This window comes from Chanodichthys erythropterus, chromosome 7 (assembly GCF_024489055.1).
Source record: "Chanodichthys erythropterus isolate Z2021 chromosome 7, ASM2448905v1, whole genome shotgun sequence".
NCBI lineage: Eukaryota > Metazoa > Chordata > Actinopteri > Cypriniformes > Xenocyprididae > Chanodichthys > Chanodichthys erythropterus.
The window spans coordinates 12,802,433-12,874,521 of record NC_090227.1 but is presented as its reverse complement, the minus strand read 5'-3'; the positions used below and the strand labels follow the sequence as shown (position 1 = coordinate 12,874,521).

General features: G+C 38.2%; 1 protein-coding gene across 2 annotated transcripts; it reads right to left on the bottom strand.

The window, feature by feature from the left end:
* Nucleotides 1-27,061: 27,061 nt before the first annotated feature.
* On the bottom strand, nt 27,062-58,077 carry ppfibp2a (PPFIA binding protein 2a). Of its 2 annotated transcripts, XM_067389024.1 has the most exons (23): nt 58,060-58,077; nt 56,732-56,845; nt 54,965-55,096; nt 51,323-51,478; nt 49,326-49,418; nt 48,456-48,567; nt 43,075-43,107; nt 42,580-42,641; nt 38,538-38,610; nt 38,119-38,216; nt 37,957-38,024; nt 37,803-37,845; nt 37,557-37,601; nt 37,257-37,386; nt 35,245-35,377; nt 33,591-33,710; nt 33,333-33,480; nt 32,857-32,968; nt 32,194-32,282; nt 31,969-32,091; nt 31,729-31,854; nt 27,625-27,813; nt 27,062-27,492 (listed from the first exon to the last, which is right to left on the bottom strand). In XM_067389024.1, the coding sequence occupies exons 2-23, from the start codon at nt 56,741-56,743 to the stop codon at nt 27,289-27,291; spliced, it is 2,301 nt and encodes a 766-aa protein (XP_067245125.1). In that variant the 5' UTR covers nt 56,744-56,845; nt 58,060-58,077; the 3' UTR covers nt 27,062-27,288. The 2 variants fall into 2 exon arrangements, with proteins under 2 accessions (XP_067245125.1, XP_067245126.1); XM_067389025.1 differs by lacking the exon at nt 51,323-51,478.
* Between the last annotated feature and the right edge of the window lie 14,012 nt (nt 58,078-72,089).

Genomic DNA, 72,089 nt, shown 5'->3' with positions numbered 1-72,089 from the left:
AAGACATTTATAAGGAGTCAGTCAGGGAAATACAGGATCAAGTGTTTGTGGCCATTAAAATGATTGATGAAATCATCTTTATGGGAGACGCATTATACAAGCTTGATTGAGACAACAAAATATGTACCCGTCCAGTACAGTTATAGATGTGGCTCGTCTCCCAACAAGAGTGATTCATTAACGCTTCCATTAGTATGCGTGATTATGCTAATCATGCAGTAATTAAGTACCAGTTCTTCGGAGACTGGTTTTTAGCCTTTAATTTCCCTTGAATGTAGTAATTAGTTATGCTTTACTTTGCCGATTATTTTCAGGCCCTCTGAAATATTGGCCAGATGTGTTTTCAGTATCACAGTTCTGCTCTCTTGCTTGTCTCTTGGCTTGTATTAAACAAGTCCTTTATTCACAGTCATTTACAACCTGAAATTTAATCAACCAAAAAACAACAACAACTGGCTACCTATGAATCACATAAACATCTGAGGTGAATGCCTGCAGTAATATTTCTGCATTAGACTTTACATAACACTTAATTATAGGCACAAAAAGTGCACATGCATCTATTTCATCTATTGGTTTTCTTATTATTTGTGAGTGATTTATCATTTGTAAAAATACAACACACCGATTGGTTAGGTTTTTAACATTCCTAAAGGCAGTACTTGTGTCTCTCTCTTAAACCCTCTAGCGCAGGGGTGTCTAATCCTGCTCCTGGAGGGCTACTGTCCTGCAGAGTTTCACTACAACCCTAATTAAACACACCTGAACCATCTAATCAACGTTTTCAGGACTAGAAACTTCCAGGCAGGTGTGTTGAGGCAAGCTGGAGCCAAACTTTGCAGGACAGTGGCCCTCCTGGACTGAGTTTGTACACCCCTGCTCTAGTGCAACAAACATATGTTCTAGCATGTTTTAGACTTTTGTCTTAACCCTTAAATGCATACCTCGGGTCTTTAGTGACCCGGGACGTCATTCACTACCCTCCTCCTCGTTCACTTTTTAGTTTAAGACTGAGTTAGACATCAACCTTATTGGTATTCCTCAATCAATTCATTATAAACAAGAAAAAAATCATAAAACTATAAAAGAATGTCTATTTTTGTATTAGTTTTTTTGTAAAAAAATTGTATAGGGTCGCAAATGACCCGAGGTGTGTATGAGTGTACGTATATTTTTTTCTGCTCAACAATATTGAATCTTCGATGAAGGAATAAGTTCAGTTCACCTTTATTCCAAAAGGTGGCAATGTCTGATACACAATGCTGAAGTGACGACTCATTTAGACAGAAACCGAAATAATAAGGAAAACATGAAATGGGTCAGCAATTTACTGCAGAACAAGTATTGAACGCAATCACATATGACTGTAACTGTTACTGGATTGATCTGGTGAAGCTGTTAGCAATCGAAATATTGATTTTGAAGATGTTGAAAATTATATAGTTTTGAGATATATTATATATGTTTGAGATCGCGAATGGGCTCATATTTGTGAACTCAAACATAAAACTAGCCTATTATTTGCTGAATTTACTGGCAAATGAGCTCTGACGAGGACAGTGATGATGGCAAAAAAAACATCTGCTCAAACGGAGCCCTTTCAAGCTCCAAAAGGTAACAAAATATGCTTTATTTTATTCTTCTGTAAATGTTACTCTAATATCAGAGGAGTTTTATATTATTGCAACAGGTAGAGATCCTTCTGTGTTAGATATAGATCCGGGTTGATAAAGACCCGAATATGTAAGAATGATTGGAGACAGTCATGCATTTAAGGGTTAATATGGTTTAGACACAACTGTGTGCTCTATTTTTTTTTTTTTTTTTTTTATGAAAACAAGTGAGTCGAAATTATTTTTGGTTACATTTTATTCCATAATGTCTTTGTTACAATGTAATTATACAATTAAGCAATGGGTGATATTAATTAACAACAGGACATTAAAACTGGAGACAAATAAAATTTGTCTTTTCTGCGTAAAAAAAAAAAAGAAAGAAAAAAGAAAAAAAGAAAGACATTTTTCTTCCAAAGATATGTGACGGACACAACAAAATACTAATAATGGCCACCCCATGGACAAACATCAGATACAGTTGGAGGGTTACAGAAAGAAGTTGAACAGCTGTAAATATTTTGTAGCCTTTACATAATGAGAGTGAATTTGAGTAAAACAAAAGTTATGGTTTTTAGAAGAGGGGGCTCTTTAAATAAAATGGTATTTCGCTGGTCAACAGACTGAAGTGGTTAATTGTTACAAATATTTGGTTATTTAGTTTACACCCAAACTGTCATGGTGGAAAGCCCGACAACACTGCAAGCCAAGGTCAGAAGGCAATGCTTTCTTTACTAAGGTTTGTTCATAAGCATAAAATTAGATGTAACCAAGCCCATATTATATTATGGAGCTGAGATATGGGGCTTTGAACCAGTAGAATGTATTGAAAATGTTCAGTTATCTTTTTGTAAAAAAACTCTTCAATATCAGCACAAGTGTGAGCAATGTACTGTAGCTGTCTTGGGAGATCTGGGTAGATTTATATTGTCCATTACTTATATGAAAAGCTGTATCGTGTATTGGATAAAATTAGTGTCTATGTCTAATCATCGTTATCCAAGAAAATGTTATAATATGCTTTTTCATTTAGATGAGGTAGAAAAACATGGGTCTCCTGCATTAGAGTTTTGTTGTATTTCTACAGTTTTTCTAGTGTCTGGGAGGCTCAAAGCATAGGTGGTATAAGAACATTTACATATATTTTAAATCAGCGATTGAGAGAAAAGGCACATGATGCATGGTACACATCAGTTCTAGAAAATAAGAAATTGAGTATATATTCACAATGCAAGTCCTTGATGGTACAAGAGCTACAATGCATCTGTGTATAATACACAGCTGGTATGATCATTGTTATTGTTTAGATGCTCAGGTCATTGTTTGGCTATAGAAACAGGCAGATGGAGTAACACACCTGTGGCAGAGAGAATTTGCAATTACTGTAAGTTAACTTCGAATTCTTCAGTGATAGAAGATGAGAAACATTTCCTGTATGATTGTTCTTTGTATGTGGAACTGCGTTAGAAATATTTGGGTGATCTTGCTCTTGTTGTTGATGTTTGTATTGATGTGTCACATGTATGTAATCCTATGCATGGAGATTGGCATTGTATATCATGGAATGAAGCAAAGAGTATCTGTTATGCTATTGTGATTCTGTGGAACTATAGGCTGAGAGGCCATGTATTCCTGAAATAAGCTTTAAACCAAACCATGGACAAACTGAACAAATTAAATGTAAATGTGCATTGGAGTAGCTAAGAAATAACATTGAAACAAGAGGGGAAAAAGACGTTGAATGTTTCTTTAACATTTCTCTTGGCTCATATGCCTTAAAAAAGACTTTGATTCCCATCATAGTGAAAAACACAACAGTTACACACAGTAATCACTCTACAGAGTCCACTGACTTTGGCTTTGTGCAATCAAACTCTTATCATACAAGTGAGATCCTACAAGACAGAGTTCAAAATAAACTTGATCCATCGTTTAGTACCCATGGGAAAGAACAAGATATAGAGAGTGAGTGCTTTGAACAGGGTCCAACTCCTTGAAACTCTGGACCATTACATTTCAATGATCCCTGGTGCTACCCCATTACATAAAAAGAGTATTTTCTCTGGTTATTCTATGTGCTACAGAACATTCTAGATGAGTCTCAACAGAATTATACTTTATATGTTGATATAATGAATTCCCTTAGATTTATATAAAAACATTACCAATGCAGTATTTTTATTTATTTATTTATTTATTTATTTATTTATTTTCCAATAGTGTATTGCTATTGTATTGTATTGTAGGTTAGTGTATAGGTAGGTCTGAAAAAGTTTATACCTCCTTATACTTATAGTTAGGCTTATGCTGCATTCAGTTCAACTTCCATTAAATTCATTTCAATTCATAAAGTTCCACAATTTCCCACTTAATAAAATTTACTTTGCCACTTGAAGTCAACCATCCAACTTGGAAACACAACTTGGGTTGTTGTAACATACAGTGTCACACAAGGATGGTGGAACCAAGGGACATATGACATCATCTTTTACAGCTTGGGTGCTCACTTTTTGACAGCTGTACATCTCCAGTGCTACTGATAATGTTGTCATTTTTGTTTCTCCACTGTATGTCATGAGCATCATGCAATGAAACTTCTCTGTCAAAAGTTGTAGATATAAAATGGGAATATCACACATCTGACTTTGGATGGAACACAACATTTGGGCTGGAGCTGGAGCTTGAATAACAGCCAATCCTATTCATCTAATTTTATGGGTAGTTAAAAGTTTGGATTATGGTTGGAATTTGAGATGGGGTTAGAACTATGTTTGTTTGACAAGAATGTTGTTGCTGGACCATCAAAAGATCTTGATCCAGAAACACATCCTACATGGCAAAATCACGGTCACCATTTATTCTCCGTATAGACTTCCAGATTCTATGTACCTTCATCTTTCAAATTCACTGTAGGTAAAATATTATTCTGTTGGATCGGTCATGGTACCACATTCCCACAGAAGTCTCTTGAAACATCAACAAAAATGTATCTCCACCCAAGAGCTTCTAAGAGAGCACCTAACATGGCAGGATGTAAAAGTGGCAGCAGCTGCGCAAATACGCGTGCTACGGGTCACAATAACAGAGTGTATTCACCTAACAGGCCCTGTCTGAGGAACTTGGCAGGTTAGTCTCTAGCCTCCATGACCCCACAGGCTGTCAGAGTGAATGGGCCGACCAAGGGATAAAACCGCTTTTCTCCTGCTGGCCGCCCCAGCTGGGGCTCTCACCTTATGATATTTATTAGCAGAAAGATGGTGAGTAAGTTTGCCAAGAAATTTGAGGTCTTAGGGACTGTACTTTTCAAAAGACTGTGGCAAGGTCAAAAATGAGGCCGTTTCCTCTGAGGCTGTTTACTCTCTGAGTCAGGGAGAGAAATGAAGGTTCATGTGGCTAATTCAACTGAAAGGCACTAGTTACTGAATTAGAAATTTTCACTTTTTTTTTTTTTCCCGTCATGTTTTTCAACTGTTTTTGTAGCTGGTGCATGTCATATTCACCCACTTATTTTGAGTGAAAAGTGTTAATATAAATTCTAAATTCTCTTTGAAGAGTAACCGTAATATCAAATGGAAAATCTTTGTAAGTTTTATTTTCCTATTAGCAGTCCTTGTTAAGGCAAGCATCCCTATTACTATTGCTCATACAGTACTGGCTCTGGTGGATACATTTCTGCCCTAATTTTTTCTTAAAAAAAAAAAAAAAAAAAAAAAAAATTGCATTACCAAATTAAAACTGGTTTCAGGCAGCATTTCATTGTTACGTGAATGTCTTTTATGTGTTTATTTATTTATTTATTTATTTATTTATTTATTTATTTATTTATTTATTTATTTATTTATTTATTTATTTATTCTTTATCTGACATGTAACTGGTTATGAAACAGACACGAATGATACCTCCAACTGTCATATGTTCTCCATGTTTGTCCCTGGACTTTTGTGTTACTTCCTGTTTCTGTACCATGTTTGTAGTCCCTTGTAGTTTTTCATGTTGATTGGTCTTGATTGTTCCTAGGTGTGTCTTGTTAGCTTGTGTATATATAGCCCTTGTGTTTCCTTTGTTCCTTGTCAGTTGTAGTGATGGGAGAAACTAAAGCTTTGCATTAATCTAACGAATTGCTTCGAAAAATGATTCACTGTTTCGAAGCATTTGAAATACCACATTCTGGTGACCCCTGCTGGCCAGAACAGTGTAAATGCAATAAAAACTCAGGCCACGAAAAAAAATAAAACTTTTACGAACCCATTGCAAAGGTTTTATTGAGAGTAAAATCTATCAAATTAACCTATCATCTAATAACATTAAATATCAAGTGTCTGTATTATATGGGTTTTGTTTGTTCCATGGATGGCTCAGCTAAAGTGACATGAAGGCCAAGTATGGTAACCTGAAAATTTGAGAATTTGTCCAATGAGAATACTGAGAATTTGTCCAGTGCATTTAACCCATTTTCTGTGTTTCTCTATGCTCTGTGTATGTCCCTGGACTTTTGTGTTACTTCCTGTTTCTGTGCATTGTTTGTAGTCCTATCTAGTTTTTCAAGTTGATTTGTCTTGATTGTTCCCAGGTGTTAGTGTTGTCATGATACCATTATGACTTTTATACAATACCTGACTAAAATCCCTTGATAGTCGATATACCATGGCAAAAAAACAAACAAACAAAAAAAAAAACATAAAACGTAAAAGTAATTTGAATAACATGACAAAACTTAAAATTCATTTTTTTTTTTTTAAATAAAAAAAAAATTGTGCAATCACTTGTAACCATTCCCTCGCCTTTATTTATTTATTTTAGAATAATTACATGCCACAGTGTGAACTTTCTTACAGAGATGTTTGCAACAATCAACAAATATCAATATCACATCATATCAACAAATATCAATCATGCTAAAATTCTTAACAGGTTGGGATAGGGATGGGAGACATGACCAAAATCTTATTTCGTTATGAGAAGTTTTTTTTATTTATTTTTTTTTTTTTATGGAATTTTATAATCACAACATAGTTATTTAATTTTACTTTTATCTGTTACTAAAGCAAAGATGCAATCAAAAAATGACACATTCTATATAAACAAGATACAAATGAAATAAACAGTGCTTTACATTTCTCAGGTAGGCTACAGTAGGTCTATTTAGTAGTAGCATTCAAGTAAGAAATTAAATAATCTAATGTAAAAAGAAACTGCATAGACTTCACTCTATAAATTAATTATTCGCTGATTCTATATATATATATATTAAAGTTATTCAGTCAAACATTGGGTGATTTTTCTTTTGTTTGATTAACATTAATCACACAGACAGCAGCTGGTTTATTAGGCTACTGTGCCTGACTCAGTCGACTGTGTTTAAGTGAATACTGTGCATTTTGAACCATTCAAGGGCAGAAATCCACAAAAGAGACCTAAAGCTGCAATCTCATACTGTCTTTATGTGGCTTTCGTTGCTCGGCTGCATGCACAGGGTATCGAGATACCTTTCTAGTACCGGTTTATCATGCAACCCTAACAGGTATGTCTTGTTAGCTCCTTACCCCCTGTGTATACAGTATATAGCCCTTGTGTTTCATTTGTTCCTTGCCAGTCATTGTTTGCTGTTTGTGTCTTGTGGATACCTGTTCTCTGAGGTCCCCATGTTTCTGACCGTTGATTTTTTTGGATTACACTTAAACCTCTGCACCTCTGGTACGACTTGGCACGGCACGGCTCGGCTCGGCTCGGCTCGCTTTACTATTGGTTTGCTTTTCCACTGCATTTTAGTACCGTTGCAAAGTGGGTGGGATTATACTGATCATTATAGTTGCACCGCCTGTACTGCCGTGGATCCCCTCCTCGGCTACCAATGAGAGGAACGTCTGCACCTCGTCTACTAACCATGATGCAGCCATTTCTTTATTCAAGTTGCGTGCAATGATCATTTAAAGCAAGTTGTTTTAAAAAGTTGTGTGAACAAACGATACTGCGATGGTTGTTACTGACTATTTAAATCTAGTGGGGTTGGTGTCTCATGTTTCAAATACAATGATGCTGGTAGTGACGATTCTCTCTGACCAATCAGTAATCTGCAGTGTTTACACGTCACCTTTTAGTATCGGTATGGCTTGCTTGAAACCTCAATAATAATATTATGGTAATATTTAAGTGAGCCATACCGTGCCATACCATAGCCTACATTGGAAAAGCACCAATATATTCTTATTTTTACATTACTTGTTCCTTGCATGACACCAGTTTTGTGGCTTGCTGGGAAGAGGTGCTATTTTAAATGAATTCAGACATATGCTTTACATGAAATAACACATGGATAAAAACAACAACAACATCATCACCTACATTGAGGAAGGGAACCCAGCTAAATAGGGAATAGAGTATCATGGACACTTGGGGGTAAGCAGAAAGCCACACTCCAAAACTGCTCCAAAAATGCTAGCCCCCACATAGTAACATTCTGGTAACCACTAACAATAATTAGTATCCTGGCATGATTTACACAGACAAGCTCCTCTCTCTTTCTCTCTCTCTCTTGTTGAAGAGTATGCTTTACTAAGACGTGGTAAAAGGAATAGTTCAACATCACTGGACAGACAGTTGTCTTAATGTGAAGTCTGAACGTGTAACCCTGCGGCACTAAAAAGTAGCCCACTGTGACCTTTATATCCAATCATATCATCTTCAGTCAGGAATGTTTTAAGTTAGAGTGCCCATCTCACCATATGAGGTTAGACAGACACAAACGTGTGAAGAGAGATACACACAATGATGTTTGACTGTTCTTTTGATGAAGCGTCAGATCTGCCTCCCACTGTAACTCATGTCTGAGCAAGACAATCATCATTTTGGCATGCCTGTCAGATCCCGCTGACACTGAGGGAGATAGATCTGGCTCAACCAAACAGGAAATATGTTTCACAAAGCTGGTGGGTACCAAATGATGAAGAAGAGGAAAGTGACAGCAGAAAAACACAAAGATACAGTATTACTGTCTCTTTTTTGTTCCTATGCACTTGCTTGTTTAGAATAAATAAACAGAAGGTTTCATTTGGCACATAAAAACAGTGGCTCGCAGTGTGTTGTGGTGGGTCACAGACTTGGGTTGTGGACAGCAAGGAAAAAGAATAATAAATGCAACTAAATGCGGCAAGTAATATAAACATGCATAATTATACACCAAAATTAAAAAAAAAAAGTGCATAAGTGTATATCACCAATAAAAACTATTTTATTTGAATCAAAATTTTAACTAATTGAATGTTGCTTGTTCCACAACTAGCCCTATTTTAACCATGTTCATACTTTTTATCTGAATAAATTGAATTATTTTTTTTTAAATGAACAGATTTATGCTGATTCTAAGCCATTTGAATAAATATAAATAAAATAGCTGCAAGTAGTGGGCACAATTTATATTACCCCCCCCCCCCCCCCATATAAAAATAAATAAATAAATGATAGATTTTTAAATGAATAAAATTTGTCTTAAAATTCTATGTACTTACATTAACATAAATATATTATTATATAAATTATAAATGGTATAATGTATTATTGCTGCTATTTTAGCTGCTATTGAGGTGGTATATGGCAGGTAAGGTTAGGGACAGGTTGTGGTAAGGTTTAAGGGATGGTTGAAGGTGTACGAGAATGCTCTACAGTGTAATTATAGATGAAATAACATGCAGGGGTCAGGAAAGTGTGTAGTTTAAATCCCAAGGATGATGCGTTTAAGCAAAAAAAAGAATGATAAATATAGCTGCAAGCAGCAATTACGGGGCCAAGCACAAAAACTGAACAATAAACCAGCCAACATGGCTGTGAGAATTAGACCAACTGCAACAGTGAGCAATTAAAGACCCATTAAGATCATTGTAGGCAAAAGAGCTGAAAAATGAGGATTTACTGGTTCATCACTTTCGACCAATAGGTGGCGCTGCCAAAGCATTGCAGAGATACAGCTTCACGAGTCGGTTTTGCATCATGCCTCAAATGCGTTGCTCCGGTATACAAAAATGGTTTGACATATCGATTTGAAATCAATAACTTTTTGTCAACATGGTCTGAAGATTATACAGTTCGATTTTGGTGAAAATCAGAGCAACAGTCTAGGAGGAGTTCGAAAAAGTAGGTTTTCAAAGAAAAACAATATGGCGGACAGGAAGATCAGCCGACTATGGCAAATTTTATATCTATGTTCTCAGCATGTCCCAAGGAAAGTTTCATTACAATTGGTTAATATAGTCAAAAGTTATTAGCATTTTTGAAAATTTTGTTATAAATTTTGACCACAAGGTGGCACTGGTCCGAAACTGCTCAGGCTCCTTCAGTGTATTGTCCGAGTTTCGTAACAATACTCTAATGCGTTCATAAAATACAGCATTTTAGAACAAAATTTAAAATGGCCGATGGTCAAAAAGTCCGATATGGAAAAATTGTATATCATTTGACTTGGAATGATGCCCTGAATCTAACGAGAATTTATGATTCTTGGACAAACCCATCAGAAGTTATAAGCAAATATAGCCATTTTTCGTGTCTCCTGACCAGTAGGTGGCGCTGTGCCGAAACGCTGCATGTTGCCTCAGGTCATGCTTGTGATGACATGTACCAAGTTTGGTCTGAATACGATAAAGCATTGCGGAGATACAGCCTCATGTCTATTTTCGCAAGCAGTACATAAAATTTGTTTGCGTGTTTTTTGAAAACGGTTTGATAAATCAGAGTACGAAAATCAGAGTAACGGCCTAGGAGGAGTTCAAAAAAGTAGTTTTTTTTGAAAATTCAAAATGGCGGAATTATTTTCATGACGGAAAATGACGTCATAGGGTGCAATCGATTTGGCTTGACCAAGGAATCAGAGAAAAAAAAAATGTTTAGAACCCTTACGGTTCAAAAGTTATTAACATAAACATAAGTGCAACTTTGGACAGCTGGTGGCACTAGAGGGATTGAGTTAGAGACTCTAAATTTGCTATGGACATAGTTCAGACTGTCCTCTAACTGTGTGCCAAATTTCATAACTTTCCCACAAGCGGTTCTATGGGCTGCCATAGACTTCCAGAGCAGAAGAAGAAGAAGAATTAAAAAAAAAGAAGAAGAACGCCAACAGATACAATAGGTGCCTCCGCACCTTCGTTGCTTGACCCCTAATAAAAAGAATGCCAACGGATACAATAGGTGCCTACGCACCTTCGGTGCTTGGTCCCTAATAATAGACTTTAACACAAAGCGCAATAACACTACACAAAACACATAAACGTTAATACATACACAGGACTAGATGATTAATGTAACAGAGGACAGGTGCGAACTAATCAGAAACCATAACAACTAATTAAGAACACACAGACAAAACAGTGAAAAAGCAAACCATGCAACTTAATAAGACAAAGAAACTAAATATGACTGTGACAGCAGGTTTATGTTACACCTATGTTATTAAATTAATGTTTATTGCATTATTTTAGTGTCATATATGTTACTATGATGGTGTTTTGTATTTGTGAACTTTCATTTCTCATGAGGCTTTCTCTTTGCCAGCAGTGTTATGGTGGATGTCAGTATATGTAAAAAACAGTAGTCAAAAACAACAGTGTGGATTTTTTTTTTTTTTTTTTAATTATTTTTGTTCATTTTTTACCTTACTTGAAAATCACAGGGGTGTTTGAAACTAAACTTAAGACAGTTGAATAGCTTTTTTTACTATGATATTTTGGTGTAATACTTACTGTAGTAGCCAGAAATCCATAATCATCAATATTTTAGTGTTTTATTTGAGGATGTTTTGTTTATTTTTGTAAGTAAAACAATTGAGGTATAGTTTTGGATTACTACTTGATGTTCAATATAAAATCTAGGTCCTGAAGCAAAACCAGTTAAGAATCATGCATTAATAACTAACAAAAGTGTACTTTGACTCATGGGAGTGCCATTTTGGCACCAAATAGCGTAATCCATAAAGTTAAATGAGTTATTGCTAAATTGGAATTGACAATCTCTGAGTGAAATAATATATACTCATTAACAAAGCATCTACAAATTATTTATGTAATTTCTGCAATGTTTTTACTTGTAATATTTTACTTGTACTTCTGCTGCACTTCCAATATCCATTAGCAAGTAACTCTGAAACCAATAAATGTCACTTTGGCTTTCACCTAATTAAAACAATAGATTTCACACAGCAAATTGTGGTGTCATTCACAAAGCTCTTTCTCTCTGTGCTGCAACTTCCTCTAGCCACTTATGCAGAAGGATGGCATAAATAACTGGCATTAAAATGCCAAGCAATTGGTACAAAACCACATTACTGAAATTAGCTAGCACGCACTACTGTAAACAAGACTGACCACCTTTTTTATGGGCTGGATAGGTGGGAATACTGTAGAAGACCATAACTGAAAAAAGAAAAAAAAAAGTGCCCATAATCAGGTTTCACTGCTCATCATCACAGTCCATGGCTGTGTCCTAAATCACCACTATTTTCTTACATTACATTTACATTTAGTCATTTAGCAGACGCTTTTATCCAAAGCGACTTACAAATGAGAGTAGTAGAATCAATCAAATCAACATGAGAACAACAGTATGTAAGTGCTGAGTGAAGTCACAGTTATGTCAGTAAAGTGCTCATAGCGAAATTTTTCTTTTTTTTTTTAAAAAAATAAATACACAGATAGGAGAAGAATATTAGTCAAGGTAAGTGCTACTACTACTGGGTCAAGTGCTGACGAAAAAGATACGTCTTTAGCATTTTTTTGAAAATGGCTAGAGACTCAGCTGCTCGGATAGATCGTGGTAGGTCATTCCACCAGCCAGGAACAGTCCCGGAGAAGGTCCGTGAGAGTGATTTTGTGCCCCTATGTGATGGCACCACAAGGCGCCGTTCACTTGCAGAACGCAAGTTTCTGGAGGGCGCGTAAGTCTGAAGTAGTGAGTGAGTTAAGGTATAGCGGTGCAGAGCCAGCAGTCGTTCTGTAGGCAAACATCAGAGCCTTGAATTGGATGCGAGCAGCTACTGGCAGCCAGTTCAGACTGACGAAGAGAGGAGTGACGTGCGCTCTCTTCGGTTCGTTGAAGACCAGTCTTGCTGCAGCATTCTGGATCAGTTGCAGAGGCTTGATAGTGCATGCTGGAAGGCCAGCCAAGAGAGCATTACAGTAGTCCAGTCTGGATAGAACAAGAGCTTGGACAAGAATTTGTGTGGAATGTTCCGATAGGAAGGGTCTAATCTTCCTGATGTTGTACAAGGCAAATCTGCAGGACCGGGTCGTAATATTAGAGGAGACATCCATTTTGTAGAGGTGCCCGAAACCATAGTGGACCTTATCGAGTACACTCTTTAAATCTGATAATGTGCAATGTACACTCAGCGGCTAAAGAATACCCATAATGCACTGTGAGGGTGCCTCAAATGAATACCCACATCTCTGCAGAAGAGGCTGAAAATGCTTGTTCAAGAAAGCGACATTCACAACTACCCTGTCAGCTTTTTTTATTTTATTATTAAACAGCAAGCACAAACTATGTCAAAGCGGCATACCTTCCAGGGGCACTCAGTGTCCAAATTCACCCTTCCAAGTTGACTGTATTAGTGGAATAATATAGGGAATGGTGAATGAAGGTATAGCGGCTAAGACACAGCGGACACAGCACCGGCACACAAGGTGAGGCACTTTTATGATGCCTTTATGAATACCTCAGCAATCCATGTCTAAACTGTAAACACTATGAGATGGACAGCATCATTTTTTAAAAATGATCAAAAATGACAGGCAGTAGTTATCTTGGGGGGAAAAAATGGCCAGAAAAGGAAAAATTTTGTGTGAAGTAATCTATATTGCTCTGACAGACCACATGAAAGTACTTCATTTGACACAATTCTTTCCACACTAACTGGCATTCACATGGACAACAGCTCCACCTCTTGACAGATTATTAATATAACACAGGATCTGTCTTCAGTATTCTCTTTTGTTATACTTTGTACTCCAGAAACAAAAATTCTCTTGAACATAATTCAGGAATGAAAATATAGTTAATTTAACAAACTGAAACTTTAACAAAAAGTACCCTTGATCAGAGAGAGATGTGCTACTTTTTCTCAATTTGTGCTCTAGATTTTCTTGTACAAGCCAGAGTGTTTTCTGAAAACATTGGTGCAACAGTGGCCAAAGTGAAAATGAATATAATAATAATTATAATAATAAAACATTACACTTAATTATAGCTAAACTACTGAAAAATATGTATGAAAAATTATTTATACATAATTAAACACAACAATTGTGTTTTTAGAGTAGTTTCAAGCATTCTTAGAGGATATTAAGTTTCTAAGGGGTTGTTTACACAACACGGTTTTCAACTAAAAACAGAAAACTTTTTATGCATTTTGGCCATTCATCTAAACACAACAACAGCATTTTGGGGGCTTGAACATACAAAAAATAGGTTTCAAAGTGCAAGTTTTTGAAAACAATACAGTTGTGCCCAGTTTCACAGTCTCACCAGACTCCACAGTCTCACACACCCAAAGCTTATAGGCTGGCCACACTATTGATTTTAAGCCTGATATGCACCCTCTTTAGCCCGAATCAAGGCTCATCGCAAACAGTGTTGGGCTTGTTTCTATATATATATATATATATATATATATATATATATATATATATATATATATATATATATATATATATATATATATATTATATCAGTCTAAATAATTTTTACTTTGTTTATTTAGTTTTTCTCTTTCAGGGTTGCTGCACATTTTTTAAAGTCAAATTTAAGGCCTTTTAAGACCTGAAGAAATAAAAATTAATACTAGCATAGTAGCCTATACATTATGTCTTTTACCAGTCAAATTAAATCATAATCAACAAAATCCATCTTTGCAATACAGAGGTGACACAGAATGAGAAGTGGCATTAATATATTTACACAGCATTTACAATTTGTCTACATAAATTTAATTAAATATTTATTTATTTATTTTTTTTTTTCTAATTTTAACTTTTTAATTAAAATGTACCTTAAATATGAAACTAAACTAAACTGCCAGAAGGTGGCAGCAAGGCACTGTCTTAATGAGTGAGTGAGTCAACCGATTTGTTCAATTGACTGATTCATTCAGGAACGAAGCTCGGATTCATTTGTTCTAAACGCGGATTCAGTCAGTATAACAAAAACATTTCTGTTGCATGGGGTTCTGTTCAGCTGTTCATCATTTTGAAATTTTCGTTGGCAAAATAAAGGGGGAAAAAACAATATTAACAATACTATGTCTAAAATGTAACTCACATTGTTCATTTAACAATAAGTTCATTTTAGGATATCAGACTAATTTCTGAATTGACTACATAATCACCCTTTATTTAAATATATGAACACAGAAAATTGCTGTTAACAGGTAAATATAACATTTCCCATTCCATGACTAGTAAAATAATCGCAATTTACTCTCTGTAAAAGGGCGTAATCTGCAGGGTGATGGACATGGAGGTGGGTAAAAAGCTTGGTGGTGTTGTCACCCTTCGCACTGACTGTAGCTAGGCAAATCATGCGGATTAGGCTGTCTAAGGAGTCGAAAAACTACCATACACTGTCGAGCTTATTTACTTTTTTCGGGTGTGGACAGAGCCTCTCACTCTCCCGCTCGGAATAGCTGCACTGCATCTTCTTCTTGTTTGACAGATGTCAGCGTTAAGGTGCAATACTGCCACCTGAGAGCTCAACCAGGTACTGGAGCATTTGTCATGATATCATAAGCGTCCTTCATTTTAAATATTGTGGTTATCGTCAATACCGTATATCGTCACACCCTAAATTAACACGATATCGATATTTAATGCTTTGAATATCACGGTTATTGTCAATACCGGTATATTGCGACACCCCTAATATATATATATATATATATATATATATATATATATATATATATATATGTACTTGTCACTAGTTACTCCTTTTAAAAGTAATATTATTACTTTACTTATTACCTTCTGCCAACAGTAATTAGTTACACTACTAGGTATATTACAATTCCTTCCCTCCCCAGAAAAGTTGTAATTATCTTTCCCAAAATATTTTTTTTTTTAAATGTTACTAACAACTTATGTCTACCTCATCTTTTGACCAAAATCCACACTAGATCGCAGCCAAAAGTTATTAACAAACACTCAATGGTGATAGATAGTGACTTTTATGTAAAAGTGTTATTAATCTCATTAATTGTCATCCCAGCTAACCAAAATACGTGACTGTTACGTAACTGCAACGTAATTTGGTGACCAAACTTTCGTCGTGGCGACGTAACTAGTTACGTCGTGGCAACCGGAAAAGTGAAAGGTGCCTATACGTCGCCACAACGTAACTTTGTGACGTTGCCAGTTAGTAACTGCGACGTCGTGGCAACGTTGTGTATCAATAGTTGTGTGTTGGTCATCAGTTGGTAATTCTTATATTTATTTATTTTTCTATGGGCGGACATGCAGTAGTTTAACCTAATTTATGTCCTCATTTGCCCAAACTAATGTAAAGGCTATTCCAACAGCTGTGAACGATGAATGCAGACTCGAAATGAATTCAATTCATTTATTTTGAAAAACACACAGAACATGAACATAACTCCAAATAAAAATAATGAAATACACTCAAACTATAAATAAAAACATATAGCCTACAGCGAAACATAAAATAAAAGCGTTCAAGACATTTTGCTCTCAGTATCATTAAAAACATATGCTATGCTAACGTAACATTGCATAACATATATTTCAGACGATCAAGGAAATCACAAAGGTAAAAATATTAACAAAAGTACTTAAAGTAGACTGTGGGTAATGTTACTTAACCAATCTGACGCAGTTGTTGAACTTTATTGCTATAAAACTGACGAGAAACACGGAGAAACGTCGACGCTGTCCTCTCCAGCAGCTTGAACGTTTTCTCGGTTGCCATGGCAACTCTAACGGCCACCTGCACTAACGTAAACATAACAATAAAAAAAGGTTTTGCGTCTTTCCAAAGTTAACTTTATACATTTTTATAGAAACCATTTATTCGTTGTCACCTCGGAAAAATAAATTCTTCTCTCAGAAAAGTTAACTTTACACTCTTATCAACATACTGTGGGCACGCGCGCACTACATTTGTGGAGGCGCGCGCTGTATGTCACGTCACTATATATAAAAACCAAAGTCATCCATACTCTGATTTGGTGAAAAGAAACATTTTTTTTTCTTAAGGGGACATTTCAGTCTTGTGTCTGACATTTAATTACACGTTTTATATTGCAAATTCTGGTAATAATAACATATAAAGAATGTGTAAATGATGGTAATGAAATTACGAGCACATGACGTTGCTGCTACGTTGCCAGTAAGTCATGGAATGACCATTATATTACGAATAGAGGACGTATCTGGAACGTCCTTGGTAATCTTGTAACGTTTGGAGAACGTACTGACGACGTTGTGATATGGTCATTTGATGGTAATATTATTACGGGCATACAACGTTGTAGTTACGTTACTAGTAAGTCATGGAATTACCAATATATTACGAATAGAGGACGTATCTGGAACGTTCTGGGTAATCTTATAACGTTAGGAGAACGTACTGACGTCGTTGTGAGATGGTAATCTGAAGGTAATGAAATTACTGGCATGCGACGTCGTAGTTACATTGTCAGTTAGTAAGTCATGACATTACCAAAAAGTACGAATACATTACGTAACTGTTACGTCGTGTGTTAGCTGGGATGTACCTTGAAGCTAATTGCAGCTTTAATTTCTCTGTTACCCATATACGATCATATTTAATGATGGATTTAATCAGAAGAAATCGCAAAAGTTTGTATGAAAATGTTTAGTTTTCCAAAAAGATTTTTAATTATAGTAATATAATGTATATCATGATCAGACGGATGTGGGTGGGCAAGCAATGTAATGCCACAACTTACATAATGCCACAACTTACACAACAGTGTTCAGATCATTTTCAGATTTTCTCCTGACAAAATCAATGTAATGGCAATATTTCCATCTGATGAATGTAAGATTTTCCATATTCCAAGCTTGTCTGCTGCACTGGTGACTTCATGTGCCTGTGCAAGTTGTGAAAATTATGAAAATAAATCAAGGAATTATTGGATTGTTGGATTTCAAATTAGTAGGGTTTGAGGCATCACAAGTAACTATGTAACAAGTTGTTTTATGAATGGTAACGTCTTGGTTACAAAGGTAACCCTCGTTCCCTGAAGGAGGGAACGGAGACGTACGTCGGACAGACTGACGAATAGGAATCCCTACCAAAGCGCCACAGGAGCTGGCTGCCGAAGGGAGATAGGAGGACTCAACAGGGTCTGCCTTGTAGGGACTCTCTGGAGTAATGAGCGCATGTAAGTGCAGCGAGCCGACACTAAGCCGGGGCCTCTCCGTGCCTCTGACCTGAGGTGAGAACACGGGAGGAGACCGGCTTGTCACGAAGGATATAGAATCTAGCGAACGTGTTAGGTGTTGCCCAGCCCACAGCTCTACAAATGTCTGTCAGCGAGGCGCCACGAGCCAGCTCCCAGGAGGATGCGACACCTCTCGTGGAGTGCGCATGCAACCTGAGTGGGCAGGGCACGCCCTGAGCTTGATAAGCCAGGGCGATGGCATCCACTATCCAGTGGGCCATCCTCTGCTTGGAGACAGCCTTTCCCTTCTGCTGTCCTCCATAACAGACAAAGAGCTGGTCTGAGGTCCTGAAGCTGTCTATGTACAGATGCAAAGTGTGGACTGAACAGAGCAAAGCCAGGGCTGGGTCTGCCTCCTCCAGAGGCAGCGCTTGCAGGCTCACTACCTGGTCCCAGAAGGGAGCGGTAGGAACCTTGGGCATATAGCCAGGCTGGGGTCTCAGTACCACGTGGCTGTCACCCGGCCCGAACTCTAGGCATGATTCATCGACCGAAAATGACTGCAGGTCCCCTACCCTCTTGATGGAGGCCAATGCCGCCAGCAGCAAAGTCTTCATAGACAGAATCTTTAAGTCTGCTGATTGCAAGGGCTCAAAGGGAGCAATCTGGAGTGCTCTTAGCACCAGTGCAAGGTCCCAAGAGGGTATGGAGGGGGGTCGAGGAGGATTTAACCGGGAGTAAAACAACTGGGCAGTGGGAGGTTTCTGGAGAGGCAAACAGGTCTACCTGAGCCTCTCCGAACTTTCTCCAGATCAGCTGGACCACTTGGGGGTCTAGTCGCCACTCTCCTGGCAGCGCAGCTCATGATAGCTCTTCAGCCACACGGTTGAGCACACCAGGGACATGAATGGCATGAAGCGACCTCAGATGCTTCTGACTCCAGAGGAGGAGATGGTGGGCGAGTTGCGACATGCGATGGAAGCATAGACCACGTTTACGGTTGATGTACGCAACTCGGTCATGAAGCCAGTGTTGAAGCGGTCTCATATGAAGCAACCGAGCGGGGTTACTGCCGCTGCGGCTGCCATATGCCCCAGGAGCCTTTGAAAGAATTTCATTGGGTCCGCTGTCCTGCCTTTGAATGTATTAAAGCAGTTCAACACCGACTGAACACGTTCATCTGTGAGGTGTGCTGTCTGCTTGACCGAATCCAACTCCATACCGAGAAAAGAGATCCTCTGCACAGGGGAGAGTTTGCTCTTTTCCCAGTTGACCTGAAGACCCAATTGTCTGAGCACCAAATCCGTGTTTGCACAACTGATGCCGCGACTGAGCTATCGAGACATGAAAGTACGCGTCCTTCAGGTCGATCGCTGTAAACCAATCTCGGGGACGGATGCACTCGAAAATGCGCTTCTGCGTGAGCATTTTGAAAGGTAGCTTGTGGAGGCTCCGATTCAAAACTCGTAGGTCCAAGATCTGTCGTAACCCACTGCTTTTCTTGGGTACAATGAAGTAGGGACTGTAGAACCCTGACCTCATATCAGCTGTAGGGACCGGCTCTATCGCGTCCTTAGCCAGTAGGACCGCGATCTCCACACACAAGACAAGGGCATCGACAGCTTTCACTGCAGTGAAGTGGACGCTCCTGAACTTGGGGGGACACCAGGTGAGCTAAATCGCATAGCCGAGCCTGAAGGTCTGAATGAGCCAGCGAGACAGACTGGGGAGCGCTAACTAGGCTCGCAGAGACCGTACAAGCAGGATCAAAGGGACCGTAGGTGTACCGGCAGTGGGGCAGCGAGGTGGAACGCAGGGACGTGGCTCGGGAGGCTCTCTTAGCGAGACGGCCCGAAGCGGGTTCTGAGTGTGCTGTGCACACTTACGGTTCCACAGTCAGGCAGGGGATGCAGGAGAGGCTTTGGCTACCTTCTCAAGCTGCACGCTGCTGCCCTCTGGCGAAGGAAGAGGGGGATGAGAGTGGTGAGGTTTTTCTCCTCCCACTGCTCTCCAAGCCACCTTGGGAGATGGCCGCCTTGAGAAATGGGAACGTCAAGAAAGCGTTTTTAGCTTGACAACCTCTCGCACCTCCGCAAGGTAAGCCAGGGGACGCTTCTGGACCACTGAGGTGGACATCGTCTGGCCGAGGGCCTGCGCCGTGACTTTGATCACGGTTAGTCAACAAGCGCAGCTCAACCTTGGCCCAGAACTACCCTCATGCATAAAGAGTGCCTTGGCCTCACATGCAGGGTGGGTGTGGTCTGTGCCCAGCCACCCCATCCCAAGAGGGTAGTGAGAGAGGAAAACCTTATGCAGATTTTGGCACTTTTGGCATTCCATATTTATGGCACCAATACAGCTCCATACTGCCAAGTTTTCCATGCACATCCGGAACACCCGGGAAAGCATGGCTGTAAACTCTGAATCTGAGTCAGCATAAGCACACACCATTACAGTGGGCAGCGTCACCCTCATTTCCAGAGCATAACAGCACTCTCTCTGATGCTGCAATCGACATCCGACCCTCACCTGGAGCCCTGAATGAAATGCTACGCCCCCCTATGAGAAGGACCAGCAATCCAATCCAGAAACTGCACAGCTTGCAATGCGCTAGAGGGAGGGGCCCTAGGGGGTTGGTTCCCCAAAGGAACCCCTCAACCTCAAGTCACCCAAGCCATTTCACCAAAGTAGACCTCTTCTGGTGCACCAGAGAGGGCGATACAATGGAGATTAGGCAAGGAGACCGCGCAACTAGAGCGCAGAGTGAGCGCTGGGTTGCCGTGACAACCCACGCTGCAGCCTGACAGCTTGACGGCACACGACACGCAGAGGAGCGAGATTTTGCTCTCGCTGATCGCCACGGTCTCCCAGACTGTCGGGCAGCCCGCAGCTGTGCGGCTTTTACACACAAGCGGCAGCTGGCCAACAACAGAGGGGACTCAAGCTTCTCGGAGAAAGAAGAGTCACGACCAGCGTGTCGACGTGATCATGTTCTCATACGAAAACATGAAACACCCACGAACATTGTTTCAGCACGCACCCAGACATGTGAAATAGTGATCGTGGCCGTCAGTGAGGACAGGAAACAACCACATCCAGAAACACACAAATAGAATGGCATCTTTAAAAAGAAGCAAACTCTACTTGTGTAAGCTCTTTTAGGGACTTTACTCTTTTAAAAGTGCTGAAGCATGCAGGGGAACGACCATCGCAACACAGACAGGGATTGTGTGCAGCCTGTCGTGTGCTCTCTCTCTTTGAAGGCGCTCACTCTAATCAGTTCATGTGAGTACAGTGGTTCAATATTAATATTATAAAGTGACGAGAATATTTTGGAGCGCCAAAAAAAAACAAAATAACGAATTATTTAGTGATGGCCGATTTCAAAACACTGCTTCAGGAAGCATCGGAGCACAATGAATCAGTGTACACCGTTTGAGATATCCTATAAATGTTCACAATTTAGCATCTTCAGTGTCTTTGTTTCATGTTGACCGAGTTTGGTGGCGATTGCATTAAGCCCCTACGAGGAGTACATATCTCAGTGCCTGATTATTCAAAAACATCCACATTCAAACCAAAATATCTGACTTCCTCTTGGTCAGAGCTAACGACTGTATATGTACTGATATATGGACTGAGTTTGGTGACTGTAGATAAAACTACCCTAAGCTGGTGCTATAGAGGCCCTCCTTCTCGCCCGTTTCTAGGGTTTTTGCCCATTTATACTGGCTGACATCTCTGACGTATATGTTGAGTTTCATGCAATTTGAAGCATGCTTTGAGTCTCAAAAGCATCCAAAACAAATATTAAAGTTTGATGCATTGCCATGGCAACAGTGTTTAAGATATAAATAATCTTTTCACAGGTTTACATTCGCCATGTCTTGACATTATTCTGACAAAGTTCGAAGCAAATCAGGTAAAAATAAGAGGGTGATCTCAAAGCATTTTGAAAAGTGACACTTCCTGCTACTTCTGTTCGAGATATCAAAAATCCACTAGCAATTTAGCATCATCAAAGTCTTGGCCTCAGGTTGACCGAGTTTAGTGGCGATTGGACGAATTCCCTAGGAGGAGTATATCAAATCCAGAGCATGCCTTTTTCAAACAACCCAGAACGTTGTCCTGAAGGACTCTTGAGGACTAATTTGCTGTCAATATACCCAGGGGAACTCCCTTATACCCGTATGTCCGTGGAAGTGGCATGCAAATTCCACTCATCAATTCTCATTCGCCTTTTCCAAGTTATCAGAGGTGTTTGGGGCTCCCAAGTGTTACCCATAGTGTCACTACATCGTCACAATGTCAAAGTGAGTGACATATAAGGAACACATGTTATAAATGATTTATCTGTGCACATAACTCCATAATAGGTATTTACCATGGTGATGATCACTAGTAAAATCATTTCACCTTCTTGAGAATGCAAAGCAGAGTTTACAACTTTTTTTGACAAGACTCAGTCCACGCATTAATGATGCTGTACCTTTATTTTTCTTATTGCTGTACTATTTGTACTACTCACGAGAAACTTTTGCGTGCTCACGAGATACTTTCGCGTGCTCATGAGAAACTTTCGCGTGCTCACGAGATACTTTCGAGTGCGCACGAGAAACTTATGTTGTGCGCACGCGTTACAATTTCCGGTTTGTGTATACTATAACCTACTTCATTTGTGCGTCACTGCCTATGAAGAATGCCAGAGTATGGATGCACATAGCTAATAAAGATCATGAAAGCTGTATTTGCTCAAAATCTGGCTTTCTTAGACCAGATCGTTTAGGATGAATCCAGTTAATTATTCGTTTTAATTAAACAGGTGCCTTCCTTATATCTAAAGTGCTTAAAAGCAGACAGACCGTGATATAAACTGCATGTCCATACTATTTTCTTCTTTAATAAAGATCTATTTGCTCAAAATTATGCAGAAAATGCTAGAATGGATATGCATACATTAATAAAAATATATTTGCTCAAAATTGAAAATGAGAGTAGCCTATGAATGAATTAATAATGATCTATTTGCTCAAAATTATGAAGAAAATGCGAGTATGGATGAATTAATAAAGATCTATTTGCTCAAAATTATAAAGAAAATGCGAGTATGAATTAATAAAGATCCATTTGCTCAAATTATGCAGAAAATGCGAGTATGGATGTGCATAAATTAATAACGATCTATTTGCTGAAATGTGGCTTTCGTAGGGCAGTTTATATCACGGTCTTATGTCTGTCTGCTTTAAAGCATTCTCTGTGACGGCCAGGATATGAATAGTTGTGTGCATTGTTCTTTTTGCCAAGTTAAAAAATAAATAAATAAGGCTGATACAGTAAAAAGTGCTCAAAATGTGGCTTTCGTTAGGTCATTTTTCAAGGACTTATGTCCATTTGTGGCATCCAAGAATCGCGCTGGGAAATGGGCTCAGTGTGCACTGTCATAATGCCACGTTTAATGGTTCATGAAAAAACATTGGTACAGTAAAAATGATTTCGTTAGGGCAGTAGGCCATATTTATATTTTCCCATGTAAAAGTACTGGAACTGTAAAATGTAGGCGTACTAAAATTTCATATTTCACAAGGCACGTGTTTAATTAAAATGAATAATTAGCTGGATTCATCCTAGACGATCTGGTCTAAGAAAGCCAGATTTTGAGCAAAGCTGTATTAGTTCATGTGCATCCACTCTCATTTTCTCTTTAATTTTCATGATCTTTATTAGTTTATGTGCATCCATACTCTGGCATTCTTCATAGGCAGTGACGCACAAATGGAGTAGGTTATAGTGTACACAAACGGAAATTGTAACGGCTATAAATAAAAACCGTCGTGCGCACGCGAAAGTATCTCGTGAGCACGCGAAACTCCTTCATTTTTTATTTTTGCAAAGGTCCCTTTAGGGGCTCCGTAGGATTCACATTTTCTACTGCCTGAATATGACAGACTTTTTTTTTTTTAAAGAAATGTTCATTTTCACTCCAGATGGAGGCAGCATTTCATTGCAGATGCAGACATGAATGGAATACTGTCCTTTTTTCTATGAGGTCCTGTTGGATGTAACCCAGAATTGTTTCCCTGCACTACATGTAAGAATGGCACAAATGAAAGAATGGCACAAATTTGCATCTACACTACGAGTCAAAAGATTGTTTCATGTTTTTTAAAGAAGTCTCTTCTGCTCACCAAGGCTTAATTTAATTGATCCAAAATACAGCAAAAACAGTAATATTGTGAAATATTTTTACAATTTAAAATAACTGTTTTCTATTTGAATTTCTGTGTTGGCAAAGCTGAATTTTCAGCATCATTACTCATCATTACAGTCTTCAGTGTCACATGATCCATTAGAAAACATTCCAATATCCTGCTCAAGAAACATGTATTATTATTATGTTGAAAACAGTTGTGTGAACTCTTACTAAAACATACATAAACATGAACATACTTGTGTAACTTTATGTACAATGTAACAATTCACAAATGAAACCTGTATGGAATCAGCTAAGGACAGGGATGATCTCCTTTGATTCTTCTTATTACAAAAACAAAATTCATGATGTTATTTTAAAAGTATTTTAGAGAAACTGAAAACTGCTCTGAAATACTAAAATATGTATTCATATCCCTCCATTATTTCAACAATCTCTGAGTTATTAGCTCTTTCTGTCTTCACTGAACAATAGTTCACAAAATATCTTTACACGCAACTGGATGGGTGAATCTCATGAATGTATTACTAGGTCAATTTTTACCCTAAAATCAAATAGAAAAAAAAAAAATAATCTTTTCTGACTTTAATGAATAACTACACAGCACCAAATGAGTCACACAATATTAATAATCTAGTAATTACTATTAACTTACAAGAGACTTTGATTAACAAGTTAGTATGTAACAGCAATGCAGTTTTTCACTATTGGTCCTCCAGCTGTTCCTTATATGTACATTTAACTTTTCCGGACTCTTATTGCTACTGTCCCAACTTTTTTGGAATGTGTAGCTCTCATGAAATCCAAAATGAGCCAATATTTGGCAAGACATTTCAAAATGTCTCACTTTCAACATTTGATATGTTATCTATATTTTATTGTGAATAAAATATAAGTTTATGAGATTTGTAAATTATTGCATTTATTTTTTATTCACAATTTGTACAGAGTCCAACTTTTTTGGAATCGGGTTTATAGTTACTAGAGTGTTAATAATGCATTAATAATTTGTTCCTGTGTAGTTATTCATTAATGAAGGATCAGTATTCTAAAGTATTACCCTCCTAATTTACTGCTTATTACCGCTGGCAGGGAAAAAGTTAAGCATTGGTGACACATTGCCTTAAAGGGTTGTGTAAGCATTATCAACCAATAAATTGACATATTTCTATTGGGGATGTGCTGATCCGATATGATTTTTTGTATTGGAATCGGGTATTGGTAAGACAGGAACAATCCAAATGTTATACTGTCTGTTACTCATGGTTACAAACATTATAAAAGCACAGAAAGTACAGTGTATTATATTCTGTCTTCTGTGTTTCTCTTATGAAGTAGTGTATAATAGTGAGGGATTTTCTAAACCGATCAAGAGAAAACAGTACTGGTCTTAGATTGGCATCGGTATCAGGCATGAAAAAAGTGGTATAGAGCTATTCCTGGTTTCTATACGTGCTTCAGACAATTGTCACACCTGGAGAGTGTTCCCATAACATCAGCCACTGACAAAGCATCTTGTTTCCTTTTCAAGGTTCCAGGGTTACATATGTAACCGAGGTGTTTCTTGTTAATTAATGGTATTTACTACAATAGTGTTACTGGTCTATTTTATAATATGTTTTCTTAGAAATCACACCTGTCTTTATGACAGAAATTTTGAAAACATCAAAAAGTAGTCAGAGGAGCAGCCTTTAAAAAAATAACCAATCAGAAATTATCTCTTGCTAGGAGTCATTGTGTGTGTTTGGGGTTACTACATTTGGTTTATTTTCATGTATACCAAGGAAAGGATCTTCAACAGAGGGAGCGTTAAGAGAGAAAACAGTACATAATTCTAATATTGCATTACTCATTAATGTTAAGTTACTAAATAAAGATGGAACAGTATTTGAGAGTGTTAATGGTTTATCTTATAATGCATATTTTCAATTAAGCATAAGTGTTTAACTACAGTGTTTTCAAAGAGTCAGTTCATATCATGACAGAGAAAGAGAAAGAAACAGTTTATTGGACATTTCAAAATAATTTTTTTTGTAAACAATCAAGTTTTCCACACACTAAAAAAAAATATACAGATCAAAAACTCATTTTTGTGCCAGGGATAGGTATACATTATTTGTTAAAATTAATAAAATCAAGAAATTCAAATTAAAGGAACACTCCACTTTTTTTGAAAATAGGCTCATTTTCCAACTCCCCTAGAGTTAAACAGTTGAGTTTTACGGTTTTCGAATCCATTCAGCCGATCTCCGGTTCTGGTGGTACCACTTTTAGCATAGCATAGCATAGTTCATTGAATCTGATTACACCGTTAGCATCGCGCTTAAAAATGACCAAAGAGTTTTGATATTTTTCCTATTTAAAACTTGACTCTTCTGTAGTTAAATCGTGTACTAAGACCGACGGAAAATAAAAAGTTGCGATTTTCTAGGCTGATATGGCTAGAAACTATACTCTCATTCAGGCGTAATAATCAAGGAACTTTGCTGCCGTTCCATGGCTGCAGCAGTGCAATGATATTTTAAGCGCGATGCTAACGGTCTAATCAGATTCAATGAACTATGCTAAGCTATGCTAAAAGTGGTACCGCCAGAACCGGAGATCGGCTGAATGGATTCAAAAACGGTTAAACTCAACTGTTTAACTCCAGGGGAGTTGGAAAATTAGCCTATTTTCAAAAAAAGTGGAGTGTTCCTTTAAGCCTTCGAGATGATATTTCAGCATTGGAACTACCTAAAGACTAATAATACTACTACTAATAATAATAATAAATTTTATATATTTAAATATATATATATATATTATATATATATATATATATATATATATAAATATATAAAATTTATTATTATTATTATTATTTTTATTGGAGCCCATGCTAACTCTATTCCAGCATATCTAGATTCCAGATAATACACTGAAGAATCAATTCTTGTCTTGTTATTGCTGAGGTTCAAGCAGCAAGGTGGTATTACTGCAGTGATGGCACTTGATGTTGTTACTGGCAGTAAGCGTGGCATTGTTTAGCTAAGATCAGTTGAACTGAAGAAGCAGTGAATCAGCTCTTAGACCCAACCTGCTCAAGTCTTTCTGAGTCTCTGGTCAGGATAGGGCTGATGCCCCTGAAGCTTGCGTAAGGCCGTTTTGGTGTCCCACTAAGGACTGGTGAGGTCCCTGTATCCATGGGGCAGATATAATCTGCTGATTCATCCATCCTGAGCTTTCTCAGTTGTCTGAAGTGAGTAAAGCCAAGTTTCTTTGGCTAAGACAGAGAAATGAATATAAATACAACACGACAAAAAAAAAAAAAAAAAAATCATGATCATGTTTAACTTGCAACTGCATATACGTTGCATAAAATGGATGACTTAAATTATTTTTTGTAATATCTTACCCTGACTTTGGCAGTAGTGGTAAGGGGTGTGTGCCCACTGGCGTTGGCAAACTCTTGTTTCTCCTGTTGGGCCTGGAGCCCCACCAACATGCTGAAGTTGGTGGCGAGGTGTCGTCTGAGGAGGGTCTTCTGAGGAGGGATGTTGAGCAGCATGGCCAAGGTCTCAGAGTGAAAGCGAGGCTCTAGGATCTGAAAAGCAAAAACACACAACTTAAAGACATATTTTACCCAAAAATAAACATTCCATGAACATAATTTACTCACTCTCCTACAATTCCAAACCTGTAAAACTTTCTTTATTCTGTGGAATATAAAGGAATATATTTTGAAAAAATGTTGGTCAATAGGGTCCAATATCGTTTAAAATATTTTTCTTTGTGTTCCACAGAAGAAAAATATAGTAAATATATAGTATGGTAAATATAGAAATATAAGAAAAATCAGTTTAACATTATCAAAACTGCAAGTAAAAATATACTGAATACCATCAATATTCTGGTTAAACTTTATTTTAAGGTCAAGGAAGGGATAAAAGAAGATTGTAACTGTTGCTCTAGTCTCTTTTTTCTTGGGCTCTTCTTTGCTCAGGCTCTTCTTTTCCTCTGGGTCCCTTTCTTAGGGAACTCTCTCATTGCCTCTTTTCTTTGTCTACTTCTCCTCACTTACTCTCTCTCTCTCACTCTCTCTCTCTCTCTCTCTCTCTCTCTCTCTCTCTCTCTCTCTCTTCCTATCTCTCAGGTAACATTCTACATATATGCTGGCTATGATTATGTTTTTATCATTCAATACATCTATTTTACACCTATTTTAAGTGTAACCATAATCGGATATTTTCATTAAACTCTTTCAATTACAAATGATGTGCTAACTCGTTTTGATTTGGTATTAACTTTTAAGTGCTACCTATTGCAATACAATATCGTCACACTATAGCAATGCTCTCCTGCATATTTTGCTATTATAACTGAGCTTATTTCCGTCATTGGTATAAGCAGCAGTGGGTGGTAATAGACAGGGAATGTACAGTTTTACGCCATCATGCTGATAATGTTTCTTCAGCTATTCGACAACCCTGCAGCTTGAACCACAAACCATCCTTGCACTATAAAATAAAGTGTTACCAATATTCTTAAGTTAGGGTCAATGTGACTGGTCTTGTTCTTAGTTTGGTGACAGGATCTTGATGTGTTTGTGTGAGCGTATGACTTAGAGATTGTTCTCTGGGCCGTGCACTCTTATATCTGTGTCTAAGATATATATCTGTATATCTGTGAGTGGTTCTGGGCATGATGTCTGGATCCTGACACTTTGGTCTAGTTTTGGTTCAGTTTTGGTGTTGGGGTCCTGACATCCATGCACTTCTGTCTGTCTTGTTTCTTATTTTCTGTTTGGGCACGTGGCAGATGAGGGTGTTTGTCTGCCAGGTGCTTCTGTCATGTTTGTTTGTTGTTGTAATGCAGTTCGTTTATACGGGAAAAGGAGGCGGGAACTGGTGAATGTTTAACAGACTTTAAAGGGGTGGTTCAATGCGATTTCACTTTTTTAACTTTAGTTAGTGTGTAATGTTGCTGCTTTAGTATCTGCAAAGTTACAGTGCTGAAAGTTCAATACAAATGGAGATATTGTCTTGTAAAGGTAAGGCATTTTAATGCCTACAAAAACGACTGGTTTGGACTACAATGAGCTTCTTCCCGGGTTGGTGACATCATAAACCCTGCAAAACACGTCCCCTGGAACACGCAACAAAGTGGGCAAGGCCATGTTGCGCAGCATGTGGAAGCGGAAGAGTTGTGTACACCGGACGCGAGCATCGCGGCACGTCAAAAGATAATAGAACCCATAATAATAATAATAATCAGTGATATTTTCTACACTGAATGCGTAGAAAGCTTTCAGAATCTACGTGAGTTCAGTGCTGGATGGCTATTACTGAATGCACAAAGGCTATTACTGAAAGAAGCAGTTCTCACTTTAAAAGCAGAAGCTGCTGTTTATCGCCCCCAAACTGTAAGTACGTTTTATTGTTTGTACATGTCTTTTAAATGTATAGTTCTGTTGCTATTTTTTGGTTGCATCAAGGACGTAAACAAAGACCAATGCGTTTTTGCTTCGCTAGCCAGTTAGTTAAATTCTAGTGCATACTTCCAACAAACAAAAATGCTATTACTCAGTCATGTATTCGGCTACAGTAAAGCATTAATAAGCATAAAGCTGTATATTGAAAGCTTACAAACAGGAGTTACAGCATATCTAAACACTTTGACACAAATACAAAATGAAATACCATTCATAAACGTCCTTTAAAAGCCACAATTGCAGAGGTTCTGCTTGACCCTCTTCATCTGGGTCAGATTCGGGCTCAATTAGATACAGCAATATAGACACCATTATTTACATTTCCACTGAAGCACATGTAACAGCTCTGGTAACAACTAATGGTAAGGAGCATGGCTTTTCCGGACACTTCAGCGAATCACGATGGCTCTGGATACACTGGGCCAGCTAACCAATCTGAGCACATTGTGTATTTCGGAGGAAGTGGCTTCATAGAAGCAGGAAGTCGAACGAGCCGTTCAAATGACAATGGAAACAGAGGTGTAGAATAAAGATAAAATATATGAAAAATATGGCTTTTTTAAAAAAACGAAGCATTAAGAAATGTTAAACTGCGCCCTAAAAACACAATCAAGCCTAGAAAAAAAAAAACACTGAACCACCCCTTTAATAATAACATAAAATAAACCAATAACAAAATTAAAGTAAAATGCTGGCAGTTCCTCACAGCCAACTCACGGCTCTCCCTCACGGCTCTTGCCCCGCCCTACTTGTCACATACCCCCATCGCCCCTCGCAGGCCAAGGGGTACCCACGAGACTGCTCTCTAATCCCCCTGGGGGCCAGTCTCGGTGGCCGCAGCACCTGGGTGTAAGGACAAACGAGACGAGAGAAGAAGAGACGGAAGCACAAGGAGCGACAGAGACGAGAGAAGGAAGAGAGGAAAAAAAAAAAAAACCCTGGTCCAGTTCCCAGACACACTGCCGCCTGCTGTATGCTCGCTCCAGCACCAACACCTCGGGCAGCCACTCGCGGTCTTCATTCTTCTGCTCTGCCCGACCTCCTCAGCACCGCGATCCCACTCAGCAGCCAGGGCTCTCCGACAGCATGTCCCTCCTTTCTCACGGGTTTCGGCACCAATGTAACGCAATTTGTTTATACGGGAAGAAGGAGGCGGGAACCGGCGAACGTTTACCAACTTTAATAATATAAAATTATTTTTATGCCTGCTGGCAGTCCCTCACGGCTGACTGTTGGCCACACAAACATAATAAAACATAACATAAAATCCAGGCCTGTTTCTCTCTCGTCCTTCACTGTCGTCGTTCCTCCTTTTATGCTTCCAGAGCTCCTCCGTGAGAGATATGAGACTGGTGCCAAGCACAGGTTACGCTCTTTGGCAATCACGCCAGCAGCCTCACACCATTCCCTCACGGCTCTCACCCTGCCCTGCTTGTCACAGTTGTGTACTCCTCTGTCAGTATTATCTTCTGTTTGTGAAAGCACATGGCTTCTTTCATGTTTGTTTTGTCATGTGCATTATTGCGCATGGCTTTTTGTTTGTTTCTGTGTGCTATGTGCTCTTCTGTCAGTCTTTAGTCATGGACCTGCACCCCTTACTACCTGCATGGTCATTGGTTAATTTGCCTCACCTGCTGTCCCTCGTTACCCTTGTAAGGGTGGTTTCCCTACAGTGGTTCAGGCTGCAGGATTGTTGAATGACTAAAGAACCTTTATCAGCATGATGGTGTAAAACTAAAACCTATAAACTTAAGAAAAATTATTCTGAGATTTAAATGTATGTCTTTGAAGGAAAACCCTTTTCTGTCTAGATGGAAACTGTACCCTCAATGTACAGATTGCAGTATTTTAAAGCAGATTTTGAGCTTTAATATTTATATAATCATGGTTGATCCAAGATTATCAGTCTCTTATTTACTGGAAAGGACAATTCTGCTATCCATATGATACATATGGCCTATTTAATGTACTGAAATATTCAAGCATAATTAGTAGTAGTGTTTTAGCGACCAGTGAACGTAAACTCACAATTAGGCCTCCATGAACGCCACTGCCTCTCAGGTTTGGAGCATATTCAGCCAAATCCACTGACCTCAACCACTCCATCACTCGATGGTTGGACCACTGCACCACCTCAGAGGGAGATGTCTTATTCTGGAGAAAAATTATCGTAAAAAAAACAACAGTTTTTCAGTGTTAGAGCACAAAGAGTTAACCGCAGCTTTTACTGTATCCATGCGTGCATATTTAATCTTTGATTTGTCTTACCTCATCCCCTGGCCTGCGCCTCAAGCAGTTTGGGTTAAACTTGTTGACGTGGAGGACATGGATGGCACATTTAATGCTCAGATGATGGAGCTGACTGGTGACTTTCAGGAACAAGAGATCGTTCTGAGAGAAAAGATCATCACTTTCAGTTAAAATATGTGCATCTGGAAAAGAACTGTTCCATGGCATTTTAGATGGAGGGATAGAAGGAACGTTTGGTCTTACCACTGTTAGATACTGTAGCATGCGGCCATCAACCTTGCTTTCGTAGAATTGATCTTTGTACTGTGGTAAACCAATGTCATCAAGCCAACCTATAGAAAATTAGGAAGTGGAAGATCATATGCACTTATTTGAACTGCCAAACAGAAAGCATATGAAATCACATATATGAATATTTATCTATGGGAAAAATGTAATTATCAGCAATGGGTTGAGCCAAAAAACAAAACAAACAAAAAAAAAAAAAATAGCATAAATGAGGAAACAGGTGCATGTTGTAACGATGAGTAAGCAAGGAAACAAATGCCAACAAAGGAAACAGATCAGGAAACACTGAAAAACCCACTCAAAGTCCAAATAAAACATAGACCAAATGTGACAGTAATGCATTCAAAATGTAATTATAAATAAATAATTTTTAAATGCAGCTTTTAAATTGCATTATAAAAAGGATAGTCCAGTTACTTGATTATGATTAGCTGAGCAACGTTCAAAGCTCTGTATTGTATCATGTCTAACAACGCCCCTTAGCTGTTCTAAAATCACTGTAAACCACAATGCCTTATTGCTTTATTTTAAAATGAAATTTACAATTTCTTAATAATTTTAATCATGTTCTTAAACTATTTGTATAAATCTAGCTAATTTATTAATATTAGTACATACGTGTAACCCAGATATGATCCAGTTCTGATGGTTTCTCCATTGTCTTGTTACTAAAAGCTCTTAGAGCGAGTTGCAGCTTCTTTCTGTGCAGAGGATGTTTAATACAAATCTCCTGTTTAAAACAGAGCACAAAAGTCATCATAACTGTTGTACTGTTTCAATGAGACTTGTACACCAGTCTATCTTTGTGGTTGATAATAGAATTTATTGGGATGTAAGAAACAAACTGTGGTTGGTAATTTTAAATCATGTTGCATCAAGTTGTTAGCATTTTTGTTATGACAGCTTTGCTGATATTATTATGGGAACATTTAAGATTTGTTTTTGTCACTTGCTTGCAAACATTTTTCAGACAAAATCATCTACATATTACTCAGTTACTAATATAATCCATAGTGACAGGCCTACATAGATCTCAACAGCTACATAACTACAATATAAAATGATACATAATAATATTAATAATAATAATAAACCTTCTCAAGCTCCTGTGGGGTGGCAGATAGCAGGGTTTGTCCACTATCCACCCACTGACGGGCCAAACTGACATACTGACCCAAACCACAGTCTTCGAGCCAACCACAGACCTGCTCTGTCGTCCACTTAGAGAAGGGTGTGTGGGAACTGATGAAGACAGGATGATAACATGATTAGAGCAATAACAGTTCTTTATCTGTATGTACCTCCAATGTCTATCGCAGCTCTAGAGTGCCTATTCATTATGGGAACTTTACCGGGATGAGTGTCCAGAATCAGGGGTCCGTGTTAGCCGTGGCCCAGCTGTAGCCCTGAACCCTCCTCTCCTGAACTGAGTGGGCTCCAAGTCATCTGACAGAATACCTGTCCTCTTCATCCTCAATACAAACACTCATTCTCAGATGCATGGATGATCTCAGAATTAATTAATTAATTACTTTATTTATTTATTTTGCTACACACAAATACACAGGGAAGATGGGGGTAATTGTAGGTGTTTTATTATTATTATTATTATTATTATTATTATGTGTGTTACAATTATATGGAATTAGATGTGTGCCATTATATATTGAATGTAACTTTTCAAGAAACTTGTGAAAATATAATAAATGCTAAACACTGCAATAAACACTGCATGTTTTGCTAACTGGTTTCACCTCTTTTTTTCGCTGATCTGTACTTACAAATGCGCTTCCAGAGTTTCATTTAAAATATTTATGAATTTTACAAATATTTTGTATTTTATGTACTTTTGCATTTTGATTAGTAATATATATATATATATAATGAGAATACTGCACAGTACAGAATACTGTTTTGTGGATTAACTGTCACCACATAATTGCATCCAAGACTTTCATTTTCATACTGGATATGCTGTTTTGACAATAAAGAATCTTAAATAAAGTGACAAGTAAAGTTATTTGCATTCATATTTTCATTTACAGTATAAACATTCAACTAGTTTTGTAAAAGTCACAGTTGAAACTGTGATTATTTATTTTCAATGTTAGATGATAATGTTCAAATAAATAAAAAAATACAGCATGATAAAAACAATTGGCAATAAGAACATTCTATGTGCTGAATATGTAATACCCTTGAAGGTCTGTACCATCTGACAGCAAGCCACATGCTTGCAATTTTCATATTGTTTGAATTCTTAAGAATTGAGTGATCATTAATTGTAATGATGATAGTGCAACAACCGGTAACAACAGATAGTGTGCTGGCCAGGGTTGTTAACATTGATTACAACATTGGAATGAGATTCTCTTGACTGAATATGATTCAGTATTGTATACAGTACTATACTATAATTAAACCTCTACAGACATTTATTTTCTCTCAAGCAGGCAAATACTGAAAGCTCTTGAAAAGCTTGTGTTAAAAAAGTAGTAGTAGAAGATAAATAGATATGAAATTCCAAAACAAAACTCCTAAATTTATATTGATAAAATGAAATTGGAATCCGCTTACAGACATCCACACATGTAAACAACAGACTGACGTTTTCACTTCCAGGCAGCGTTGCCAATTGCTTTCAGCTGAAAGTAGCTAAAACTGGTCGCTAAGTGTCACTAGATGACGTCATACTGGCGAGTCCACTGATCTTTAATAATAAAATAAAATAAAATAAACTAAAATATAGCACTGCTTCCAGGTCAAGAAGCTGTCAATCAAAAATTCAGTAGCTAATGAGAATGCACTGCTGGATTCTGTATTCTCCCGTTGGATTATCAAGTAAAGACTTGTATTATCTTCCTTGTTGTGTGTTTGATACACCAGCAGTACCATAACAGGAAGCTTTTAACTTTATATTTTTATTAGTTTCTTGAAAAGTTCTGTTCAATATTTCTTGGCACATATCTAATTCGATTCAGTTACCCCTGGTCATAATCTACTTACTTTCCCCAAAGTTTGCGTATACTGGTATTTTTTATGTTTTCCTGTAACACAGGAGACTGCTGGCCAGAGTCGGCTCCAGAACACACTGAAGAAAGATCAGGAGTGGTTGTGTCCTTCATTTTCTCTGTAATTCCTGTGGATGGATAAATAAATAAATTTTATAGCTGAGTGGCAATTATCGTAAAGCAGCAACAGAATGCTATTTTGGTATTAAGGAATTATCAACATTATACAATATTATTCTGCCAATCTTATTCTTATTATGTTTTTTTTTTGTTTGTTTTGTTTTTTTTGTATTAGGTTCTTGGTTTCTGAGTTTTTGAGTTGTTTTGTATTGTTTTGTATGTTCTTATAAATCATCAGCACTTGGATCCAGCTCTCCCTCATCTCTAAATTTTCCATTGTTACACATGGCATGTTGTTGTTTACAACATATTATTTTGACTTGTCCCTCAGTTTGAAAATAAATAAATAAATAAAATAAAATAGACTTACAATGGAAGTACAATGTTAAAAATATTCAGGGGGAAGAGCAGAAATGTGAAGCCTTTGTTTTTGTTAAAACATTTTGTTAAATCATTCAATTTAAGTTATTCAAACTGTAAAGTTATTTTGTAGGTAGGGTTACTTTTCTAGAGGAATGAGCTTAGTTATTCATAACTGACACAATATATGTTGGATTTTTCCTTCATATCAGTTATTTATGAATATTTACATCGCATACCTTGTTATCTTAGTGCATATCTTGCACAAGTGATGATAATGGCATGTGCTGAAAGACTGGAAATATTTGTGCAAAGAAAAGGTAGAGTAATTCTAATCTCGTGTTAGCAGATATTGTTTTAGTGTTATGTTTGTACTTTTAGAACAATGTAATAATGGAATATTTTAAATGTTTAATTGAAGTTCTGCATTCCTGCCTGCTAGGCTTCCAGTGAAATAACATTATTGTCAACATTTTTACCACTGGTGTGATCCATAGCTAGACAGGAATATTCCTGTAAATACATTCAAAGTGTGCTTTTAAAATTTCAAAACAGAGAGCGAAAGGGAGAAACAGTGTAAGAAGAGATGGAGCTCTCTTGATTGTGGAATTGGCTTTATTACAGTGTTTTAGTAGCTATGATTTTGTGTAAATTTACATGCAATTGCACTAACAACAAAGAACTCTCTGTCTGCATTTTTTTTTTTTTCCTCAGTCTTCAGTACAATTAGCTCATTGTTAGAGATTTGTAAATGAAATGAAATCAGCTGGGCTAATGAAGCAGGAGAGACTAACAGTGCAGGTTTGCATAAGCCAGTTTCCAGTCTCCCTGCCTGTCAAAGCATGTTTCGGGCATCTGGCAGTGATTTGCCTGCCTTCAGTCACAGGGTGGGGCCTGAACAGGTGGGGCCCATATGATAGTTGCTCTGGCCTCTGGTAGAGACCCTTTTATTACAGCCCATCAAAGGCACAGGGTTTTAGTTATGGTAGAAGTGGTTTTGCTCCAGAATAGGGGTGGAGAAGCAGCTAGAAATATACAGTACATTTGAGTCACAGAAAAAAAAAATACTTTACCAGAAACGAGAGGGTAGCTATACCTAAAATGGGTGCCAAGACATGATCATACACACACATACGCAAAGAAGCAGGGCTGGGAATTGAGAACTTGGTTCCAATTAAATATAGAAACATGCCACTGGAAATAACAACAGGGTCATGATTTCAGATGTAAATATTAAGGTGTGTATATGTATATAGATATATGCTCTATATGTTGCATAAAAAGTTAATAAACTGGTTGGTCACTTTACATGCTAGTTAGATTAGATTAGACTGTTATAAGTGAATTCTTGGCCAGAACAAGCTCCAATATGGACCATATTTTATGCTGATAATCAATATGCAAGTTTAATTGTTCTATTTCATCTTCAACAGGAAAGTACCAAGTTATTACATGATAATCCCCCCAGGCATAAAAGCATAAGCAGCTACTGAAACCCTGACAAGGCATATTGAAAGGGTCTCATACTAAGTTTGATGTCTTCATTTTTGTTCTCTGTAGTCCTCTGGTCTGATGTGTCACTCGTCTTACTGTCTCTATTCTCTTGGTGACTCAACACTGCTGGGAGTGTCTGATGTCTGTTATCAGCTGGTTGAATCTATAAAAATGGGTAAGAAGTGAAGTGAAGGTTAATACTGGCTGCTGCAGATGTGTTTAATACATCTCAAGAAGTCACCTATCATGAAATCAGCATTATACTTCAATTAGTTTATATTATGATAACTATGATTCAGTAAATATAATGATGACAGATTGATAACTCTATACCTCCTCTGATAGATCAGGCTCTACCAGCTTCCCATCCACCACAACCTAAAGAAAATAGAGTGAATCATTGGAAAGAACCTTGGCATGTCAACATCATTTTAGGATGTGTATAAGCTCTGTGTAAACCACACACACACACAAACACACACACGCACGCACGCATGCACGCACATGCACCAAAAATAAATAATTCTGTGTCAACAGCTAAACAACTGTAAATAATTTAAATTGATTCTTTGGTCAAACCTTTTGTGCTGAGTTGCTTTTAAAGTCCTCCATACTGGTGGACCTGTGTGAAAGCAACATTATTTATATTTGACAAGAAAAGCAACATTATTTATATGTAAAATGTAATTGTCCTGTTTGAAATTAGGATATTTGAGTGCATAGATTATTTTACCTGGAGTTTGCATCTTTCTGAGAAGAAACTGAAGACAGCAATAGAGGAGATGAGCTACTGAAGGTCAACTTTACCAGAGGCAAAGAAAAAAAAAAACTGTTCAGGAAGTGGTGTATCACAGAGTCAGCAGCTACCTGTATTCATGAACCTACAGTTACACACCTCAGTGTGAGCTTTATGTGTTAAAGTCTTCATCTTTACGGTCCCGTTCTGCTTTCCATCTTCGCTGCTGTTCTTCACTGCTGATTTGTCTCCGGTGCCTTTAGAAGATATCAGTTATATAATAAGTTTTTTTCAACTCCTGTGTTTTGTACATTTTTAATCTCATAGGCATGTCCAACTTACAAACAAATCATACTTCATTTCATGATCTGTTCAAGCCTGATTAGCAAAATGTTTATCAATTGACTTTGACAGAGTAATTTGCTAATCAGTAAAACTCTGTTATGCAGATTTTCTATCACTTTAGTGATGTAATGCCCTTTTTGTCTTATAAATATTTTCTGCCAAATCTATCTCAAAATGGTTTTGGTTGGACCTCAAACTGATAAAACAAGGCAAAACGTGTTTAAAGAATTTACCTTGAACTAAAATCATGACATCATTCTCTTTAAACTGGCTGAGGAGGAGAGTGAGCTCCTCTATTCGACGATCCTGAAACAAATTTGAATAACATATTAATAACAAACATAATATATTAAGTTAATAATTTAAAAATAAATTACATTACTTCTAAGCATTAACGGTATAAAGCCTGTGGCATGAGCAGAAACTGAATTATAAATTTTGAGTTCAAATGGCACACAAGGCAGTTTCTGCCACAGGTATCCTGTAGGTTCAAGTATTTGGCACGTCTGAGGAAACTTGTTCTGGCTTCAGTTCCACAGACATTCTACACACTTCAGTCCATAAACACAGGGCAGTGTGAGGAACAAAGGACCCAGTGTGCTCAAAACGACTCTTGCTCACCCTGTGAAAATGGTGAGATGGTGAGGAAAGAGTGTTAAAGGGTTAGTTCACCCAAAAATGAAAATTCTGTCTTTAATTACTCACCCTCATGCCATTCAACACCCTTAAGACCTTAATTCATCTTCAGAACACAAATTAAGATATTTTTGATAAAATCTGATGGCTCGTGATGCCTGCATTGAGAGCAAGTTAACTTAGACTTTCAAATGCCCTGAAAGGTACTAAAAACATATTTAAGTTTGAGATCATTTGATACACGCTCTGAACCACTGATTCAAAACAAATTTCGAAACACTGCTTCATGAAGCTTCGAAGCATTATGAATCTTTTGTTTCGAATCAGAGGTTCAGAGGTCTGAAAACTCTGAGGTCTGAAAACGTGCCGGCGTGTTTTGCAGGTTTTTTTTTTTTTCACATTGCAGCAAAATAGACTTAAAATACTCCGCCATTTTTTTTTGTCATAGAGACATAAGTAATATATCAATTGAAACTATAGAATATCTTCTTTTATTTTTATACACTCAAGAGTAAAAACACAATGTTGTGATTTTTGTAAAATAAAGAAAACTAACATGATGCGTGATTTCTCCTCTCCCTCTGAACGAAGTCCAATCTGATAGTTCTCAGAAAATGAACTGTAACTTAGTGAATACTAATCACAGAAAAATTACACTTGTGTCTAAAAAAACGTTAAGATGTCAGGTTTTAAATCATGTAAGTCAAATCGAAAACAAACCTTCTGTGTTTATGTAATCTGTATGAAAAGAGAGCCATGTCAGAAGTCCCTGATTCAGCTCATTATCCGCTAATGCGGCCACGCCCACGAAGCCAGCGCTATTCAGATGCAAATTCAGAGGCAATACATGCATTCATCGTCTCAATCGTGTATTTATTGTCTTGAAAAGTGTTTATCTGGATGTAATTAAATCATGGTTAGCGAGCTCTATAAGACATGCAGTTAGTTCCTGTTTTCTTTTCTTCTATAGATGAATTTTAGATGAGTTTTTGTTTCTTTAGCGCCCTCCGGCTGCAGTATGAATTGGAAACTCCATTCATGGAATAGCCTCTTCTTCTTTTAGATGAATTTGTGGACTAAAAATGCACAGAGAGCGCCCTCTGACTTCAAGTATGAATTGGAAACACCAGCGCTCATAGTAATGACAATGAATATTAAATAAATATAACTCCTCTGTGTAGAAAATTGACATAAGCATATGAGAATCCAATATTTCTCCAAATGTGCATGCTTTTAAACTAAAAGCCTATATTCAGACTCTTTGCATCACAGAAATACATTATATTTTAAAGTATAATATAAAACCATTACTTTATATTGTAATAATATTTTTCTGTATGTTTCATATATCATGATGAGCTTGAGACATCACAGAAGGTTTTTTTCACAGCCTACCTGACTGAAATGCCTCATTAATATGCAAGTCATTTCAGCTCATTACTATCCAATTCTTTTGTCTTCTCAGTTGAGAATGGCCCATTATTCAGTGGTGATTCACGCCTCCACGCATACTGTGTTTCTTGGCAAAAAGTGTCTTACAAAAACTAAATCAATATATTGTTTTATATGAAGGAGTAGGCAGCATAATTTTTACATAATTTTGAAGCAAAAACTCTAGTTTACAACCTCCAATACCCTAAAGTATTGAAAACACAGATTTACTATACTTTTTGTGGCCTTATTTCAGTGACTTAAGTTTTTTTGTTTTTTCAATAACCACGCATAAATGTTATTCCTTCAAAAACACAAACATGTACATACATGTTCCTCACATATTATTGTAGCCTAGTTTGTGCTGAATACAGTGTAATGACACTTTTTCCAGTAATATGTTTATGAACAACTGAAAAAAGCACAAATGTCAGGGCATGTCAAAACTTCTCCAGGCCCCAAATCAGCCTCAGACTCCAGAGGGTTAAACGGTCTCAAACTGCCAAAGTCACGTGATTTCAGTAAATGAGGTTTTGTTACATCATAAGAGTTTCGAAATTTCAATGGTTCACATGACCTTGGCAGTGCCCTGAACCACTGATTCGAAGCTTCTAAGCTTCTAAGCTTCATGAAGTAATGTTTTGAAATCGCCGTTCACTAGATATTGCTGAATAAAGTCGTTATTTTGTTGTTTTTTGGCACACAAAAAGTATTCTCGTCACTTCATAACATTAAGGTTGAACCACTCAACCAGTCACATGAACTGTTTTAAATATATCTTTAGTACCTTTCTGTGCCTTTTAGCTTGCTCTTAATGCAGGCCTCACTGAGCCATCGGATTATATCAAAAATATCTTAATTTGTGTTCTGAATTAGCCTGACGTGGTCATACTCAATTCTGAGTCCGAATATGAGTCTGATACTGCTCCATTGGGCTTTGATTATGGGGGCGTATTTCAACCGATCCAGGAAAGACCTCAATTGGATAGACCTACAACCAATCAGAGCTACAGAGTAAGTGACGTATGTTGAGCGACACATAGTTGTCAACAGAACTCTTCTTAGCGACCATCGGGGCCAGCTGATAAATCAAACTTTTGCCGAATCCCATAGGAAGGACGGAAAAGACATCTTTCCCATCGACAAATGCCTTGATCACGGTCCTCTGTTCCTCTTTTAAAATTAATGCGCTGTCGATATCTTCTACAACGGATGCGATGGCGGAATCTATACATCTCAGTTCTTCAACAACAGCCATCATTGTTGTAAACTAATTGACCTTTCGCAAAGACTCGCCCCCCTTAGTTACTGTTGCTTTGTCCGACAAGCCGTGGCGCAGTTACGCCACACAGAGTGGAAAAAACATCGCGGAGCAAAGAGGAAACTGACAACACATCGACAGATGAGACAGAGCAGGTTACTTATGATATTAAACAAAGTCCCAGCTTTCAAACTGTGTAGTTATTAAAAAAATTCAAACAATAAAAACCGTTTTGTGGCTCTTTAATGTGTTGTGACCATGATCATGACAGATTGCTGTAGCGCCTCAGCTCAAGCGGCTCGTTAACCGATCATCTCTTCCTACTAGTCCATTAGAATGTTGTTTCAAATGCAGAAAGACGTCAATATGCACAATTTTTCAAGTTTAACTCCACCGATGTTAATCTTCTAACTCCTGACTGCTTTGTCGGACAAAATAGCGGATGCGGCGTTCTGATTGGTTAGATCGCTTGTCAATCAAACTCCCCAAGCGCTCTTTGATGACATGGCTGATTACGTTTCTGGTGGTAATCTGTCAATCATCGCCCTGACAATGTGATTGGTCCGAACAGTTTCTGTTCAGGCATAATTACTCCTCTACGGATCGAGTCCAGACCGAACTCCCCGACCTCAAAATGTTGTGGGCGGGGCTAAGTTCGGCTGGCATCCAGGCTAGTTCTGAAGATGAACGAAGTGTGGAACAACATGAGGGTGAGTAATTAATGACAGAATTTAAATTTTTGGGTGAACTAACCCTTTAATACAGTGAGCTATATTTTGGAATTTCTGTTAGTGGCCATAACGATTATGGACTTTAGTGTTTAAATATTTAATATTTAAAATAGTGTTTAAATAAAGAAATAGTTTTAAAAATTATTTGTGATTTTTTTTCTTTTTCTTTGAATATTCAAAATTTAAAATAAAAAAATTAAAAAGAACTCTATAAACCTTTTCATTATTGGCAGCAATAAGTGATTCCATTCCTGTCTTTAACCTTTGTAGCTCTTGATCTGTTGACAGAGACCAAAAAATGAAAGAGACAAACATTTTAAAACAATACCATGCCAGTGAAATATGGTACAGCCCTGTATAATACTAAATGTGCAAGATAAGCAAGTCGATCTGAAATATTGACGATCTACTACCAAATTAACTACTAAAATAATTAAAGTTTACAGACATGGAAAATGGGAATTACACTGGTCTTAAACTTTTCCAGGGAAAACTGTAAAAAAGTGGAGCAAATAAATGGTTATAGCTTCATTTTAGAGTCACTAGCTTACAAGACACTCACACAGCCATGAGTTTATAGGGTCACATAAAACAGTAAGACGAGTGAGAACGCACACAATCAAATGCAGGAATTAGTTGTATGTGCACAGATGAATTCTGCATTATCTTTCTAGCACTTTGTGTGAGGTTGTGTAATATAAACAAGCTTACGTTTGGTATTGAGTCTCCTTCTGTATATCTCCTCTAATGGTGAGTGAATGGTAGTAAGAAAAAAAAAAAAAACATTATTAGCTACCACAACACACAGCAAACACAGACAGCCAATGGCTAGTGTAATTCAGATCAGATTTAAAAGTTAAGGGCATAATATCTGTAATGGCACCAAAGGCAATTGAAAGTATAATGACTAGCTGTGCCCATAATCATGTACTGTCAGGGTATGTACTGCATTTGATAAAGAACTTACTTCTCGGCCATAAATAAGTTTGGGTCCCACTTTAAATTAGGTGTCTTGAACTACTATATACTAACATTTAAATAAATTATTTGATAGAATGCACTTACGTTGCACTTGTGTACATACATGTTTTTACATTGTACATATATTTAATATTTAATGAGGCTCCGATATCAAGATGGCGCCGCGCATGGCAGCCACAGTGCTTAGCTCTTCAGTGTTTGTTCTGTTTTTGTTAGTTTTTCCTGTTTTCTGTTTTTCAAACACCATCAGCTTTACCAGGGATGAACTGCTGAACATTCGGCAGTATACACCACAAAATCTTTTACCGGATTTCGATTATTCAGACGTTTTGTTGAATGTTCTAGTCGGCGGAGCGGCAGCGCTGTTTAGACGCTTCAGGACGCGCAGACGGGGAAAGCGCGCCGGCGCCCTCGTGAAGCTCAGACAGCGCGGATTAAGAACGCCGCTGCCTAGCATCCATCTGGCGAATCTCCGCTCTCTGCCCAACAAAACGGACGAACTCCTTCTGCTCTCCCGGACCAATAAGGATTTCTCGAACTCGGCTGCTCTGTGCTTCACGGAAACCTGGCTGAACGACGCCATTCTGGACAGCGTGTTAAGTCTGCCGGGCTTTCAGCTGTTTAGATCAGATCGCGACGCAGAATCAACGGGGAAATCGCGCGGCGGCGGGACGTGCTTTTACATCAACGAAAGGTGGTGTTCAGATGTAACGGTGTTAAAGAAGATGTGCTGTCCAGATCTTGAAACACTCTTCATTAACTGCAAACCGTTCTATTCGCCGCGGGAGTTTTGTTCGTTCATTCTGGTGAGCGTCTACATTCCTCCGCAAGCACACGTGAGTTCGGCTTTACAGATACTCGCTGATATGATCACAGAGAGCGAGCAACAACACCCGGACTCTGTTCTAATCATTCTCGGGGACTTTAATAAAGCGATTCTCTCACGTGAACTGCCCAAATACAGACAGCATGTTACCTGTCCCACCCGGGTGTGTCTCATACGTTCTGAAAAGTGAAGCCACGGGCTCTTTGATCGCCCCCTGGAGGCTGGATGCAGTACAGGTCATAAACCCCGCCCTCTCAATGTAGTCGAATGAGACTTCAGTGAAAACTTAAAAATAAATTCTGCTTCAAATAAAACTTTATGAAAAATGGTTTTGGTCATTTAAGGTAGTTGTTATCACACTGATATATATTCAATTGTTCGTTTTTGTGATGATTTAGATTTTAGCTAGCAATTTGATGCTATAAAAACGGGGCGTGTCGTCATGATTCGAACTTGATTGACAGCTCAGCTTGTCTGAGGACTGTCGGAGCTTCGAGGGGAGATTGAAGATGTATTAACTAACTGTTAATTTTCGATTTCTTTGTTATTTAACACCAACAAAATGAGTTGTTCAGCAGTAAACTGTACTAACCGACCTACAGGATCTGACGGATCACTGAACCTTTTTCTGTAACATTAAATATGGGTGTTATAAGCTAATTAATAAATGTTATTAGTTAAGATAACACACCTAATGTTAACAATGTCGGGAAAAAGCAGGTGATCGTTATCTGGCAGTTACTTATTATTTTTATGGGTATAAAATAATAATTAGCAGGACAAAACTAATGATAGCTTACTCTAATTACAGCAATCGATCTCCTGTAACATTAGTTGAACTTGATTTAAAATGGCAGGACCGTTTCTGACGATTTAGAGTTGTTTCTAGTGGCATATTATATTGATTTTATCTACTGAATTTGCTGTTTTAAAAGTATTATTGCTCTAGAAATAGAATAGCCTATTATTTTATAGGTAGAATTTTAAATTGTATATAATTTTTATAGTCTATTTAAAATACATGAATGATGACGCAGTCGTCTGGGCGGAAGTTTGATATCGCGACTCCGCCTCCGGCTCCACTGACGGTTCCTTCTGCGCATGCCCAGGCTCCAAACTTACGTATTGCGTAACATGTCAGCGCCCATTCGGTCGGCCATTTTGGCTTCAGTTCATTACAATGGAAGGAAGCGACGTCGCGTCGTCCATCTCTTTTTACAGTCTATGGTCCCACCAGAGACAGCAATATACTCGACCATTGTTACACAGCAATAAAGGATGCATATCACTCTGTCCCACGGGCAGCTTTGGGGCTCTCTGATCACTGTTTAGTTCATCTCATACCAACCTACAGGCAGAAACTGAAATCAGCTAAACCTGTAGCAAAGACTGTAAAGAGATGGACCACCGAAACAGAGCGAGCTTTACAAGCCTGTTTTGAATGGACTGATTGGAGTGTTTTTGAAGCTGCTGCCACCGATCTGGACGAGCTCACAGAGACTGTTACATCATACATCATTTCTGTGAGGATCTGTGCATTCCTACAAAGACTCATTTAACTTACAACAACGACAAACCCTGGTTCACTGCAAAACTCAGCCAGCTCCGTCAGGCCAAAGAAGATGCTCGCAGAAAAGGGGACAGAGTCTTGTACAAACAGGCCAAATACACACTGGAAAAGGAGATCAAAGTGGCAAAGAGGAATTATTCTGATAAACTTCGGAATCAGTTCTCTTCTAATGACACAGCTTCAGTGTGGAAAGGTCTGAAAGACATTACCAACTACAAGACACCATCCCCCAGCTCTGTGGAGAATCAACAACTGGCAGACGATCTGAATGGGTTTTATTGCAGGTTTGAAAAATCACCATTCACACCTCCAACAACCCCCGTCCCCCCCACACCTGCAATTCAGTTCAGTGAAGATGACGTGCGCCAGGTCTTCAGAAAGAACAAGAGAAGAAAGGCACCAGGCCCAGACAGCGTTTCACCAGCCTGTCTGAAAACCTGCGCTGACCAGCTGGCCCCCATCTTCACACAGATCTTCAACAGATCACTGGAGCTGTGCGAAGTCCCCTCATGCTTCAAACGCTCCACCATCATCCCCATCCCAAAGAAACCCAAAATCACTGGACTAAATGACTACAGACCTGTGGCTCTAACGTCTGTGGCCATGAAGTCATTTGAAAGACTGGTTCTGGCTTTTCTGAAGGACATCACTGGACCCTTACTGGACCCCCTGCAGTTTGCTTACCGAGCAAACAGGTCTGTGGATGATGCAGTCAATATGGGACTGCATTATGTTCTCCAGCATCTGGACAGACCAGGGACTTATGTGAGGATCCTGTTTGTGGACTTCAGCTCTGCTTTTAACACCATTGTCCCATCACTCCTCCAGCCTAAACTAACTCAGCTCTCCGTGCCCACCTCTGTCTGTCAGTGGATCACCAGCTTCCTGACAGACAGGCAGCAGCTAGTGAGGCTAGGAAAATTCTCATCCAGCACCCTCACCATCAGCACCGGCGCCCCTCAGGGCTGTGTTCTCTCCCCACTGCTCTTCTCCCTCTACACAAACGACTGCACCTCTAAAGACCCCTCTGTCAAGCTCCTGAAGTTTGCGGATGACACCACACTGATCGGCCTCATCCAGGACGGTGACGAGTCTGCTTACAGACTGGAGGTTGAACAGCTGGCTGTCTGGTGCAGTCTTAACAACCTGGAGCTCAACACGCTCAAGACAGTGGAGATGACCGTGGACTTCAGGAGAAACCCCCCTGCTCTTTCCCCACTCACCATCATGAACAGCACTGTGGCAGCAGTGGAGTCATTCAGGTTCCTGGGCACCACCATCTCCCAGGACCTGAAGTGGGACAACCACATCGAGTCCATTGTGAAAAAGGCCCAGCAGAGGTTGTACTTCCTTCGCCAGCTGAGGAAGTTCAACCTACCACAGGAGCTGCTGAAACAGTTCTACTCTGCCATCATTGAATCCATCCTCTGCACTTCAATTACCATCTGGTTCAGCTCAGCTACCAAATCTGACCTCAGAAGACTACAGAGGGTAGTCCGGTCTGCTGAGCGAATCATTGGCACAGCCCTCCCCACTCTCCAAGAACTGTACTTATCCAGAGTGAGAAAAAGGGCAAAGAAGATCACTCTGGACTCCTCACATCCAGCACACTCCCTCTTTGAACTGTTGCCATCCGGTCGACGCTACAGAGCCCTGAGCACCAGAACGACCAGACACAGGAACAGTTTCTTCCCTCAAGCAATCCATCTCATGAACACTTAACAAACACGGAACACATAACACTATTACACATTATTTACTTAAAACACTTATTTATATCTCAATTTGCACACATAATTGTACATACAATTGTCTATAATATATATTGTATTTTGCTTTTTTTTGCACTTTGTCTATCTTGTAAATTTGTATATTATTATTTTATTCTTTTTATTATGTGTCTTGTCTTGTCGCTGTCACTCTGTTGCACTGTGGAGCTTCTGTCACTAAAACAAATTCCTAGTATGTGTAAACAACATACCTGGCAATAAAGCTCTTTCTGATTCTGATTCTGATTCTTCTTTAAGAAATAACTTAAAGTACAGATGTAATTAATTTCTTTAATTAAGTATGTAATTGCACTGTTGACTATATGCTTACCTCTTAATCCACCCTTAAACCTACCACTAACCTTACATCCCACCTCAATAGCAGCAAAAGTGTTTTACAATGCAACATGAACACAATTTGATACAAGAACATAGTAGGAAAAGAGACACCAAATATTAAGTGTGACAAAAGTTTGTTCTATAAAGTATGAATTTGCACATACTACTTTCGTCATACGTTGTCATGTGACCTACAACATCAGCCTCACACTTGGCAGAAGCAGTAGTTCATCTGGGTTATTTGCTTCCTCAATGAATATTGTTTTTGGCATACCTCTTACACTACTATTCAAACATAGTGCTGTACTAACTACATTTGGATGCTGAGACTGCATGAAAAACTGTTTTCCCTGAACACTCTTACTGCCTGCCATTGGTCAGACAACATCTTTAAAAAAAAAAAAAAAAAAAAAAAAAACATTAGCCAACACACTTATGAGACAAATAACTCAATTGGCCAAATATCAGCTAATCTATCGGTCTATCACTAATTAACATGCACAGATGTTTTGGACATCTATGAAAAATGCAAACAGCTAAATTTCCCTTAACATTAGTTTTGACTGCAACAGGACAGGCATTTGAGATCAGGGTGAGAAAGAAATACCTTTTTCTGCACTGTCCACAGACACTGGAGCACTGGAGAGCAGCTGAGCCTGTAGATTCTCTATTTCAGAGTTCTTACAGCTTAACAGATGCTGTAAACTCATGATCTCTGCCTGAGAGAGAAGAATGATTTCTGTCATTATATTACCAAAATGTACAATTAAAATAATTAAAACTGCAATGTTGCATGTGTCATTTACAACTATCAGCACATTAACATAATGAGTGCCCACATTTACGGTTACACTGTATTTTAAGGTAATGCTGTTCCAATGTAATTACACAATTACTGAGTAATATTAATTAAATACACATACTTACTATGTTAAAGTTAGGGTTTGGTTTAGGGATAGTTGCTGGAAATTATGTATAATGTACTGTTATTACTTTAGTAAGTAGGTCTACGTGTAATGTGTACCTACCACATTAAAATAAAGTGTTACCACATTTATATATCTGTTACATTGGGGTGGATGTAGAAATCGCATAGTGATGAGGGGGATTAACAAGAACAGAATGAAAATGAAACCAAAACAGAACAAGACAGTTACAATATCTACATCCATTCAGTACTTAGCAACCATCAATATGTGATCAAATTAAGTCATTATTAATTTATAATTTGCCTCAACTCTTTTGTCTCATTCTGTGGCAGAACTGATTTGCATATATAGATACATGAAGACATGCCACACAACATTTGATGTCAACGATGCTGGATGTTATTGGTTCTTTGAACATAAGTTTAAATATATGGAAGTTCTGTACAAATTACTGTACAAAGAGCTACACTGGAAAATTGTCAGTGAACAACTTAACAACTCAAATTTGTTAAGTACAAAACTTATCCGTCATATTTGTGTGGCAGTACCTGTGTCACCTTAAGCTTCTGCTCATACTGCATCTTCTCTTGTTCCAGCTCGTCAACTCGATGCTTGAGCATCTTGAGCTCCTGGAGCAGGTTCTTTATTGTATTGCACAAAATAATATTAAAAAAAACAACAACAACAAACAAACATATTTTAGCAAATATTATAATGTATATATTTTTCAAATCCCCCTACTGAGTGGTCTAATTATTTTGACAAAAATCTACCATGGTAAAAATACTTTCTGCATAAATACCATTGATACTAGAGTTACTGTTGTACACATTATTGTAATACATTGTGGATAACATGTTAAATTTAGGCAGGACAGCCCAATCCAGTTCTTGGAGAGTTACCTTCCTGTCAAGTTGAGATCCAACCCTGCTCTAATACATCTGTCTTTATTAGCTGGTTCAGGTGTTTTGATTACAAGAGGGTTGGAGCTGAACCTTTCAGGAAGGTACATCTCCAGAAACAGGACTGGGCACTCTTCTTTAAGCGTTAAACAATAGAAAATATTTTTATAGCAATTTAAACATAACCACAGCCCCAAAACTACAACTGACAGGTAATAGACTTCAACAGTGGGGCTCCGGAAGTAAAAGGTCACATTCTAACAATCATCCCAGTCCTGCCTGAACTTCTTGAGCAATGTTATATGCTGCTGTAGAAGCCATGAAACTGATTGAATTAAATGTAGTAGTTTAATAGCAAATTCAAACCTACATTACCCAAAGTTTTGAAAAGAGTTTGCTCAATAAGATAAATCACTGTTACCATGACAATGGTAACTGCAGCCAGCAGGATAGTTTTTTTTTTTTTTTCTTTTTTTTTTTTTTCTCAGCCTAGCAAGATAATATTAGCTAACTAACTAACTAACGTTATAGGTGGCATCAGGGTTTTTTGTTAGGGTTAGAACATGAAACACAGAGAAGTGGCGTTTTCTGAAAAGAAAATACATTAAAAAAAAATAAATAAATAAAAAACATCACCATTTAAAAAAAAAAAAAAGAAAAAGAAAAAGAAGCATTTTAATAGGCAAATACTTAATCTATGAATGGATCATTATTAGAGTGTTTATGTTTCTAGCATGTTTTATATTTGGCAACAGTTCTTTTAACCCTAACAGATTCGAATGTGTAGCTTTTAATTTCTTAAACAACCATGTCGGAAGATGTATCATGGCCATATTCCAGGATGACAATGCCAATATTCATCAGGGTTAAAATTATGAAAGAACGGTTCAGAGAGCATAAAGAATCATTTTTACACATGAATTGGCTCCTCTGAGTCCTGACCTTAACCTCAGTGTAAGTCTTTGGGATGTGCTGGAGGAGACTTTACAGAGAGCTGACCTCTTGCGTTGTCAATACAATATCTTGGCCAAAAACTGATGCACCTCTTGATAGAAATAAGTTCAGAACATTTATTTCCATCAAGAGGTGCATATATTTTTGGTCAAGATCTTGTATTGACAATGCAAGAGGTGAGCACTCTGTAAAGTCTCCTCCAGCACATCCCAAAGACATTCTGTCAAAATGTAAGCCTGATGAATCTTGTCATTGTCATCCTGGAATATGGCCATGATACGTCTTCCTACATGGTTGTTTAAGAAATGAAAGCTACACAATCTATGTTTTAGGATTAAAATCTGGGCAGTGTATTTTGCAATTCTTTTATGTAAGATGTTTGTAAAAAGTGCAGCATTTGAAAAACATTGCATTCTAAATATTACAGTATGTACTAGTAAAAGTGGGTGGTCACTGATGAGCTCTATTAGAGCTCATACTAAAACAAACACTGTTAATCAAAAATAATACATAATTATAAAAAGATGTCATCACTTTAAAACATGTCTAACACTAATTCATAAGCACAGACAATGTATTGGCAGCGATCACAATTTGTGAGATCCAAGGGGTGCCTACACTTTCTTTTCCACAGTGACCACAGTTCCACAGTGTTTGAGTTTGTCTAAATGTCTAGATCTCAGACCTACCACTGGCTTTGGCTCAATCAGAAAGGCTTGTACTGGCTCACTGCCACAACCTTCATCTGGGACCATCTCCACTGGCTTCTCTGGGATCTTAATAGAGATCTCCTGCCGAATCCTACACATCTGCTCCTGAAGCTCACTAATCAGATTCACTACGCTCTGTCAGAGAGGAATTGGGATAGTAAAAAGAGGAAGAAGAAATAAAAGAAGGTAAGTGTAAGTAGGAAGAATAGATTATGGGAAGCAGACATTCAGTGGTTTCCTTCCTATCTGTGTTCTTCAGGTTACTTATATAACTAGATTACAATATCTATTGTCATTTTTGCAAAACATAAGTCCCAATATATCCTTTCCTGGAGTCCTTGTCTTAACCCTGCCATTAGCAATCATGCATAGCAACATGACATTATTATCTATCATTAACTGTTATTTCACATAGACACTGTTTAGTAGCTTTACAAACATTAGGTCTATAGTTTAAATGAGGGTGTGTGCTATATATAGAACTTTCACATAAAGATGCTAGAAGTTGGTTTTCTAGACAGATGTCTGCAAGGCAAGAAGTGTCAATACAAGATTTAATACAACATCTAATTCTAGATGTGTCTATGTGTACCATGTAATTCTATGGCATCTAATTCTAGTGTGTGTGTGTGTGTGTGTGTGTGTGTGTGTTAGATTAACTCCTCAAACAAACTATTGAAAGGGAAATCTGACAGAAGTAACATTCTAGTTTAAAAATATAATAAAATGTTAAATAAATGTCCCTTAATATTCCATAAAAACAAAAACCGTATTACTAATTTTACATACACATTATGTGTATATATATATATATATATATATATATATATATATATGCTTTGATTATGGAACGTCATCATCGTCCCATGTTCGCATTGGTTTGCTGGCCTATGTGAGTTTTCATAAGCAGGATAAGCTATGAGTGGAACGCTCGCCCAAGAGGAAAAATGAGCTGCTGCCAGCTCTCAATCACCGAAAATCACATTGTATTTGATACAAAACTAACTAGACTTAGCCAAATGTGGAAAAAAACCCTAACTAAAATTATTTTCATAGTATATAATTTTCTCCATAGAGAATTTTTTTTAATGAAAACTTGTCAAAACTTGTTTAAGACAGTCCTACTATAACTAGGCCTATCAGAGGATGAATCAGAGGATTCAACTTACTTTTTAAAGAATACTGATATTTTTATTCATTATAGTCTACTTATATTTATTACAATTACATTTTATTTGTTATTTATAATAGGCTGCTAATACTTATGTTATACTTATTTTTAATTATTAGATTAAATAAAAAATACTTCTGGCATACATTTAAATTGATGCAATGGTGTTTTTTTATTTGTCGTGTCTGATTTAGATATGTGTCCTAAACTGATCCGTTTAAAGGTGAAGTATGTTGCTTGTGTGACCGTAGCGGATTACAAAAATACAGTATATTTTGCAAACACACCTTTCGCACGTTGTGCCTTCGTCGACTCAAGCATCACAAAAGTTCTTACAGGTGCTTGTGAAGGCACGTCTTAACAGGTAAATATGGGCTATGTTCAATAAAAGGTTCAACATATTAGAAATACTTTTTGCTGTGTTGCTATTTGTCATTAACAAGCAAATGAGTAAACTAACACTGAGAATGTGAGCCTTTCACATATTAGCTATAAACCCATTCAACATAACTGCATTGGCCTCATTTCATTTTTTTTTTACATGACGCACCACCCAGCATACCCATTTAAAAAAGTCACTGCTCGCCACTGATTATTATTTATTTATTTTAGTAAGGTGAGTACTCAACCAAAACTACCAAAAAGTTAAGCATAATCACAAGATCATGCTAGTTTCAAAATGGTGTTTCTTTCATTTTGCTTTTCCAGGTCACTTGCGTGGTTAGGGTGGAACATTTCAAGACATTCAAGAACATCATTCAACAGCACATCTACTAGTCAAACAAACCACAATGAGAAAACATGCTGTCTGCTCCCATCAGCCTGGGCTTTCTGAAATCAACTTCTTTAGACACGTAAATATCTCACTGACCCATTTCACACAAGCCAAGGTCCCAAATACAAGAGCCTTTGTTAAAGAGCCAAGTCACTAAATGTCTTTTCCAGGATATACTGTGTGGGTAATTATGATCTGAACACAAACCAGCTTCCAATGTAGCGTTTGAAATAACTTCATCGTCTGGGTACTAATCTTTAAAAACATATCAAGTTAACTCATAATTGAATGCATAAAGCTGTCATTAGTTGAGGAACTTGGCTTTCCTGTGTGAACCATAATAGCTTAATAACCTAAGAAGAGCATTATGTTTAGTATGTCAGGCACCAAAGGCAGTGACAAAAATAACTATAAATTTATAAAGCAAAGACAGCAATAAACGTTATTAAATTCAAGAATTTCAACTGTCAAACATAGTTTCCTGTAGTATTTTTCACACCAAAGGAAGCTGTGTTCTAATAAAAGTTAACAGTCATCTACTGTGTCCAGCACGTGGATAAAAGAACTTTCATGTGAGACACCATGTGACACCAACAGCGTGGTAAACTAGATGGTAAACTGAACTATCTATAGCAGGTAGAAGACCAAGACCTCAGAGAGAGAGAGAGAGAGAGAGAGAGAGAGAGAGAATGGCATGCTGCTGGAATGCTCATAGGCAGATTGGTGCCATTCCTTCTCTGTATGAAGCCAAGCAGTTGTCAGACATCACACTGAGGTCATGCTTAACACTCTTTCCATGCTAAAAACACTCTGGCTATTTGTCAGTTAGACTCAGCTTCTCTAGATCATTACACAGAAATTTGCTCTGCTTGTGTTGAATGAAACCCATTATGTTTAAATGAAAGGTACACAACCGCACAAACACATACAGCTCATGCCAGCACATCGTTATGTCAGAGGAAATGTATATTTTAGATCAACCAGTTCTATACCACAGCAGTCACTATGAACATAGTAATTACATGAAAATAGCACACAGTAAATTAAAAGACACAAATTTGTTGACAAGCTTACAAGCACTCTTTTGACCACTTTTGTGCCAGCAGCTTTTTGTTCAACACTTTTCATTTTTTCCTTGAACAATACCTTTGTGTGAAAACACTTCAGTGTTGTTTACTTTGTTTTTTTCACATATTTTTTCACACCTACTTACAGTATAAGTATTGATAGACAGATAAATCTATTAATAATTGGCCCTTTTGAGATTATTGATCTGTTAAGTCCACCTTAACAGTACTGGTATTTTTCTTGTGTATGAAAATAGGTCACATTATTTCATTATAGCAATTGTGAGTAAATCTCATCCTTACCCCTCATTACCCTCTTGCACTGTAGATTAGTATCAGCACTGAGCATTGAAATACCCATTTTGGTAGCAAAAGCAAAATTTGAGTTCTATATAGCACACATGCATGGTTTTTAGTATGAATAAGTAGGCTTCAGGGAGATAAGATCCCTGGTCTTATTTTAGTGACTGAAAATTGCTATGAGATGGCAATGATAATTTTCACATTGTAACGAGGCTATGCTCAGTCTTCAATCTACATTTTTCTAATCTACTTTGTGTGCAGTCTGAATCTTTTAAGGTTCATCTTAAATTTTATCAGGGCTGTACCTCAGCTTTATGTTGTCTCTCAGCACTGTTGATGTGTTTGTCCTCCATGTTCCCCAGTTTCAGTTTTAGATAGGACACTTTCTCCATCAACCCCAGCTTCTGTGACTCTAGAGAACTCCTGCTCAGAAGCTCCTATGAGAGTCCACACACAAATATACTTGTAAATACACACATTTTGCTAACACACAAATAAGTGAAACCGTGCACTGAAGGAGGCACAAAGTCCGTTCAAAATCTCTGTACTTTGCTGTTCCACAATGGCTAAATATACACAGGTTATGAGGGCTAAATTTATCCACTTCTCTTGCAGGGACTGACACATGAGAGAGAGAGTAAGAGGCAGAGCTTGAGTGCTCGGACCGTGGTGGGAAAAGTACATTACATTTGAGCATAGTAAACAGTGAAAGTGTTAAAATTAAGTGATTGAACAGATTATGTTATGTCAAACACTGAATTATAGACGAATTGAAAAAAAAAAAAAAAAAAAAAAATTACAGATATCTGTATTTTGATAGGACATATTAAATATCAGAAAGTGTGCACTTAACATGAAAGGCTGAACATGTTAAATTGGATAAATGATCCCATATGAAGATAATCAAATCCAAATACAGATCAATCTTAACTGATGATCACCTGAATGCCTGCATTACCACCAGCAGCTACAGCCCTGATTTCAATCAACTGGCTGATTTGTTTTAATCCAAGTCATCTGAATAAGTGGTTGATCTCAAAAAAAAAAAAAAAAAGAGCACCCATGGTGTAAAAAATAAAAGTAGCACTTTGCCTTCTTTGATATTGATGGTTAAACTCAGACACTGAACAGGAATCTATTTCACAATACAGAAGCCCACAAAAACTTTCAAAATGTCAGAAGCTTGTGCTGAGAGGTTTTAAGTGAGCTTTTGAGACTTTGAAAGACAGCATATGGAAAATATTAGGCCCATGTCACTGGAATTGGATTTGCCTTTGAAGGCCAAAACCTCAATGACCACAGGCACATGCCCTAAAAATCTTCCAATCTGAACGCTGGAGATTTAATCAGCTTTAGAGCATTCAAAGCAAAGGCGAGTTAAACAGAAATATGCAATTAGCTTACAAGATGAGATTCACAAGCAGAGGAATGTGAATTTAGTCCTTGAAAATGGTATGGATAAGTACAGGAGTCTCAACATGCCTTGAAAGAGTTTATCTTTATAAATGGCCCTAATGGATCTAGCAGGTCTACTAAAATGTCAAATCTTCAAGACCACTCTTTGCTTTTCTCACTTCTCACTTACTTTTACACTTTGTTTTTTTTTCTGGACACATTAATATTTATTTTCCCTTCCCCTCCTCCTTCCCTGTCTGGCTGATTACAGAAGAAAAAGCAGGTTACCTACTGTCAACTTATTCCCAAGCTAATTCCAATGCCCAAATCAACCCAGGCCTTAGAATACTGACACAACTTAAATATTTGGGTTGCCAAGGTGATGTGATGACTAGACCAAAGAATCCCACCAAAGAATTTCCTCACAGGTGCCTCACTGTTCCTTCTCAGGCACATTAGGTGCAGATTATTCTATTAATGTTAGCCTGTGCTTTAGGAAAGCTAATAAAACTGCTTTGTAATCCAACAATGTCAAAGACTCTTTTCATGTAAACAAAAATCTCTCTGAGAGATTGTGATGGATTCACAACAATTCCTCAGTTTTTAAAATAATTCCTAGTAAAAATACGCAAATGTAAATAATCTTAGTCTTTTTTTTAAATAAATATTACCAATACCTGTTGAAGCATCACCTCAGTGGAGTGGAGTTTGTGCTGATATTCCCCAAGAGAATTCTCCAGGTCTCTGATTTTTTCTCCCTGAACCTCCACCTGATCCGTCAACACACTCACCTGAGAAACAGGTTTAAATCAAGTTTTTTCATTTGAGGTACATCATTTTTGTCTATTGTCCTTCTAAATTTGTTTTCAGGTCTATGAGAAAAACATTAATTTGAGTCTAATCACACTCATTATTTTACTCAGAATCAGACTAAATTCATATATGAAAATATTATATTATACAGATTTCCAAACAAATTGAAGCAATCTAGCATATTCTTGTCAACCCAGTTGATCAGGAATGCACAGTCAAAGCACCTACTCTGCACATGTACTTCCTGTCAAAACCCAACAAGCCAGAACAGGACTAATCCGTAAAGCCCTGTCTGTTCCCATGAAACACAATGATTGTACTTCACACATGTTTTTTTTTTTTTTTGTACTGTACACTTGTATAATGGCTTCAATTATTTTATTTAACATCTTAAAATGTTTTTCAGAAAGCCTTCATAAAACTGACATCTATTAATGTTTAATTTGAACAGATAGGCAGTTCACAGCTAATATAGCTCAATTTTGTAATCTTCTTAGATTGCCTACAACATCCATCTGATCCCATATGTTTTCCAAAGAACTATACTGGACTGTATACTGTTCAGTACTGTAACTTGTCAGTTTTTAAAGTTGACGCAGCCAGTGCTTTTAAGGAACAACTGGTCATTGGATTTGTTAAAGATTGACAAGTTAGTAGTATTAAATCATTTTGGTTTAAGGCATGCAGTTAGTAACATGTGAATTAGATATTCATAAGCAGAATTGTATATTTTGCTGTATCTGGTTATATATGTTATATTTTTTATAACCTGCTTTTACTTTTGGACATAAATTCTGATAGCAAAGTTGACATGCATCACTGGACATCCATTTGTTTAGTGTTTTCTCTACAGCCAGTCAGAACATTTGGTGTGTTGTTATTTTTTTCCTCTCTCTTTTTTTCTTTTATCTCCATGTTGGTATTTTTGCTATTTAATGAATATAATCAACCTAAATCCTTAAATTCAATGTTATGTGATGAAATGATTCATAGTATGTCTAAAAGATTTACCTTTTTATGTTAATATTGATTATGTACAGTATTTTTATCCAAACGTATAAAAATGTTCTAGGAATAAGATCACATTGAATTCATATAATGATATAAACTTATATAATATAAATTTATAGCAATGTCATACTGTCTAGATAGACTTTAGGAAATTATTTGTAACAGATGGCCCCAAGTTTACCTGTAATACAAGAGACTCTTTATCCCCTTCTAGACGAGACAGTCGCTCCTGGTAGCTCTCACCATTGCCTGGGCCTTGCACATTGACCTGCGGTTCACAGGTGGTTAGAGTTATGTTTACAATCATCAGAGATGAAAGCGAAACACTATAAACCATGCAGCGTGAGGCCCACAGCTACCTTTACAGATGCGAACAGTAAATGGCTATTTGTATTTTTTTTGGTTGTTTTTTTTAAATCCTGATTCATCTACTGAATATGTCACAGCAAGTTTGCAAAACTTCACTTCATCCAACCCACCTAAGATTTTAAAAAGGAATTTCTTAAGAGGTTTATTTTTCTGATTAGATTTTTGTGCACAAGCTCCATGCATAATGCTGAGGGACTTGGAATGTGTCAATGGTGTGTGAAACACTGTGAATATACTAAAAAGATTTGAGTCTGAATTTCTCCTCTATGCCACATAATGCGAAGCACAGTGAATGAAAGCATTATCCCCTGCATTATGCCAGAGAAAACTTCAAAGAACATAAATGGCTGTTCTGATGTTTTATTAAATGTGTGCTGTATGCATGTGCGCAGGCATATAAAAAGGCATGTTTGCAATTTAGGGGTATAAAGGCATAATATATATATATATATTATGCAATATACAGGGCAGAAAGTGACTTCAGTTAATGTATTTACACTGCTGCCTTCTAATCTATTCTGTTCCAAGATTCCTGATATTTAACAACACTGGTAAAATTGTGAGCATAGTGCCCGTGAGCATAAGAGGGTGCCTGCAATGTACGTCATCATTTTTTTTTTTTTTTTGTCTTCAGGGGCCATTTATTTGTAGTAGTGTGTGGTGAAATTATTTACTATAGTCTCGTTTCCATCAAAATTACCTGGAACAATTTGTCCCAGGAACTCCCCCCCCACCCCCCCCCCCCCCCACCCAGACCTGTTGCTGTCTGCGTTTTCATCGCGGTCTAAAGTACCATTTAGAAGAGTCAGGAGACATAGGACTTTGCGTGACTTTCCAGTTCCCTCTGGATTTCGTCCTTCACACATAAGCTTAATAAAGCCTATTTAAACTCCATTATTGATTCGAATAGCAAACAACTCTAACTGTACGCACTGAAACAGACATTTAAAAATGGTGGTTGACATAACATGTTGCATGGAGTCAACGAATCAAAATGCTGCGTGAACAACCAATCAGCATGCTCAGCGCCCCCGAAAGTTCCTGGAAAAGTACTACCTCGTGAGCAGGAACTTTATTTAGACCCTGCTTCCTGCAGTCGAAACACACTAAGTACCACCCCAAAGTCCCTAGTTCCTGGGGAAAGTTCCTGTGGTGGAAACAGGGCTTATGGAAAACTCAAGCATTTCAGGAAGTGTGTGCCTCTGTGTCCCCGTTTTTTTTTTTTTTTATGCTTGAGGACACACACACAATCTGTACATTTGGTGTTTGGGTGAGGAGCATGTGCGTTCAGGTCTTGAGGGTTTTGAATGCACCTATTGTGAAAAATCCTTCATTTTCGAGAGATGAGAGACAAGCGTCTGCACATCGCAAACATTGCCCTGCTGTAGCCAAGGCACAATGGAGGATGGAGTTGTGAGGATCGCAGGTCGAGCTGGCTGTGGAATTCGAAAAAGGTACAGTTCTGTCATGTTCTTCAGTAACCAGTTTGAGCAATCTTAACCCTCGGGGGTCTGATGCTGATTTGGGGCCTGGAGAAGTTTTGACATGCCCTGACATTTGTGCTTTTTCAGTTGTTCATAAACATATTAATGACAAAAGTGTCATTACACTGTATTAACTAGGCTAAAATAATATGTAAGGAACATGTATGTACATGTTTGTATTTTTGAAGAAATAACGTTTATGCGTGGTTATTGAAAAAACAAAAAAAAATTAAGTCACTGAAATAAAGCCAGAAAATATATATTAAATCTGTGTTCACAAGACTTCTGGGTATTGGAAGTTGTAGACTAGAGTTTTTGCTTCAAAATTATGTAAAAATGATCATTCCTACTCCTTCATATAAAATAATAGAGAGATTTAAATTTTCTAAAACATCTTTGGTCAAGAAATACAGTATGCGTGGAGGCGTGAATAATCATGAATAATGGGTGATTCTCACCTGAGAAGACAAAATAATCACATAAAGAGCTCTAATGAGCTGCATAAATAATGAGCTCTTTCAGTCAAGTATGCTGTGAAAAAACCCTCTGTTGATCATGTCCCAAGCTCATCATAATGTAAATCAAACATACAGAAAAAAACAGCAATACTGTGAAATATTATTACAATCTAAAATAATGGTATTCTATTAATAAAATATAATGCATTTCTATGATACAAAGTGTCTGAACAGTTATGTTACCTCTATGGCATTTCATATAGGCTTTTAGCTTAAAAGCATGCACATTTGGAGAAATATTGATGGATTCTCATGTTTATATCAATTTTCTATACAGAGTAGTATTTATTCATTATTTATTTTCATCACTGTGAACGCTGGATACTGTTTTTAATTCATATATGCAGCCGGAGGGCGCTCTGTGGACTTTTAGTCCACAAATGCCAATGCTAAAGAAGAATAGGCAATCCAGGAAATAACTGAACTAACAGAGGCCAGAGATCGCTAACTATGGCTATTCAAACACTTTTCAAGACAATAAATACACGATTGAGACAATGAATGCATGTATTGACTGAATTTGCATCTGAATAGCGCTGGCTCCGTGGGCGTGGCCGCATTAGCGGATAATGAGCTGAATCTAGGACTTCTGACATGGCTTTATTTTCATACAGATTACATAAATACAGAATGTTTGTTTTGATTTGACTTACACGATTTAAAACCTGACATTTCAACGTTTCTTTAGACACAAGTCTAATTTTTTCGTGATTAGTATTCACTAAGTTACAGTTAATTTTCTGAGAACTATCAGATTGGACTTCGTTCAAAGGGAGACGAGAGATCACACATCATGTTAGTTTTCTTTATTTTACAAAAAGCACAACATTTTGTTGTTACTCTAGGTGTACACAAATAAAAGAAGATATTCCACAGATTAAAATTGTGTATAGCTCTTAATTGTATGTGCAACATTGATGGAGTATTTTGAGTCTCTTTCACACTGGTTAGAAAAAAAATGCGGTGATCGCGCCGGCGTGACCGCCGGCCCGAGGGAGTCAATGTGCCGTCTCTTGATGCAATTGAAGGGGGCGAGTATATCGCTTGTATTGAACCTGCCAGTCCCACATATGAGGAGTTGTTAGATTTTATGGCCAACAGCACTGACATCATGGGACACGTGACAAGGGGACACATGGCAGTATTGCATGACTAGAACATGACACAAACAAGGGAAGCACATGGCAAACAGGAAACATGAAACAAAACCAAAACTAGAAGTGACAATAAGGACATCATGATCGTAAATCAAATAGCCACGTTGATGTGTCTCTCTTATAAACCTTGTACGATATGATCTGTTTCTCTGTCTCACTCTCTCCCAGAGATGGCAAGTATTTATGTATTCTTTATAATTTGTTCTGATTTGCATTTTTATACATAGTAAAAGTTGTTTTAGCAATTTTCAATCACTGAAAACTTCCTTGTGAGGAGGTGAGTCAACAGAGGAGGGTGAGATGCTGGAATGAGAAGACAAGATCTAAGGAATGTAATAAAGCTGTTTTTTTTTTTTTTTAAAGAAATCAAATCACTGAGGAGAAGTAGTATTCCTCCTGGCAGACTACCTTTGGTAACTGTTCTTTAGGGCTGAATGAAGAATAGAACCCTCCCCAAATGTCTGGGGTTTTAAAGTAGGGTCATCAGCTCCCCATATAACCTAACAAGTTGAGGTAATTTTCCTTATAGCATCCTTTCTTGTTATGAAGCACCTTTTCGAGTGCTGAAAGTCTTTGAATCCTGATCAGGTCTAGGCAGGCTGAGAGCTCTTTTCCCCAATTGCTCTGGGGTAGTAGAGCTGAAGCTCCCCCAAGGATAGTGAGAAACAATTGCTGTTCATGTATATCCTCCCCCTACAGGTAGTGGTGGACCAAGGTCACAGTTTAAAACTTTCTCCCTAGGCAAGTATTCCCTATGGTGTTGTGTCAAACAAAATAATTTGACAGCTAAACCTTAAAGCTCTGCTCTTAGACCTCATGTGGGTAATGCCTGGCCCACAAGGAAGAGAGGAAGGTTGTAAAGGCTGGGACTTTCCTTGTCACTAAGCATAGAAGCTTGGGTAATGGCAGAGGGAATATTACCACTTGAGAGCCTCTATGAGTCTTAGGACACACCCTGAAAGACTGATACATCTGATTCTGTAGCGTCAATTTGCTATGCTGATTATGGTTGTGCATAGGCATAGCTAATGAGGCAGGCATTCCCTCATGGCATTGTGTGTATTTGTTCCTCATAGCATCAATCCAAGACACAGTGTTGAGTTCCACTTTTAAAGGGAATGTCTTAGGTTGCAATAGTAACCATGGTTCCCTGGGAAGGGGAACAAGACACTGTGTCACCATAGACCAAGGGTGTCAAACTCTGGAGGGTCACTGACCAGCAGAGTTTAGCTCTAACCGTAATTAAACACACCTGAATTAGCCAATCAAGGTCTTTAGGATAACTAGAAACTTCCAGGCAGGTGTTTTGGAGCTGGATGGAACTGCACTCTGCAGGACAGTGGCCCTCCAGAGTTTGACACATGTGCCATAGACTGTCGACAGACAAAGAAATTGTCATGCACACGTGCTTTAGACACCAGTCACGCTGATGGTGTTCCCCATAGTGTCAATCCAAGACGCAGTGTCTTGTTCCCCTTCTCCCCTTATAAAAAAATATTGCTTGGCCATTTTTTTTTTTTTTTTTTTCAAAATGTCTAAAGTCTGAAATATACTTATATTATTTAAAGGCAGAGGTCTTCAACCTTGCTTCTGGAAACTCACTCTACTGAAAAATTGATTTCCAACCTACTTCAACACATTGAGCTGTGATTTTCAAGTAATCTTGAAGACCTTGATTATCTGATTTAGGTATCTTTGATTGGGGTTGGAGCTAAACTCTGCTCTGACCTGCAGGGTCAGATTTGAAGAATTCCTGTCTAAGGAACAACTGTATAAAAACAATATTCACACTAGATATGGCACTCATAATTCTTCATAATCCTTTAATGCCATGCACACATCACTACATTAATTTCACATCAGGCATTATTAAACATTTATAGAGCATAATCATTATTCACTAGGAATTGCACCGATAGTGAGATTTTGATGAGCTGTCTAATAAATTAGATATTAAAATAACCCAGTCACAACTCATTCACTCACTAAATAAAAAAAATAAATAAAATAAAAAAAAAATAGCAAATAAATAAATAAGCCTTAATCTAATTTTCATGCTGAAATTTCTCTATTTTCATGTCAATTATGGATGGTTACGATTGATGCTGTAGACTGCCATAATCTGGCACACTTTACTGAGACTATACAGCATCATTTTACCACTGCAATCTAATATTTTTTTTTTTTAGAATGCAGAATTGGCACTTGACCACAACACACATCTGCATATACAGTTATATATTATTATGTGGCCATGAAAACAGTTAAATAGCAAACCATGAAAAGATTGTGCATGGATGTGCATCTCACATGGTTCTTAATGTACCTGTCAATTCTACACAACACCAAGAATGAGATTAACATTTTCATGAGCCCTATTTGACTTCCAAATAAATCCACTTATGAACAAATAAAGTCATTCTGTACATATTTTATATGCAAGATTAAGCATTTAGATTTATTAGTGACAAAAATGAAAAAGCATCCAAGAACAGAAACAGACACGCTTACCTTTTTCAGCCATGCAAAATGTTTGTAAAAATCAAAGTCCCATTCCATTTTGAAGGGCCATTATAAGATCCTTTAGTCTGATACTATCACAACTATCTCAGAAACGTCAGACAGAAATAAAGAGTATTAATACTTTTTTAAAATTTCTTTTCATCCTTCAAGTACGAACCATGTGTCCTTTTCTCTCTCTCGTCTGAGTTTAGCCTTTGGTTTAGGTTCCTGAGCATCTGGTTTGGAGCAGCGGTCTGTAATATCAGGCTTCACTCTTGCCAGCTGCTCTTTTTTATTTCCCTCCCTTTCCTCCTCCTATACTCTCCTCCTCCACTCTTTTTACTTCTGCCAAACCATTTTTTCCTATTGTTTCTAAACTTATTCTCCCCCTTTCGCTCTCTCTTATTAACAAGTGCTGTGTTTAAGGGCTTTTTGTAGGGGAAACACTTTCAAACATGTGAAGAGAGAAATGAGTATGCATATATTATTAGAGGTGGGTGCCCCAGACGAGCAGTGCTCCATTAGAGAGGCCATAGCGTCCACTTGAGAACTTATGGAGGTACCAGACAGCCTGCATTTTATTAAACGTGTGGCAGTGTCAAATGAATTTACCAGCAGGATATTCCAAATAGATGCAATATTTGCCATGAGAGTGAAAATAATAGGTGGATTCTTTAACTTAATTATGGACACAAACAACACCTGACATTAAAAGAATAAGGTGAATATCACAAAACAAACTTCAACAGAAAAATAAATAAATTTGCATAAAGAAGTGGACCCATTTTAGGACCCTTATTTATTGTATTATTTTATTTTATTGTGACATCAATGTCATGGGATTTGGTGAAAAAGGCAGTGAGATTAACTTTACAGCTATATGGTCTGTATGGACTTTAGATGGGCTGAGATATTAGTCATATGTTAACTTCTGCTAGAGTTCTACCACTCAATTATACTGCTGCTAACCCAAAATATTCAAATTTACTGACATACAAATCGTTTCTCAAAGTCTGATAAATAGGTTAAACAATTTCATAGGGTAGGTTTTTTTATTAGAGGTGGGAGTAAGTCACACATGTGCAAGTCACAAGTAAGTGTGCAAGTCTTAACATTCAAGTCTCAAGCAAGCCCAAGTCAATTTTTGTTAGAATCAAGCAAGTCAAGTCAAGTCACTGCTTTATGTCAAGCAGTTCAATTCAAGTCGTAGCTTGGGTCTAACAAGTCACTGACAAGTCATACAAATGTTTGATGATTTAACTGAATTTATATTAAAATAAGTTAGAACTACAGTAGTTATGGACTATGGCATTTATGGCTTATTTGCAAAAAAAAAAAAAAAAATGCAATTTCTACTCAAAAGGTGTCCACATACAGCTGAGTTGTCAATACAATAAAAATCTAAAAATAAATAATATAAAAAAATAAATGAATGTGTGTGCGTGTGTATGAGTGAAAAGTGTATTGCTTGATGTGCATGGTTGGGTTCGCAAGCCTATGATTTTTTTTCTCTCTCTCTTTCTCTCTGTGTGTGTGTGTGTGTGTGTGTGTGTACAATATATTTATGTGCATCCCCATAAACTATCCATAGGCTTTTCACTCAAAGTCAAACACTGAAGACCAATTATTAGACACTGTACTAAGTGCTATTGCAAAAAGCTGACATTTCCTTATAAACAGTGAATAACCATTTACAATGCATTGCACTTGCAAAACATTAAATGTGATAATTTTCTCTGTTTCCTTTGTTCTTCAATGACAGACAGCATTGGTTGCTGTCACTTTAAGATCTGCCTCACATGAAGTCGATCTCACGCGCGTCCCACTTTCTCCCAACTATTTACTTTAGTTTAAGACTTTATTTAACTCATTCAAGGCTGCTCTGAGGATACTTGACAAAATGGGCATTTTGGCATTATGTGTTATTGTTAGTTCAAGCATGACATTCAGGTGCGCGTCTTTCTGTGTGTCGTGTGTGTGACAGGACATTCACAGAAAGTGCGTCATCTTTTTTCTCTTTTGGCGCGCTTAAATGGTTTAAAAGCATTTGCGTGAACAAGAGCGTGATTGTAACACAGTTCGTATATACGGGAAGAAGGAGGTGGGAACCGGCGAACGTTCAACAAAACTTTAAAGGTGCCCTAGATTCAAAAATTGAATTTACCTTGGCATAGTTGAATAACAAGAGTTCAGTATGGAAATGACATACAGTGAGTCTCAAACTCCATTGTTTCCTCCATGTTATATAAATCTCATTTGTTTAAACGACCTCCGAAGAACAGGCGAATCTCAACATAACACTGACTGTTACGTAACAGTCGGGGTGTACACCCCAATATTTGCATAATGCCAGCCCATGATGTTCCCAACATTATAAAAGGCATTAGACAAGGGCAGCCAGTTAACGTCTGGAGCTGCACACAGCCGAATCATCAGACTAGGTAAGCAAGAACAACAGCGAAAAATGGCAGATGGAGCAATAATAACTGACATAATCCATGATATCATGATATTTTTACTGATATTTGTAAATTGTCTTTCTAAAAGTTTCGTTAGCATGTTGCTAATGTACTGTTAAATGAGGTTAAAGTTACCATCGTTTCTTACTGTATTCACGGAGACAAGAGCCGTCGCTATTTTCATTTTTTAAACACTTGCAGTCTGTAATATGCATAAACACAACTTCATTCTTTATAAATCTCTCCAACAGTGTAGCAATAGCCGTTAGCCATGGAGGAGAGCCTCAAATTCACTCAGAATAAAACTTTTAACATCCAAATAAATACTTTACTCACATACTTCAAAGCATGCATGCAGCATGCATGATGAACATCTTGTAAAGATCCATTTGAGATTTATATTAGCTGTGTGAACTTTGTAAATGCACTGTAATATAGTCGACAGCTCGTGTGGCAGGAAGCACGCGTCTTAAAGGGGCGGCGCCAAGTGTAAATCAGTGCATTGTTAATGGTGCCCCAAAATAGGCAGTTAAAAAAATTAATTAAAGAAAATCTATGGGGTATTTTGAGCTGAAACTTCACAGACACATCCAGGAGACACCTTAGACTTATATTACATCTTGTGAAAGAACGTTCTTGGGCACCTTTAATACCAAAATAAACAAATACAAAATGAAAGTAATGCCGGCAGACCCTTGCGGATGTCTGCTGGCGACACAAACATAATAAAACGTAACGTAAAGTCCAGGCCTGGTCCTCTCTCGTCCTTTACGGTCGTCGCTTCTCCTTTTATGCTCCCGGAGTTCCTCCGTGAGAGACGCATGGTCGGTGCGCCTACCAGGTGATGCTCATTATCACTTGCGTCACCGGCCTCGCGTCGTTCCCTGACGGCTCTCGCCCGCCCTGGTCGCCACATACCCCCATCGCCCCTCGCAGGCTGGGGGGTACTCCCGAGACTGTGCTCTACTCCCCCCCAGGGCCTGTCTCGGTGGCCGCAGCACCTGGGGGTAAGGACAGACGAGACGAGAGAAAGGAGACGGAAGCAAGGGGAGTGACAGGACGAGAGAGGGGAGAGAGGAAAAAGAGAAAAAAAATTCTTGGTCCGGTTCCCCAACACACTGACGTTCGGTCCTCAGCCTGCCAAGAGGGTCTTCTTCGCGGTGCCATGCGGTGGCACTGGACGCACGGTGGACGGCCCAATCCTCGACCGCCTCCTGGCGGCCGGCGATGGCTCCTCTGGCTGAGGGCAGCCGGCAGCGAGTCCCCCGTCCCCTGCTCCTCCCCTTCATGGCGGACGGCAGCAGGCTCCGGCCCACGGCGGATGGCAGCGACTCCTCCGCTCCCTCCAGGACGGCAGCCACCCCACCTTGTCCCAGGAGCACGACATCCGGGTCTCCGTCCCACCTTTCACTAGGCTCCAGCACCACCGCCTCGGGCAGCCTCTCGCGGTCTTCCTCCCGCTCTGCCCGAACTCCGCAGCACCGCAATCGCCCTCAGCAGCGAGGGCTCTCCGACAGCATGTCCCTCCTTCCTCCCGGGTTTCGGCACCAATGTAACACAGTTCGTATATACGGGAAGAAGGAGGCGGGAACCGGCGAACGTTCAACAAAACTTTAATACCAAAATAAACAAATACAAAACGAAAGCAATGCCGGCAGACCCTCGCGGACGTCTGCCGGCCACACAAACATAATAAAACATAACGTAAAGTCCAGCCCTGGTCCTCTCTCGTTCTTCGCCGGCGCTCCTCCTTTTATGCTCCCGGAGCTCCTCCGTGAGAGGCTCTCGCCCGCCCTGGTCGCCACAGTGATCATATTTGAATATATCTGCTTGCCTGCTGCATCACGTGATTGGGTTGCGGTGTATTCAAAAAACAGATATTAAACAAAAGACAAGTTATTTCGAGTCATTTAATTCAAGTCCGAGTCAAGTCTCAAGTCATGAATGTCAAGCCAAAGTCAAGTCTTTTGTTAATATTTGTCAAGCAAGTCTCAAGTCCTAAAATGTGTGACTTAAGTCTGACTCGAGTCCCCCACCTCTGGTTTTTATGTTTTTAGGTTTTTGTGTACATTTTATGTATACAAACATCATCTTTCAGAGAAGGAGAGGAGGATTTGGTAAGTTTATTCAGAATAAGCTGATAACCTCAGCTTTCGGTTCCAAAAGCTGAGGTAACTTTATTTAGAGTATATACAGTGCCCTCCACAATTATTGGCACCATTCATAAATATGAGCAAATGTGGCTGTGAAAATAAATCTGCATTGTTTATCCTTTTGATCTTTCATTAAAGAAAAAAAAAAAAAAAACACACAAAATTCTAACCTTGAAGTATTGAAGTAAAACAACTGAAAATGGGGGGGGAAAGCTCATTATGAAATAAATGTTTTTCTCTAGTTCACATTGGCCACAATTATTGGCACCCAATTATTGCAAAGTCCTTTTCCCAAGATAACAGCTCTAAGTCCCCTTCTAAAATGCCTGATGAGTTTGGAGAACACCTGACAAGATATCAGAGACCATTCCTTCATACAGAATCTCTCCAGATCCTTCAGATTCCCAGCTCCATGTTGGTGGTGCTTCTCTTCAGTTCACTCCACTCATTTTCTTTAAGGCCGGAACACACCAAGCCGATGAACTAGTGGTGACGAAAACAGACTGCGTGGTTGGCTGACGTCGGCAGCGTCTGTGTCCAAAGTTGGCCTGACACACCAAACCAATGCTAGACAGCTGACGGCCAAGTAGTATGTCAGTTCTGCGCCTGTGTGAGCTGAAATGCCTTTCAGTACCAGCAGGTGGCAGTATCTGAACAGCCAATCAGAATGATCAGATGGCCAGACGGACCGACGAGCTCCAACGCCAATTCAACATTTCGAATCGGCCGAAAAAAAAAGGCGATGAGGACCAACTTCAGCTGACGGTGCAGAACACATTAAGAAAACTTAGTCGGCCGACTAACAAAAACTGCCAGAACGCCAACCATCGGCTTGGTGTGTTCTTGCCTTTAGGGTTCAGGTCAGGGGGCTGGGATGGCCATGGCAGAAGCTTAATTTTGTGCTCAGTGACACATTTTTGTGTTGGTTTTGATGTTTGTTTTGAATCATTGTCCCAATGGAAGATCCAATCACGGCCCAATATAATATTTCTAGCAGAAGCAATCAGGTTTTGATTTTTATCTGTTAGTATTTGATAGAATCCATGATGCCATGTATCTGAACAAGATGTCCAGAACCTCCAGCAGAAAAATAGGCCCACAACATTAAAGATCCAGCAGTATATTTAACCGTGGGCAGGGGGTACTTTTTATCCATGTGTGCACCAAACCCATCTGGTGGGTTTGCTGCCAAAAAGCTCTTTTTTTTTTTTTTTTTAGTTTCATCTGACCACAGAACCAGGTCCCTTTTGAAGTTCCAATCTTGTCTGACAACTGAATATGCTGGAGATTGTGTCTGGGTGAGAGCAGAGGATTTTTCTTGAAATCCTCCCGAACAACTTGTGGGGATGTAGGTGCTGTTTGATCATTTTTTTTAGGCTTTCTGAGACTCAAGACTCAACTAATCTCTGCAATTCTACAGCTGTGATGCTTGGAGAGTCTTTGTCCACTCAAACTTTCCTCCTCACCTTGCATTAGGACAATATAGACACACATCCTCTTCCAGGCAGATTTGTAACATTTTTAGTTGATTGGAACTTCTTAATTATTGCCCTGATGATGGAAATGGGGATTTTCAATGCGTTGGCTTCTTTTCTTATAGCCATTTTCTACTTTGTGAAGCTCACCAATCTTTTGCTGCACATCAGAACTATATTCTTTGGTTTTTATCATTGTGATGAATGATTAACGGAATTTGGCCTTCGTGTTTACACATATTTGTGCTCCTGTGGAACAGGAAGTCATGGCTGGACAATTTCATGCTTCTAGACACCCTGGTGTGCTAAAAAATATAAATATGAATGGGAACATACTTCAGAGATATTTTACTCATAAGATTTTCTAGGGGTACCAATAATTGTGGCCAACATGTATTGGAGAAAAACTTTTATTTTATAATGTGAGTTTCCCCCCACTTTCAATTGTTTTACTTCGATGAAAGGTTAGAATTTTGTAAATTTTTTATTTATTTTCACAGCCGTCTTTGCTCATATTTAATAAGGGTGCCAATATTTGTGGTGGGCACTGTAAGTAGCCATAGCAACTTACTCTCTCAACATAACCTGCTCCGGAGCAGATTACGTTCCAGGGTTAGTTTACTTCAGAGGTATTCAGCAAAGCATGCCCTATTGATAAGACCGCAGTGGGCTTGACAGATTTCACACAGTATTAATATATATAAAATGATCAGTCGTATCATTATGACCGTCTTCCTAAAATTGTGTTGGTCCCCCTTTTGCTGCCAAAATCAGCCCTGACCCATCAAGGCATGGACTTCACTAGACCCCTGAAGGTGTGCTGTGGTATTTTGCACCAAGATGATAGCAGCAGATCCTTTAAGTCCTGTAAGTTGCGAGGTGGGGCCTCCATGGATCGGACTTGTTTTTTCAGCACATTGCACAGATGCTCAATTGAGATCTGGGGAATTTGGAGGCCAAGTCAACACCTCAAACTTGTTCTTGTGCTCCTCAAACCATTCCTGACCCATTTTTGCTTTGTGGCAGGGCTCATTATCCTAATAAAAGAGGCCACAGCAACCAGGAAGTACTGTATCCATGAAAGGGTGTACATGATCTGTAACAATGATTAGGTAGGCAGTACGTGTCAAAGTAACATCCACATGGATGGCAGGACACAAGGTTTCCCAGCAGAACATTGCCCAAAGCATCACACTGCCTCCGCCGGCTTACCTTCTTCCCATAGTGCATCCTGGTGCCATGTGTAAGCCACGTACACGCACCCGGCCATCCATGTGATGTAAAAGAAAACATGATTCATCAGACCAGGCCACGTCTTCCATTGCTCTGTGGTCCAGTTCTGATGCTCACATGCCCACTGTTGGTGCTTGTGGACAGGGGTCAGCATGGGCACCCAGACTGGCCTACCACTATGCAGCCCCATATGCAATAAACGGTGATGCGCTGTGTATTCTTTTTTTTTTTTTTATTTGTTTGATCGGACCACACAGGCCAGCTTTCGCTCCTCACGTGCATCAATGAGCCTTAGCCACCATGTCGCCGGTCATATATATATATATATATATATATATATATATATATATATATATATATATATATATATATTTATATATAACATAGCTGTGTATTCCCTAGTTGCAGAGAACAATGTTCATCGAGAACATTGAGAAAAGGAATACTACAGAGACGACATCCACAACCCAATGTTGAGAATGTGGAAGTGGACTCACCTAATGGGAAATAACAGATAGGGAAGCAACTGCTGATGGAGCAGAGGTCTGTCCAGGGGAAGACACAGTGTTCCCTAGCAGAGAAACCTAACAGTGGGAGAATTTTTTATCATCATTATGGAATCACTACATATGAACAACTTAGCCAGATTACAAGGGCTCACCTGAAAGGGGCTTACCACAAGTAATGGGCCTAGTAGTGAATTCCTCAGCTGAACTCCCTCCCGATGAGTGCTATGAGGTAGAAAAAGATGTCCTGGTTTCGCTTAAGTCTGCCGGCTCAAATTCCAGGCATGATTTACTAACAGAGAAAGCTTGTAGGTCCCCCACCCTCTTGACAGAAGTGAGCACAAACAGGAGGGCC

Excerpts from the sequence above, each read along its gene's own strand:
- ppfibp2a (XM_067389024.1), bottom strand. Across the intron at positions 43,108-48,455 it reads TGTGGACAGTGCAGAAAAAG|AGGAGATATACAGAAGGAGA; the intron begins GTATTTCTTTCT and ends ACTCACCATTAG. Across the intron at positions 31,855-31,968 it reads GGCGCAGGCCAGGGGATGAG|AATAAGACATCTCCCTCTGA; the intron begins GTAAGACAAATC and ends ATTTTTCTCCAG.